This window comes from Vanessa cardui, chromosome 1 (assembly GCF_905220365.1).
Source record: "Vanessa cardui chromosome 1, ilVanCard2.1, whole genome shotgun sequence".
NCBI classification, from domain to species: Eukaryota; Metazoa; Arthropoda; class Insecta; order Lepidoptera; family Nymphalidae; genus Vanessa; species Vanessa cardui.
In genome coordinates this window covers 2,264,240-2,333,167 of record NC_061123.1, presented here as the reverse complement: position 1 = coordinate 2,333,167, position 68,928 = coordinate 2,264,240, and the positions used below count along the sequence as shown (strand labels likewise).

At 32.4% G+C, this 68,928-nt stretch overlaps 4 non-coding genes across 4 annotated transcripts; 3 read left to right on the top strand and 1 right to left on the bottom strand.

Annotated features, from left to right (window-relative positions):
• Positions 1-53,648: 53,648 nt before the first annotated feature.
• Trnay-gua lies at positions 53,649-53,734 on the bottom strand. Its single transcript is given in 2 exon segments — positions 53,649-53,684; positions 53,698-53,734. It is a non-coding gene; the product is annotated as a tRNA-Tyr (tRNA).
• Positions 53,735-54,304: 570 nt separating this feature from the next.
• On the top strand, positions 54,305-54,390 carry Trnay-gua. Its single transcript is given in 2 exon segments — positions 54,305-54,341; positions 54,355-54,390. It is a non-coding gene; the product is annotated as a tRNA-Tyr (tRNA).
• A 221-nt stretch (positions 54,391-54,611) lies between these two features.
• On the top strand, positions 54,612-54,697 carry Trnay-gua. Its single transcript is given in 2 exon segments — positions 54,612-54,648; positions 54,662-54,697. It is a non-coding gene; the product is annotated as a tRNA-Tyr (tRNA).
• A 1,883-nt stretch (positions 54,698-56,580) lies between these two features.
• Trnay-gua lies at positions 56,581-56,666 on the top strand. Its single transcript is given in 2 exon segments — positions 56,581-56,617; positions 56,631-56,666. It is a non-coding gene; the product is annotated as a tRNA-Tyr (tRNA).
• Positions 56,667-68,928: the final 12,262 nt, after the last annotated feature.

Here is a 68,928-nt window from a genome sequence, read left to right as displayed (position 1 = left end):
CATCATTCATACACTTGAACACCTAATATATATCCTGCACAATATATCCTGCACAGTTGGTAAGTTTCCCTTGAGATTGAATCATTTATTAATGTAATTACTTGGTGGTAGGGCTTTTTGCAAGCCCGTCTGGCAAATAGCAGTACTCATTATTGTTGTGTTCCGGTTTGAAGGGTGTGTGAGCCAGTGTAACTACAGGCACAAGGGATATAACATCTTGGGAACTAAGGTTGGTGGCACATTGACGATGTAAAGAATAATTAATATTTCTTACAGCGTCATTGTCTATGGGTGATGGTGACCACTTACCATCAGGTGGCCCATATGCGCATCCGCCAACCTATGTATACCATAAAACAAAATAAAATAAAAATACGTCGTAGGTGTTCCTTCTAGTAACATATACATTATACATATATACTAGCTTAATTAGAATTTGTGAGCTCTCGACTTCACTGACTTCACTGAGAGTACGTACTTATTTGTTATTTTCCACTGTCTCACTGAGTAATATTAAAACTTGAAATGATATATAACATAAACATGCAAGTTTTACCAACTTAAATGTTTATTCGATTGCCTCGAAACATTTTCATAATAACAGTACTTACATTATAAAAAGCTTAAATGAAGCTTAAATGAAGTTTCCTTGAGCTCGTAAGTTTTAAAATATACCGTTGAACTTGTAAGCTGGCATAAGTTTTGTAAAGTACAAAATAAAAACACGACCACATAACTGGTTTGTTGAGCTTCTCTTAACAGTTATTAGAAGGATTTAATAATTTTTATTTCCTTTATTTTTAATTGCATTGTAATCCAGATGAAACACGACGGCGGAAATTTAATTCAGCTGTTTAAAATGAACGTGGACGATTCCGTAATTGTTGTACTTTTTAGTACGTTGCTGTCATTCGACACTTACCAAGTAATTATATACTCGTTAGAAGAGTTTCAACGATGATTAAAACTTCCCTATCATTATGATATTTTATATTAAATTAAAAATGAAATACAAAAAATCTGTTGCTTTTTATTAGGATGAATTGGACATTATTATTGATATGGGCTTATCCATAGGTTAATTATTTGACTGTAGAGTTGGTTTAATTGCACATTGACAAGACTGCTGATGCTTTAGTCCTGAGTTCTTATCCTGGATTGGACCAAAAAAACCTAATTTATTTATTTTTGTATCAAGTTTTTTTCTTTAAGTAAAAAGAAAGCAGAAAGTTACAATACCATTTCAAGGATAATTAACGATAAAAACTGTCGGTTCTGAAGATTTTTCCTGTCATCTAGGATTGCCATCCCTCTGTCCTATTAGAGCAGGAATCAAATGAAGAGTAGTAGTATAAGGCACGTTTTTACACTATCAAACATATATTTTGACTATTTTCCATCAGGTCTCATTTAAAAAGTACAATTTTCTACCCGAATATTCGCATCTTTTTGTAATATAATTTTAACCATACTACGAGACCATAAGTAACATATTATTTGGCGTGGTATGTAACTAGGTTAATTATTCCTATAACGCCACTATCCAAAAACGGAGTCACTGACCATATGATGGATCATGTGCCTTTTTTTGGATGTCTGTTATTATAAAAAAATAAGGCAAAGCGCCTTAATTGCCACTAGTAGCGTTTCTTTGTCGAGTGTCATAAGGCGGTCATTAGAGACATCAAAGAAACTTCCACGATGGCCCTTAAATAGAGCAGACATCTCTAGAAAAATTCAAATTATCTTAACAATTATCGCACCAGTTTATTTTCGTGTTTTATGATAAGACTGTGACATATTCAACAATTCGACTTCTTGTAAGAACATTCCGAATCGGTTACATATACTGTTCATATATTTGGGAACTGTAGTGTCACGTCAGACACAAACATACACAGATATATCAATCATATAACACTTCTGAGGCTTAAAGTCACGCGAATGGAGTCGCCGTCACCAGCTAGTAAAAAATGTAGTTTAGTAGAGGTTTAGTGAATTTTTATGTGGCAGAATTTCGTTGAATTTAGACACATGCAGGCAGGCAGGCATGCAGCTTCGAGATGAAAATCCTTCTAATTATGAAAATTCAGTGGTGCTTGCCTGAGTTTGAACCCGCAATCATGAGTTAGAACCTCGGGTCGGATTTAATACTTTACTTATTTTAACTAGATGGCGCTGATAGAAATACACTTTTATAACGGTCATTTGAACAACATCACAATTAAAAAAAAACTATAATCAATTCCGAGAATATTGTAGGGGTAACATAAGATTACACTTATAAATACAAATATAAATTGCAATGACACACTCGATGGTTCAGATAAAGTCAATTTAAATGTTAACCCTTCGGGTGCCTGGTGGGTCTGACAGACCCGTCACTTCAAAAAATCAACGATAACTTTTAAATTTTTGGAGCAAACCCGCTGCACTCCTGAGTAGCTTCGCGATACAAACTAACGGCTATTTTGACTACTCTCCCGCTGTCCTCAATGTACACCCATCCGAACAATACGCATTTTGTGTGCGCTTGGGTCTCAGGGACCCGACCAGGCACGCGGCATAACTTTATATCTTTAAGCTATTATTTTTGTTTTGGCTCTTTAACTTTTATTGGGTGGTAAATTATTTGTGGAAAAAATATGAATACAGTTATAATGGCTGGGCGATTAATAAATGATGAAATTCGCCAAGCTTTAGAGAGAAATTTGGAAGAAAATGAAGATGAGGATGTAATTTTTGATGAAAGTGAATGTGAGTCAAACACATGATTCTGATGATGACAAGGAAGAAGTAAAAGTCTATAACGAACCAAATAACAGTGATTTCATATACACAACCAAATGAAAGTGATTTATATGTCCCAGGAATTATGTAATTTTGGTCACAGATCAATATATAAAGGTCTTGATTATTATTTCTGGATTCTCAATACTACTGGCATAAACGCAAAAGTTAGTAATATGTTAAACAATTCTGATACAATTACAACTAGAAGGAAAAAATGGGCATGGTATTGACTGCTCCACATCAGACTAAACGACGTAATAGTTGAAAGAAACAAAATCTTACAAATAATTTACGTAAGAGAATCAGCTCTCATTTAGGGGAACCCTCAGAGCCACCACCCAAAAGACATGATGCTGGTAGAAAAATGTGTTGTTATGTATGTCCTAGCCAAAAAGATCTCAATTCTAAATACATCAGTGTCTCTTGCACAAGTCATATTTGCTTGGAACACGCAATTTTCGTTTGCGAAATTTGTCACATAAATACTGATTAGTTATAAGTAATACCTTTGTTACTTTTATATCAAAATATAATAATTTGTAAGTCGATTAATTAGTGCCTTAAATTAATGTGAAGTCTGATTGTTGATCACAATTAAAAAGTTTAATATTGTTGATTTAAACATAAGTGTTTATTTTTATTACGTAAAATTAGAGTCTTTTTAATTTTTTTAATGTGACTTTGTAGAAGAACTTTAGTTTCATTTTATTTTTAATTCATATAACTAAACAACTCTAAAATAAATATAAACACATTATTTGGCGTTCTGACTAATGAAATAAGTAAAAAACAAACATTTTGTTACCGGGTCCCACAGACCCACCAGGCACGCCATGTAAGTTTTACCCACCAGGCACCCGAAGGGTTAATTTAAAAAGGATCCATTAATTTATAATGAAATACTTTAAACTATTTTTAAGCCCAAGAAGTTTGACTCTCGTAACCGTAACAGGAATTCCCAGTGACCCTGTGGGGGGAGTTGAAACATGTTTTACCATTATTAAGGAGGGGTGAACTGAGAACGTTAATTAAATTCGTTATTAAATTTAGAATCTGGTCACAGAGAATCGTAAAAATGTTTTTGTTCTTAATGTTTTCCTTTATGAGATTTTCCTCTTTTACGAATCTCTGTTTCAAATTAAGACGAAATTAAAAGTTTTTAATTACGTTTTATTATGTATGGTAACGGACACATAGTCACTGAACATTTTCTTTAATTAATTAATTTTAATTAACAGAAAAACTTAAGTGCTAAGATTTGGAATAATTCTATGTTTATGACGTAAATAAATAAATATTGTAATGCGACTGTAATTAGATAGAAAAATTACCAATTATGTACGTGGCGAACGAGCAGCCACCACCATCGCCCATGGATATTATGGACAACTGTCTGTGGCGATAGCGAGGATAGAACTGAAGTTTTGAGTCTAAAGTGATTCTTAGAAATATCGTAGTGTTAGTTGTATTTAGATCATTATTGTTTAGTGTTAATTTGAGCAAATGTAAATCCTTTATTTAATATAAACTTGTAATAACACTTACTTATCTGACTGTCAAATTAAACACTACCACCTATTCTGAAAATATAATATCCCCCCTGATCTGAGAACCGACGAAAGAAAAGGCTCTTTTTTTATTTTTTTATAAATATGTGATAATCAAATATTAAATATCGATATAAGCTCGCCAAGTACGTTTCAAAGCTGAGGGTGTGTATCTTATGATATTTTTAATTTGTTCAAATCCCTTTTTTCGAAATAATTATCAAATACGAAATTTTCCATTTTTACCTGGCAACGTAAATCTCTTTTCATTATTCACATACTTTCGTTGTATCTTCACAAAAACAACCCTTATTGGATTTAATCAAGAATTTATATCAGTTTTAACTCCAACCCTTCTGAAATTAATTTCAAGCAAAATTACGCAATAAAGAACTTTAATAGACTGTCGAATAAGCTTTTGAATACACCTGCGACACCGATTCAAAGGCTTTAGAAAAAAATATTTCATCCATAATGTTAAGAAAGTCGATCACAGAGTAGCAAAATCAGATTATCCGTCCGTCTTATAATTACACTGGTATTTTTATCAACTCCACCCTTCATACATAAACCTTCTCTTCTAGTTTCTGTTTCAGTTAGCTTAGTCACAATATTTTTTTTATAACGATGTTCCATAGACGTGATAACTGTGCGTATGTTTATGTTTATTGGCTTTTGAGTGTGTTTATTTTTAATGTGTATAATGTAAAATTCTGACTGATGGGTTAAGCCTTCTCTCCCTTTGATAAGAAGGTTAGAGCATATTCCACCACGCTGCTCCGTGGTAATTTCGTTAAAATCAGACAAATGCAGATGTTTTCTCGCGACGTTTTCCTTCACTGATGAATTATAAAAAAAATTAACCCAATTGAAAATGTAGTGGTACTTTGTTTGAACAAGCAATCATCGGTAAAGATGTACGCGTTTTAACTACTGGGCCGTCTCAGCTCTCGTGTTTTAATATGCTACCTTGTTCTTATTTCCAGGCAGCATCAATACAAACTATAATACATTTACGACAACCATTCAATTAAACATCACCAAATTTCTTCAAGGAAAGTTATGTTCAAAATACTAACGTCTTATTACCTTTTAACTCATCAGATATCAACCCTAATAGGCCGTCTCTTATCCCTTTGAACATCAATCGAAATTTCAATTGCGCTTCGAACCTCAATAAACTATCCAAGTGACCTGTTGCATGTTTCAATCGAGGTTATAAAATAATTGTTCGAGATCAGCGTTTGTTATACACAAATTTATTGAATCTGATAAAATACACCACGTTCCCAGAACTCTTAATATACGAGCAAAATACGTGCGTTCCGAAAATTGCTTTATGAAAGTTAAATTTCAGATAAGATTGTAAAACGCAGAGTATTAGCCCATTTTAACTTATTTTCATTAATTCGCTTTATGAGGACTTTTCTCATCTTTATATACTTTTTCCATTTAATTAATATTGAAAATTATATGTACATTGTTATCTTAAATGCTGCTAGCATTCTTGCCACCATTTCACGCGGTCAAGATTTATACAGTAACTAGTCTTAGTTCATATTTGTATACATATATTTAAGCATTTAATGTTGTTAATTCTTATGTTAATAAATCTTAAAGGAGAATAGTTGATGATCTATGTGTTGAATTTAGGGGACAGGCATTTTTCTTTAAGCAACAAATTAACTAATAATGAATACTACTCTTCTGAAAAACAATATACAAAAGTATCATTCATAGTAGACTGTAAGACTTAATCTTACAAATCAATCAATAAATATAAGGTATTTTCACGTATATATTTTCAAGTACTCTGTACTAGCGTTCGAATGTTTAAATTTACAAAAATACTAAATTTATTAATATAAGAATTAATTGCTTAAATATATAACATTAAATGCTTAAATATATACAAATACCTATGAACTAAAACTAGTTACTGCATAAATCTTGATCGCGTGGAATGGTGGCAAGAATGCTAGCAGCATTTCCCCGTTGAGTCGCAATTCCGATCCTCTGGGCAACAAAACGAACCAGCCCTCCTGTCACCAGTGGAGGCAATGAGGCGAGGTGTTATACTTTTGATGAAGCTTTTTGCACCACTACTCCAAGGGCCAAGCTAAAACACTCGTCTGCATTAATGGCAATCTGAATCTTTTATATGTAACTAAATTTACATTGATTTATTTAAATTACAATTTTACATATTTTTGAATTTCATTTCGTTTATGAATAAAACCATATTATAAATAAAAAAGGTCATATAATTTTAGTATCATGAAAAATAATAATAAAGACACATTATATTACAATGAACGTAATATACACAAGATGGCGATCGTTAAGTTAAATATGGCGATCACACAACGGCCGCTTGCCAATTATTACGCTCATTGAGCTTGTAACGTTATTTTATTAGATGGCCAATATAGATTATCCATACTTTGATAAATCAATATATTATTTATAAAAATCATCAATCAGTACGAATTTATAATTGCAACTCTTTTTACGGTTTATGCGTACGGCTTATTCCCGCCCATATTTATTGGACAAGGAATATGGACGATTATTTACATATGTACCTATGTAACATGACTTTATTTTTAAATGTTGAAAAAGAGTAACTACTGAGTTTCTTGCCGGTTCTTCTCGGTAGAATACTACTTTCCGAACCGGTAGTAGCTTCACTTAATATAGTTGTGAAAAGACAATTCAAAAGTGCTACTAACTACTACTTCATTAAAATACATTTCGATTGATTGATTGATTTATGCCACCAACTCGATGTCCTTGAACCTCAAGTTACACTCATTCCAGTTACCCTACAAACTCAAATAATGGGTCATATTCGATAAGTATTTTGAAAGTAACAGTGACAGTCATTGTATACTCGAGAAGAAAAGGTAAACTAACACCTACTTTTCGACTTCGCGAAGTTAATACGTTTGGAGAGTTCATTTCTACTACAAAAAAGGGTATATAAGGCGGCGTACGCCCGATTAAAGGGCATTTGGCTCGTTGACTTGCTATAGAACGGTAGCTGTGAGTGGTTGCAATTTTAACTTCTTAAAAGAGATTTTTGTTTTTTATTAGTGATTGGCATTTAATTTTCATATGAAGGTTATTTAATTAGATGTGATGAATTATTAAAATTTTTGAAATGAGTTATGATGATGATTCTTTTTCAAATAATTTTTGCTTCGTAATCCTAAATATATAAAGAGCTTAGATGGCCCACGTGCATCTTAACCGATGATTGCGGGTTCAAACCCAGGCAAGCACCACTAAATACATGTGCTTAATTTGTTTTTATAATTTATCTCGTGCTCGGCGGTGAAGGAAAACATCGTGAGGAAATCTGCATGTGTCTAATTTCATCGAAATTCTGCTATATGGTATTCGCTTCTATACAAAGGTACCGCAGATATTTAAACTTGCCCGTTTGAAAAAATTTAAGCTCATATCAAAAAAGGTTTATTACTCAAAATAAAATATTTATAAATTCAATAGTAATTTATGAACATACTCTGTCATTTAAATGGTGGAAAAAGTAACAACTGAGTTTCTTGTCGATTTGCTCTGTAGAATCTCCTTTTTAAACCGGGGAAAGTATACATTTAATTCAAAAGGGCTTTTATAAACTATATATACAAAGAATATTTCGATTTTGATAACTTTAGGGCACCTACATTTCTATTTGTATACAAAATGTTTAACGGAACAACTTTACTAAACAGTGTATATATTTAGTGATTTCAAGCATTTATGCTTCACACCTTTGCTCAAATTTCGTCTTAACGAATTAAGTGAACGCGACAACTTTCAATTTAAAGATAATTTTCCTCACTAGATAGTGTCAGAAAGCTTTACATTTCGTATATTATGGAAATTTTAGTAGAAACTAACAAGAAATTGTCGAGTCAAGATGGCCCAGTGGTTAGAACGCGTGCATCTTAACCGATGATTGCGGGTTCAAACCCAGGCAAGCACCGCTGCTTCATGTGCTTAATTTGTCTTTATAATTCATCTCGTGCTCACCGGTGAAGGAAAACATCGTGAGGAATCCTGCATGTGACAAATTTTATAAAAATTCTGCCACATGTGTATTCCACCAACCCGCATTGGAACAGCGTGGTGGAATATGTTCCAAACCTTCTCCTCAAAGGGAGAGGAGGCCTTTAGGCCAGCAGTGGGAATTTACAGGCTGTTGTTGTTGTAACAGGAAATTAAATAATGAACAGTTTCGAATAAAATTATAACGCGAAATATTTGATACAAATTTTAAGACTTTTCTGTAAACAAAAACTGCCATGTATTTGAGCACGTTTTCATTTTAAGTAGATATTTTTTGCGATACTACGATAATGAATACATACGATTTGGTTATAGTGACAAAACAAAGAGACAGTAATCTTGATATTAAAATCCTTTTATACAATCGCACCCTAAATTGTAATGTATATAACATTATTTAACTGCCATTGTTTCATTCCACGGAACCCTCTTCTGATGTCTGACCCCTCATTCCGCGTTTATTCTCACAAACATAACGTAATAAGTACCAAGTGCTGTTAAAGAGGAACTTGGGTTCTGTAATGTGATTATATCAGGAAAATAGGCAAACTTTCAGCGAATTCGGATTATTTTGCCTTAAGACTGTAACCCTAAAAATTTTAATTTTTCAATATTTTATTTCTAATAAATTATAGTATTTATTTTTATAAACATTTATCGGTTTTAAAACAAAACTTCGATTTTTGAACCGTAACCGTAGTTGTCTTTATTATCTGTCAATTTCGTGGAACGGCAACACTGCGTTTTCTGCGTCGTCATTCTATCGTTGTGCAGGCGCCGGTCGCATACCGACACTTGTGTATTTTAAAACGATATATTCCTTTTACTCATTATACACGAATTATATACTTACGTAAACGGAGGGTTACCTACGTCGTCAAGCTATTATATTATATATATTTGAGAGGTTTAGGCTACTAAACCTCGTCATAAAATACCGGCCACGTGCATTATTTGACAGGCGTTGCCGAATATCTATTTATTTAAACACTCCTGAGGGAGTGTTTTTTTTTTATATGTATTTAAATACATATATAATTTTAAATAAAGTATATTCTGAAGTACTACGGTGTTGCTGGACGGACTCAGCTGAGAATTGTTGCTGAGTTCGAGCATCTGCTTCGTCGGAGGAATTGCTGCATGTCCAGTGCTGCTACCGCTGCATCTGCTGCTGCCGCTATTTTGTTTGCACGGCTTTTATTGATGCATTCCATTCGTGGGTTTGAGCTATCCTGCTTGCTTTATCCGTTCTTAATTTAAAGATGCCAACTCATTAATATTAGCTTTAAATTGTTGATGTCCATGACCAGATACCGTCAACGACCTCACCCCTGATGATTATTTTTTATGTAAATTAAAATCATTTTGTTTATCAGATTATTTTATAAAATATTTTTTTTTTTTCTCAATTAAATTTGCTTAACCAACAAAAGTTTTTTTTTGTCCCCGCGACAATTTGGCGCCCAACGTATGAGGCTTTTGACGGTATTTTAGGCATTTTTGTGATCTTTTTGCTCCCAAAAATTTTGGTCATGAACTTAGAAATTTATTTTGAATTTTTTCTAAACTTATTTGAGTTGGCTTTTATAACTTCATTGCATATAACACTCTTATTCTTTACATTCTTTTTTGAATAATATTGCATTTGTTATAAGATATTTATTTATTTTTGTATCTATGTTAATTTAAGTTAATTTTAAGATAAGCTTATTAGTTTATTTTAAGTCTAACTGAACATTGTTCATAAGTGTTGCGGTTTCTGGTCATAATAATTTAATTTAAACATTTATTATTTTACATTTAATCTTGCTTTTGGCTTATTGCATTGTACATTGCATTTATTTAATATTGCTTGACCATGGAAGATCGCCCCATTAATTTTAATTTATTACATAAGGACGAATTAGTTTATGAGATTGAAATACGTGGTGGTACTCCAGCTGATACTGTAGATGAATTGCGTTCACAAATTCGCAAGCTTTCTAAGGAAGTTCTAACTGACGAAATTATTGATTATAACGGTGATGTCTCTTCGGAGTTACAAATCATTTCTTTAAAATTAAAAGAATTGTTTAGTCTTACCACTTCAAAGTCGCCTTTACAACTTAAGACCTTGAATAGAATTAACGCTTTGGGTAATCATATTTATCATCGGTTAGGTAGATTAACTCCAGTTAATGAGAAGGATGAGTTGGCAAAAATTGAATGTAGTTCTATGTTAAAAAATATAACACTTAAATTTGACAAATTATACACCATTTTCAAAAGTAGTCAAGAAGTAGAAAATAAGTATTTTCCATCTGAAGAAGATCAGGCGAAATATTTTGATTCTGAAAATGTAGCTGGTCATACCGAAAATACGATTACACCTCAAGTAAATCTTTCTTGTAGTCGTTCCGTAAATGTTAATTCACTCAATTTAAAATTTAATGGTAAGTCGTGTGTTGTTGCTTTTATACAACGCGTGGAGGAGTTATGTAAGGCTCGTGGTATATCTTTTGATCAACTTTTTAATTCAGCTGTTGATTTGTTTGAAGATAGTGGTTTGTCTTGGTTTAGAGGAATTTGTGGCACTGTTACTTCGTGGTCAGAGTTGAAAGACTTGCTACTGGAGGATTTTTTACCACCTGATTTTGATAGAAAAGTGTTGGATGAGATTCGTTCTAGGACTCAGGGAATTGATGAGGGGATTGTTGTATACCTTAGTATAATGCAAAATTATTTTTCACGATTAAGAAAGCCGCTCACTGAAGTAGAAAAATTAGAAATTGTCAAAAACAACATCAGACCTTTTTATACCGGTCAGTTATACTTTACTGAGATTAATAGTTGGGCTGATTTGAAGAAGTACTGCCGTCATTTAGAACATGCGAAAAACTGTGCAGATGCTTTTGTTGAACCGCCGCGTATGTCTGACAAAATGGTAGCTCCTGATCTAGCTTACAAGGGTTGCTCAAAATCTAAATCATGTGCTGCTACTCCAGTGGCTAAACAGTTTTGTGTTAGATGTCGTACGGAGGGACATGCTTTGTCTAATTGTAAATCTCCACCTAAGGTTGTTTGTTTTCGTTGCGGAGAAAAGGGGAAGACGATTAAGACCTGTCCCAAATGTAATTCTAACAATTTAAAAAACTTGTAAGGAAGGGCTGTCATCCTAATTTCGATGAAAAGGATTGGAAAGATTGGTGTAGTGTAGTAAAATTATTTTTCAATTCTTATCGAACTAAAGTGTCGGCAGTCCTTAATTCATTACACAATGATTCTAGCGTTAGACCTTATCTTAGAGTTAAAATTTATGACTTATCTGTTTCTGGTTTGTTGGATTCAGGTTCTGAAATTTCTATAATAGGAGGCAGTGCGGTTGATTATTTTTCTGGCTTAGGTACTTTACATCCTTCGGATGATTTGCAGAGTATTGTTACGGCAAATGGTTCCAATTCAGATGTTGCCGGTTATATGTTTTTGCCCGTCACCGTTAACAATGTGACACGTATTGTTAAATTTTATGTGATACCCGAAGTATCATCTTCTTTAATATTTGGAATTAATTTTTGGAAAGTATTTAATATAGCGCCGGATGTATTAGCTTTGTTGGAGAAGGACTGTCTTGTTTCTTTTTGTGCTGCAAAGGATTTTGCTGTGTCTGCAGTTAATTGTTTACACCCGTTTGAGTCCTTGTCTGAAGAACAGAAGCATGAGGCCAATATGGTTTATAAAATGTTTGAAGATATTTCGTCGGAGAAGAAGGGTTTAGGTAGAACACATCTTATAACTCATAAGATTGATACAGGAGACGCTGCGCCCATCAAGCAACGATATTATATGATGTCACAGGAGAAGCTTGCCGAGTTGAATCGTCAATTAGATGAAATGCTAGCTATGGATGTGGTAGAAAGGAGTAACAGTCCTTGGAATAATCCAATTACAATGGCTCCTAAATCTGATGGAACATTACGCTTTTGTTTAGACAGTAGAAAGTTGAACGCAGTTTCTAAGCATGATGCATATCCTCTTCCTTATATAACATATATTTTAGATAATTTACGCGATTCTCGTTATCTTTCGTCTATTGATTTAAAATCGAGTTTCTGGCAGATTCCTCTAGATTTAGCCTCAAAAGAAAAAACGGCTTTTACTGTCCCGAATCGTGGATTGTTTCAATTTAAAGTTATGTGTTTTGGTTTAACTTCTGCTCCTGCTACTCAGCAAAGATTAATGGATCGTTTGTTTGGTCCAGAATTTCATGGTAAACTTTTCATTTATTTAGATGATATTATTGTTATTAGTCGGACGTTTGAGGAACACATCAGTCTTTTAAAAAAGGTTTTTGATCGTTTAAAATCTGGTAATTTAACCATAAATTTAAACAAGTGTTGTTTCTTTCGTAAGAAATTAAAGTATTTAGGTTATGTTGTTGACGAACAAGGTTTAAGAACTGATCCCGAGAAGATTAAGTCAATTATAGATTTTCCAACTCCTACTTGTCGTAAAGATGTTAAGAGATTTCTGGGAACAGCTTCGTATTATAGACGGTTTATAAGAAATTTTAGCAATATTGCAGGTCCACTTAATGCTTTAACATCCACTCGTAAGGATGCATTACCTTTTTCTTGGTCACCTAAAGCTGAAGAGTCATTTAATGCGTTAAAAAATGCTTTAACAACTGCACCTGTATTAGCTTGTCCTAATTTTTCTCAACCTTTTATCGTTCATACGGATGCTTCTGAATTTGGTATAGGTGGCATGTTAACTCAAAATATTGACGGCGAAGAACATCCAATTGCATATTGTAGTCGGTCTTTGAATAGTCAAGAACGAAATTACTCAGCTACTGAACGTGAAGCTTTGGCAGTCGTTTATGTTGTGGAACATTTTAGACCTTATTTGGAAGGCAGTAAACCTTTTAAAATTATTACGGATCATGCTAGTTTAAAATGGTTTTTAAATTTGAAGAATCCTACTGGTCGTTTGGAGCGTTGGGGATGTCGTTTATCTCCATATAATTTTTCGATTGAGCACCGTCGTGGTTCTGAAAATATTGTACCAGATGCTTTATCACGTTCTGTTCCTGTTTCTAGTGTTATTTCTGTTTCCACGAATGATTCTTGGTATAATAATATTTTTATTCGTTGTAAGGAGCGTCCTCAGACTTGTCCAAATTTTCAAATTAATAATAATAAACTTTATCGTTACACTAAAGGTAAAACTTCTCTTAGTAGTGATTTTAATTGGAAGGAGGTAGTACCAAAAGAATTAAGAGAAGATGTCATTCGTTCTAACCATGATTCGACTTTAGCTGCTCATCCTGGCATAGAAAAAACTTATAAAAAAGTTAAACTTCGTTTTTATTGGCCTGGTATGTATCAGGACGTATCTGATTATGTGTCACGTTGTAGTATTTGTAAAGCTTATAAATATTCCAATCAAGCTACTCCGGGTTTGCTTGGTAGCCCTAAGGTTTGTTGTCGTCCTTTTCAGTGTATCAGCATGGATTTAGTTGGTCCACTGCCTATGTCTCGACAGCAAAATACTTTTCTGTTTGTTGTGGTCTGTTGTTTTACTAAATATTGTTTACTTTTTCCCTTGAGGCGAGCTTCGGGCAAAGTTATTGCACAACGGCTTGAAGATCATGTTTTCTTGGTTCATGGTATTCCCCAAACAGTAATTGCTGATAATGGTTCGCAGTTTGTAGGTAATGAATTACAATCGTTACTTAATAAATATAATATTCCGCAAATTCATTTAGGTCCTGTGTATTGTCCACAGTACAATACTGTTGAGCGTTATAACCGTACAGTTATGACTGCTGTTTCTTCTTTGGTTGGTTCTGATCATCGTACATGGGATGTCAATATACCGAAAATTCAATTTTCGATTAATACTTCAGTGAACGATGTTACTTCGTTTACTCCATTTATGTTAGTTCACGGTCGTGAAGCTATTGTTGATGGTCAAGTTTATTCAGATTTTTCTGAACTAGACAGTTTGACGTTTGGTTCGCGTAACGATTATGTTGATAAGTTGTGTAGTTTGAAAGATGTTTTTGCTAATGTTAAAAATGAGTTGAAGAAAGCTCATGATAAAAACGTTAAATATTATAATAAGCGTCGTAGGGATATTAGTTTTAAGGTTGGTGATTTTGTTTGGAAGCGAACATACAAACAAAGTTCAGCTCCGAAATATTTTTCCGCTAAGCTAGCTCCTAAGTATGAACGATGTAAAGTTATTCGTAAATTATCTCCTTTAGTGTATGAGCTAGAAGATGATAAAGGAAAATACCTTGGGAAGTGGCATATAAAAGATTTTAAGTGTGCTGATGTAGTTGAATAGTTGTTTCGTTTTTTTTATTATTTTGAGTAGTTGATTTATAAGAATAGTCCGGGCCGCAGAGTTTAGTATGGTGTGTAACATCTGCCCTGACGTTTGGCTTCTTTAGAATGGTTTTAATTGTCTTTAGGTTTCGTTAGTATAAAATTAGTCCGGGCCGCAGAGTTTAGTATGGTGTGTAACATCTGCCCTGACGTTTGGCTTCTTTAGAATGGTTTTAATTGTCTTTAGGTTTCGTTAGTATAAAATTAGTCCGGGCCGCAGAGTTTATTCGGAGTGTAACATCTGCCCTGACGTTTGGCTTCTTTAGAATGGTTTGAATTGTCTTTAGGTTTCGTTAGTGTAAAATAGTCCGGGCCGCTGAGTTTATTCGGAGTGTAACATCTGCCCTGACGATTGGCTTCTTTAGAATGGTTTGAATTGTCTTTAGGTTTCGTTGCTGTAAAATAAATCCGGGCTGTAAAGATTATTTTAGTGTGTAAGATTTGCCCTGATGAATGGTTTCTTTGGAATGGTTTGAATTGTTTTTAGGTTTTGTTACTATGAATATAGTGCAGTAAGTTTTTTTGTTTTATTAGGTTATTCTGAATTAAGTGATTATGGTTCACTAGCAGTGAGTTATGGAACCATCAGTAGAACTGTTAGATTTATAAGTAAATTGCTGTAGTGTAGAAGACTAGCATATTTTAATTTGTTTTTTTTAATTTAGGTTTTATTTGTCTGTAGTGTAAGTTTTGCTTTTGCACTGTTTACATGTATAAACTTGTTCACAGTATCAAAGTGACATCATTGGTGTTTTGCTTAAGACTGCAAACATGATTGTTGTTTTCAGTTCTTATTTTTATTCTTGTGCTTAGGCTAAGTTGAATTCACTTTGTTACGCAGTCCGTTAGCGAAGTTCGAATTTATACTTGTTTCAGTTGGTTGATGTTGTGGAATTATTAATTCCATGTCGATGTTCGTAGATGTTGTGGTTTTTTTTCTCTTTTTTTTCAGTTTACTCTGTGGTGATGATGCGGATGAGGGCATCCGACGAATTCCCTGCGTGAATTCTTTAACAGGGGAAGGGGGTACTGTAACCCTAAAAATTTTAATTTTTCAATATTTTATTTCTAATAAATTATAGTATTTATTTTTATAAACATTTATCGGTTTTAAAACAAAACTTCGATTTTTGAACCGTAACCGTAGTTGTCTTTATTATCTGTCAATTTCGTGGAACGGCAACACTGCGTTTTCTGCGTCGTCATTCTATCGTTGTGCAGGCGCCGGTCGCATACCGACACTTGTGTATTTTAAAACGATATATTCCTTTTACTCATTATACACGAATTATATACTTACGTAAACGGAGGGTTACCTACGTCGTCAAGCTATTATATTATATATATTTGAGAGGTTTAGGCTACTAAACCTCGTCATAAAATACCGGCCACGTGCATTATTTGACAGGCGTTGCCGAATATCTATTTATTTAAACACTCCTGAGGGAGTGTTTTTTTTTTATATGTATTTAAATACATATATAATTTTAAATAAAGTATATTCTGAAGTACTACGGTGTTGCTGGACGGACTCAGCTGAGAATTGTTGCTGAGTTCGAGCATCTGCTTCGTCGGAGGAATTGCTGCATGTCCAGTGCTGCTACCGCTGCATCTGCTGCTGCCGCTATTTTGTTTGCACGGCTTTTATTGATGCATTCCATTCGTGGGTTTGAGCTATCCTGCTTGCTTTATCCGTTCTTAATTTAAAGATGCCAACTCATTAATATTAGCTTTAAATTGTTGATGTCCATGACCAGATACCGTCAACGACCTCACCCCTGATGATTATTTTTTATGTAAATTAAAATCATTTTGTTTATCAGATTATTTTATAAAATATTTTTTTTTTTTCTCAATTAAATTTGCTTAACCAACAAAAGTTTTTTTTTGTCCCCGCGACAAGACGCATTAAGCCAAATGATGATTAAATATCTAGCATGTGTTTGTAAATCGGATTACATGAAGCAATTATATCATGTTATGCTTAAATAAACTTACAACAACAACAACAGCCTGTAAATTTCCCACTGCTGGGCTGGGGCATTCTCTCCCTGTGAAAAGTTTTGGAACATATTCCACCACGTTGTTCCAATGAGAGTTGGTGGAATAGACATGTGGCAGAATCCTATGAAATTAGACACATGCAGGTTTCCTCACGATGTTTTCCTTCACTACCGAGCACATGATGAATTTATAATCACATGAATATTCAGAGGTGCTTGCCTGGATTTGAACCCGCAATCATCGGTGAAGATGCACGCATTGTAATCACTGGGCTCTAAATAAACTTAGTTCTAATTAATTGTATTTAATTTTTATATCGTTGTAGTAAATTCTAACCCGGGCAAGCACACCTATCTAGCGAAGGAAATAATTATAAACTGCGAGTGAATGATATATGTTATATGAGTATGCACTGACCGGCATTGGAGCAGCTTGAATGAATAAGTTCCAAATTTTCTCTTCCAACCGGGAAGACAGTGAGTCATTTACAGGTTGTTAATTTCTTACAAAGTTATCTCTCTGAATTGGACAACTTTCGTTCTACTCCATTTAACATTTATATAACATTGACTTGCTTATTATTCTCAGGATGGTCACGAGTTTAAACAACGATATTCATTCAGATTCGTTTATTAACACTATTCAGTTTATTTACTAATCCCTGTTTTACAATACGTCTTATCATACATCAATAAATTTAGACTATCATTCTCTTTACTTCCAAATTAATAATAAAAATCACCAAACATTGCCGCCGATTTCTTGACATTATCTTTCTTTCCGGCCAGTATCAGACAATCGGCCAGTATTAATCGTGAAAAATTAAAATAATACATTACAATATATTTTAAAAATAGATCGACATACATATTATTAACTAACTTATTATAATAAATTATAGTTATAATGTGTAAAAAACAATAACTCTAACATTATATTTATATTACCGACTTGCTTGTTGTATATTATTTCACCGCAATCCCTTATAACAATTATTATACGAGATAACAAGATACCACCCAGTCGTCATATACATATTTTCTACCAATAGACGGCAATACTTAGTTTTTTGTGTTCCGATTTGAAGGATATGAAAGTTCGTGAGTTTGTTCTTAAGATTATGGGCCACCAAATTGATATGAGAAATTATTCCTAATTTTTAAAATCCAATAGATTTGTTTTTTATGTTATAGGGGGCAAACGAGCAGGAGGCTCACCTGATGGAAAGTGATTACCACCGCCCCTGGACATTTGCAACACCGGGGGGCTTAAGGAATGAGTACGCTCTTTTCTTGAAGGGACCATTGCTTTTGACCACTTACCATCAGATGACCCATACAAACACATCCAAAGCATTTGAATCAAGTGAAATCTGAAACGTTTATTAGCTAGAATATTCCGGTAATAACAATAACAGTTATACATAACCGATGCATTACCTAATTACACGCCGCTGTACGTCCTAGCAAATGTTCAATTACAGTAATGGCGTCCAGGAAATATGTGATCAAGAGATGCCAGAGCGTGATAGCATTGCTATTATCTACTTCGCTGTACTTAGACTTGTGGCGAATATCCAAAGATAACCTATACACATAATAAAATTGAAGTGTCTGTTTGTAATATTAAAGTAACCGCCTTCTACTAAATGTTCATGTATGTACGGTACATATGGCAGCATAACATTTTTTACAATTTTTTGTCTGTTTGTATATGAGTATGTTTGTTCTGGCTAATTTCTAGCACGGCTGTAACGATTTTTACGGGACTTTCAATGGGAGAAAGCTGATGTAATGAGGCGTAACTAAAAATTACTTTTTTGTTAAATTCAAATGCGGGCGAAGACGCGGGCACAGTTAGTATTGTTATATAATTTGAATGTATTATCACGAGTAAAATGAATGCTTACTCTACAAACAAAATAATTGCCTGTAAATTGTCCAATTTTGGGAAGAGGGTATGGCTTATAACAATATGCGTTGGCAGTTTCCCTGGACGCATGCATGTTATTTTTTATTTTTGTATTTTTAAGGGGCCTCTATGGCGGCCCCTAATGTAGGTTTCCTAACAACGGTTTCCTTCACCCTCATAAGACAAATTATAAAAAAAAATTAAACACATGAAAATTCAACGAAATGAAACTCGTATTTTCAGCCAGTTTTTATTTGAATTCATGCGCCTTACGTCGCGTAAAGAAAAGCTGTCAGACGTCACGAATTTAAGTATTAACTATTTAAAGAAATATAACTAACTTTGTTAAATAAGATGAAGTGTGAAATTGCTTATTTAGAGGAACTTGACACTTTAGTGAGCAGCTTAATCATGTAGTTCTGTCCCTGTGTGCGCATGAATAAAAATTCATCAATTTTTTTTCATGACGCGGCAAGAAAAGTACTCCTTAAAGAGAAATAAAATAAAATAATAATTTCAATGAATATACACTACCGAATTCTTATCCATATTAAATACTTAGAGAATAAATTATTATTTTTTTTTTATGGCTTTTGTTTGTGCCAAGAGGGCACAGATTATTTCGCCAATGTTACGTGCAATGCACGATAAATAATACACGATGGAGATTGAACGGTGCAGTCGAGATTGCAGGCTTATTAATTTTAAAGGCACAATAGTAGTAGACTCTCTGTTAACCCATAACCCTACAAACAATACAATACAATAATATATAAATAATTATATAAACATATAACATTATAATTAAGACAACAAATAAGAACGATCATAAAAATATTTACAACTTAATTTTAATACGCTCAATATGTTGGGATAAAAATTTACAAAGTGGACTAAACATACACATTAACAAACATCCAACATTAATAGGGCGAGGAACTTTGGGAGGGACGTCCTATACGGGATGGAGGAGTTTGGGGCAAGAAAATAGTATAATAGTATCTATATTTTTTTATTAATTTTGAGGTTAACTGTAATGATATTTTACAGATTGGGATTCTATGTGACAGGAACTAATAGGGCAGGTAGTGTTTCTTTTTACTATAAACGTAACAAACATCAGCATTACTTTACTAAACATTTTACGAAATTATTCAATAAAAATCTATTTCGTATGCTATATTAACTCAACAAATAATTTTTTACATTGTTGAGATTATAATTATTGCATATTGATTCTCTTATTGTGGAATATTATTGAGCTATAAAGGCAGTTTTTCAATAAAAACTTAATATTATAATTTTTATTTTATTTGAATCATTGAATCTATTTTTATTTTATTTTTTCGTTTTAATCGGTAAACGCCAAAGTATAACATCATTCAACGACGTTTTTTTTTTCTCAAAATAAAATTATATTAACTTTATTATTTTTCTATTATAGAATAGAAAAAGTCAACAAGAATGAACAATAGTTCATTCCTATAATAAACAGAGTTGGACGCATTGGTCGTATAAACAGAACAATGATTCATCCACGCATCTCATTACCTACATAGCGACGTATCGAATTTCGGCTATCCCAGATTGGAATAATCCGATTACTGAACAAAATGTCATGAAACCTCATGGAATCGATCATCAACCGAATCCACGGCATTTTGGAATTAATCAACTATAGTTCTCGTATACATTATACAAGCTATACATTTACAACGTAAATCGAAATATTGGAATTAATTTTGTTTTAAAGAGGTTTTAATGCACGTGTAACGCGGCCAGATTGAATGACATTTACAATATAGCCTGTGGTGAAACGTGCTGCGGGAACGAAAACGGCGGCAATATAAAATACATTATAACATTAATTTTGATTTATTGTGATGTGTTTTTTATAAATATTAATGTATCGAATATGAGATCTTTGATATAAAGTGTAAATTGATTTCAAACAGTTCACTTGCGTTCTTTTAAAAAACCAAATACTATGTCATGTTACATATACTCTGTATATAACATAATAGTTCCCACCATTAGTTGCTATTGTGAGGAATAGGCTATTTGACTGTTTATAAAATCCATTTTATATTATTTAGTAGAGGTTAAGGAACCCAATAAAAGATAGATTTTTTTATTTCTAATACATATTTGCCGAAAAATATCATATAAAAAATCCATGTTTAAATAGCGCGCGAAAACGCTACTTGGACAATATGGCACTGCAATAGGGTCGGTGACGTCATTTGCCTGTATTTTAATCTGTGGTACATATAGTAGAAAAGCTAGGTTAACAAGCAAGTGACTTCATCATAAGCGCGGCCAATCAGGAGCGTTTTGTGTCACGTGAAATCACAAACATTTGAAAAAATGCATTTTTATTTATGGATTTTTGAATAAATTAAGAATAATTTTCAATTTTCGTTAATAAATAACCATTTTTAAACTCACAATTGACACTGATTACAATAATTGTCACTTTATTTTTCGCATTTCCTATTGTTAAACATACTGTACCACCACCGTAAAATCTATATATATGGATATATATATATATATATATAGATGGCTCACTTGTATTCACTAACCTGTTTTTTATAGAAAAAGGATCAAGACTATCGTTGATCTAGTGTAAAGTCGAAGACCCGAGATCCTCGATTTAAATGCCCGGTGTATAGGTTTCCGGGTATCTACCAGGCAAATAAAAGTATTTTAGATTTTCCGGCAATAAATAGCCATTGAACGCACATAAATATATTTATCGAGTCAAAATGCTGCGAGTGAAGAGATAAAAGTAATTGAAAATAATATTGCGATCAAACTACCTACCTACTCTAGGTAGATATGATAGAGGAGTTGGCTCTTTTGAGAAAAGGCGTAGCTGAAATCATGCATATGTCAACAACTACATAAATAAAGGACATAATTTTCACTGTACAAAACAGTATATATACAAAATAATTGCATACGATGTGCGTTAGGAAACGAACATTTTCATACGAAAAAAAAAATTGCCTAAACATACTTTTGTGTAACAGTAACAGATCTAAACAATTTGTTTGGTTTTTATTATAATCTGGTTTTTAATACGACCCCAAAATAATATTTTCAATGTAGATATACAACAAACAACAACAACAACAACAACAGCCTGTAAATTCCCACTGCTGGGCTAAAGGCCTCCTCTCCCTTTGAGGAGAAGGTTTGGAACATATTCCACCAGGCTGTTCCAAAGCGGGTTGGTGGAATACACATGTGGCAGAATTTCTATGAAATTTGTCACATGCAGGTTTCCTCACGATGTTTTCCTTCACCGCCGAGCACGAGATGAATTATAAAGACAAATTAAGCACATGAATCAGCGGTGCTTGCCTGGGTTTGAACCCGAAATCATCGGTTAAGATGCAAGCGTTCTAACCACTGGGCCATCTCTGCTCTAATGTCGATATACTTTGTGATTATCAGAAAATTAATAGATATTACCTACTTAGCGACATTTAAATATCTTAAAGATTATTCACAAAAAATGTGTTATTTTTATATACGAATACACAATATTGCTTTTTGAAACAAATACGAATTACTCCCTTAGAACATAATAATCGGTAACAAGCGAGTTGTAAGGTGTAATATATAATACAATTTTTACGAAGAAATATCCAAGTGGGCGGATATTGGTAAGTATAGCTTAACCCGCTCAAAGACGTAAATTGTCACTTCCCATTGATAAAAGATAGATAACTGGTTCTTTATTGTACTGGGAATATATTTTTGTCGAGTCAAAGATTCTTACAGTAATAGTTGGTAAGTTAAACAATGCTGAAAAGGGTTCCTATTAATAGTATATTTGAAAGTAATTCCAAAACGCTTCTCCAGTATAAAAACCACAGCTTCCATGCAAGGAATATTCTACTTATAGCCTATTCCGTTGAAAGTAGGAATAAATATAAATAAACCTTAGATTTACGTAATTCATCCAATGCACTCGCTAACTAAGCTATATTGTGCACTACTAAGAGTATATGATTAATATGTCTTTAATTATAATACAACACTATTACACTTAACTTATTTCCACTTTAATTTGATCCGAAATTCCGATAACAGTTTCGTCGACTTTTCAAAACGCTATTTTTTCGCAAACACACGATGAATGCCTATCGCAGATTAATCAAGCTCTTAGCCAATGAAATAGCGTCAATTTGCCTATGTTATTTATTTGTTTTTTTTTCCTCTTATTGTCGGAATAGCGTATATACAATTTAGTTATTCAGGTGTCTCTTACTAAGATCAACTTCGCCTTTATTCTTTCCCTGGACCGTCCCGGTAACGTTTGGATTAACCGTGCTTCAAAATCCAACAAGCTCAAAGTGAACAAAACACTAATTTTCACATCGAGCCAAATTCCAATTTTCCGCGGTTCTGTCACTGCAATATCTATTCATGAGCTTTGGGTGACATGTTCCACAAAATTGAAAGTAGTACAGTCATGTATCCTATTACATAAGCATAAGGTCCACTTTTGTGTACACTGAATGAAAATAAATTATTGTCTGTCAGTTTTTCGGTGACCGAGTGTGGTGGTATTTTTCCTTTTGACGCTTTACGTCAGTTTACGTTTTCATTCGCTACAACTTTATTAAGTATTCATAACGCTATGACTATGGAGTTGGTTAAAGCCGCGGAAAATTCATCCTTCTATTAATTTGTGACGAAGGAAACTCCAACGATGTTTCTTACCGCCAAGGTGACTTTGAAAGTGAAATATGTTTGTTATTTTTTTTCTAATATACATATTCATTTTTAATCATATATTGTGACTGTTTTCATTTTGACACATATCTGTAAATTTAAAAATATATGTATCAACAGACAAAGACCACAGTTTCCTGCTTTATTGGTCCACTGCTTTTTTACTCGTTAGTTTACAAAAAAGTCACAAAAAAGGTTTTATCAATGTATTTTTTTTCTAACTCGAAGTTATTATGATCATGATCTGAATTTCGACTACTGGCCAAACACAAACTGTTTCGAAATATACACGTCATATGCTTACGTAAATTTTATTCAGTATTTTGTTAAAAATGTATATTTGGAATTACTAATTGGACTATACCCAAAAATTTACATAATTCCACGTTTCCGTAGAACTAATTGCTGTCTCTTATAGTTTTAAACTTTTCTATCCCGATCTGTATCAAAACACCGTACAATCTCGAAGAGTTTTAACAAGTAACGTACTTTTGTTTAGTTTACAGACTGCAGGTTAAATGTATTAAAGATACAAAAGTTTCGTTATTCCGCTAAAGAAGGATATAATTCGGCGTCTTTGTTCTTTATCAACGTTAATCTATGTTTAATGTACTGTTTTATGATATTCTATTCTATTTTTTTTAGTTTAAAATTGTATTGGAATCTAGAAGATAACATTACACATGATTTAAATTCGTACTAATATAAGTGCCAACTTCAAGATTGCAAAGTAACATTTTCTGACATTTTCTGCCTCGCACAACCACTTTGTGGAACCAGCTTTCGCCGGCGGTTTTTCCGAACCGATACGACATGGGAACCTTCAAGAAAAGAGCGTACTCCTTTTTGAAAGGCCGGCAACGCACCTGCAAGCCCCCTGGTGTTGCAGATGTCCATGGGCGGTGGTAGTCACTTTGCATCAGGTGAGCCTCCAGCTCGTTTGCCACCTATGCCATAAACAAAAAAAAAAAAAACAAAAATAACTTAACCGAAATAACATTTTTGCCAACATTCCAAAAACATGATTTATGTTGTAACTTTTAATTTTTTTTATTATAAATAGTTAAAGCATTTATGTTGATATTCAAAAATAATAATCAATTTCAAAGATATAGTTTATCAAAATGGTGGTTTAAACAAGTATTGTAATACACTTACAAATCCGACAAGTCTACCTAGTGCTAATATATCTTACCGCAAACCCGAACCCTCCAAAGCTTATGCATATTTTAATATATCCGAAAGTAGTGGTCCGAATTATAAGGTTACTAAGGAAAATAGGCTATTTACCTGATTTTTAAAATCCATTTTTTATTATTTAGTTGAAGTAAAGGAGTTTTTTTCTATTTCATATACATATTTGCCGAAAAATATCATATTAAAAATTCCATATTTAAATAGTGCACAAAAACGCTATTTGAACAATATGGCGCTGCAATGGGATCGGTGACGTCACTTTCCTGTATTTTAATCTGTGGTACATATAATAGAAAAGCAAAGTTAACAAGAAAGTGACTTCTTCATAAGCCAATCAGGAGCGTTTTGTGTCACGTGACAAACTTTTGAAAAAATGTATTTTAATTTATGGATTTTTGAATACACTAGGTATTATTTCCAACTTTCGATAGTAAATAACCATTTTTAAACTCATAATATACACTGATTACAATAATTCACAATTTATTTTTCGCATTGTCAAATAGCCTATTTATTCAAAATAAACAACTACATCATAATCTAGGCTCTTAAAAGCACATAAAATTATCACTTAACAATTTCTATATAGATTCTATCGAACATCAATACGATCATCAGGATATATTGATATGATTAAGTTCCCCACAAATGGCTAAGTATCTATATAATATTTAATAAAAAGATTAAAAATTTCCACCAGCAAACACTTTCTTCATTCCCGTGGGAATTATTTATTTGCAATAGCTACGCTAGAAATAGCGTCATTACCTCTTAGAGGTTAGAGGAAGTTATTATTAATGGGATAAATCCCAATGGATATTTTTATTTTTTCGCTTTATCTTAATTTGTAGTAACAATGGATTCTTGAAAATTATTTGATAAGGATTTAAGATATGATTAGCGATGGAATATGTTATGATGTTTTTCTTGTTAAATCTTAAGTGAAATCATGAATAAATTCCTGCAGGTCAATTTATGCGTAGGTACTTGCATCACGGGCTGTGTTATAATTACTCATACGTGTGTTCTTTGCCGCATGAAGCAGCGGTGTAGCATCAAAGAGTTATCGCGTATGTACTTTATTTATTTTGGTTGTAGAGTTGTGCAAGTTTTCTGACTAGGTGACCATCATATATTCTACGACCAAGGAGTAATACAATTGAAAGATGATTTAGCCAGTGTTAATATTAAGGTACCTAATTCATCTTTATGTTTACCATCAGAACGCAAGGTGACACATTTGCTACGGATGGTTATAACAACAACGTCAAAGTCTATGAGCGCTGGTAAGCACTTTATCAGTTTCACTTTCTGCCGATCTATACTTAATACTCAATAATAATTCGAAGATAGCATACATTTCCGGTACCATATAAACTATCAAACAGAGCACGTGCATCTAGATTAAGAAGTAATCTCGTGAACTTCAAAAATCCTCATAGTTCGATTGAGCCCGTCCATTATTCCGTTTGTGAAGGTGTGTATACAAAGCCGAACCTTTTGGTGACCGCGACAAAGGAACTTTCCTATAATCAAATTTAACTGTTACGTATTTACAAATAAGCAGGCTACGTTTCGAGGGTCTTGTGTTATGTGAAAAGGAATATCGAATTACTCGTTTGATACCCCGTTTTAAACCTTTGTAAGTAGATCAGGGATGGTTTTGTTGTTTTTATAGTTATGTCAAATGTTTCTGATATTGTTGTTATTGTTGAACTGAATAGTTTGATGTCTTTATTGATTTTAGTTCTTGCTCGAAAATGTGACAAGTTTTATGTATCATCAATATATTAAGAAGTTCTTATTTAAAACCTTTCTTTTAATCTAAGTTCAGTTATTAATAACTCTGGTATATATGAACGGATTAATGCTCACTATAAATCTTTTATGCAGCATCAAAGCTACAGATGGGCATCATTTTTGCAAGAAGATCGTTTATGAACCGCGAAGTGACATGCTTTATTTTTTATTTTTATCTCGCAAAATGATCGGATGAAAGTAGGTATGCGGGATGGTAACAGATCAATGTTTTGTGTTGTTGTCTACTTGGTAAAGAAATATTTTTTAAATCTTTTCTACCTGCTTGCTTTTAGGATTTAATTTTAAATGACTTTATATTCTCAGCATCTATTTTTTTTATGTATTCTCCATCGTACGTCACTTTTAAGGATCTTTTCGTACACCCGAATCCGCACATAGAAAATCATGGAATTAAGTTATACGGTTTTATAATTGATTTCCTGTTTTTTTTTTTTTGTATTTCATATTGATTGCTACTGCCTCATTGGCTACATAAAGACGCGGAGGAAGTCCTGGGTTCAAAATCCAGGGAAAAACCAATCAACTTGTGTTGAGTTTTCTTATACAAAATTTGTCAGTTCTATTAAAAAGTTGGAGAGTTTAAAGAAAGTAAATTAGTGTGAAATTTGCTGAAGACATAATTACAGTTTAATAATTCAAGCAATATGTACCGATTTATCTAATATAAATAATGAAATCAACGTGGTATGTACCTTGTTATACAGAAATGAGATTTTCATAGGTACTAGGTTTTATGGGGTTTTTAGATGTGAGTTGGCATTATGTTTCCAGGAGCGATAACGTCAGGGGGATGTCGTAATGCGATATTGATTATACGTAATATATATCCATTGTAAGGTCATAAATATATTTCAGTTTGAAATCAAATGGAGTAGTAACAAATAAGAACAGCTATTTTATTGTTTTATTTTTTATGCATTTGTGTGACTTACGTCTATCTTTAATTTTTCCGTTTATTATTTCTAATGTTGATTGAAATTACTCTAAAACACGAGCGTGTTTTTTTATTATCATCATCAATCAAACATCAACAGCCTGTAAATTTCCCACTGCTGGGCTAAGGCCTCCTCTCCCTTTGAGGAGAAGGTTCGGAACATATTCCACCACGCTGTTCCAATGCGGGTTGGTGGAATACACATGTGGCAGAATTTCTATGTAATTTGACACATGCAGGTTTCCTCACGATGTTTTCTTTTACCACCGAGCACGGCGATAAATTATGAAAACAAATTAAGCACATGAGTATTCAGTGGTGCTTGCCTGGGTTTAAACCCGCAATCATCGGTTAAAATGCACGCGTTCTAACCACTGGACTACCTAGGTTCAGTTTTTTTTTATAATTGCTTGTTTTTTATGTATTCTATAGTACCTATGTGTTATATTTATACTGCAGACAGAGGAACTGATGCTGTAAGAAATAGTGAATATTTCTTTCCTTATATTGCTAATGCGCCACAAACCTTGGGAGCTGAGATGTTATCTCCCTTGTACCTGTAGATACATTGGCTCAGTTACCCTTGAAAACACAAAAACGTAAAGTACTGCCGTTTGGTGGTATAATATTTAATAGCACTCATCAGATATTCTACCAGAGAACATACCCAGACGGGAACAAAGTACCATTAAATAAATGAGTAAGTATAATATTGTTAACAAAATATTCATAACCTCGTAGCTCCATATTGGTAAATAGTAACCTATAGCGTTTGTATTAGAATGTCTTAGGGTTCGAAAGTTTTCAGATATCGATTTTCAGGTTTATATTACTTCTTCGACACTATTTACGTCTATTCACTTGTACATAAATAGTTAAGTCACAACTACCCGTTATAATTTAAAATATTAATTGTTAGACTACCCACATATTGTTAGATTAATACCATTTATGGGTGAGTTGTTTATCCGTCTTAGTATAGTAGAATCTATATTTAGAACAGTTGTTTTACGTTTAATGCAATGTAATATGACGATTTAAAGTGAGTACAAAAGTATATTATGTTAAAAACAAAGGCGAAGTTGAAGCGACGCGACTTCCAGCCGATGTGACCTGCACTGCCCGCTCCTGTGGTAAGCGATTATTTTTTAAGTTTGCTGCTGCACATAGTTATCAGTATTTATTATATATTTTCGCATAAAAAGACCGTTGATTAATTAATAAAATTATAAAACAAAAGATTTCGCGTATTAGTTATATGGGGCTATTTTTAGTTTTACAAATAGCCCTGATTCTTATTTTAGATATCCTAATGCCTTGTTGTTAGTACTGAACTTTTACAAATATATTTGCAGAAAATAACCAATCGGATTTATTAATAACTTTTTGTAATTCAAAAGTGTGTTTATTTTCACAAGCACCTTCCAATAGAGTGCCGTGAGCGATAAAGTCATTTTTTATATTAACGATAATAAGTTTGACTCGTATAACGAATATTTATGAAATCTATCCAACAGTACTTATTACGCATAATTAAATATTGATAAGTTATTAATTATTCGGAAATATTTGATATGAGATGAAAATAAATACAATAATCAGTCAAATTATTTCGTTTTAAATTATAATTGTTTCATTGGCAGTATTTTGGAACCTGTAATGACTCAATCAAATTATTATTTTTTGTTCCATTTGATTTATTGATAAAGCATTAATTCCGGATATATTTAATTTTAATTAAAAATCAATCCATGGTAAAATTAACTCAAAATTATTAATTTTAAATTATTATACAAAATTATTAACTCAACTTATTACTTCAATTCGTAGAACTCGTGAAGTAAAAATATCAGCAATCATTACACTACTAGTAAAATATCACATTGTTACGTGGTACTGTAGGGTCGAGAAAGCCTTATGGCCTTATTCAAATGAATATAGCTGGTTCATTTTATTTACAAAGATCCGAAATGTGTCTCTATCGGTTGTACTGTCAGAAAATCTGTATGTACTTGTAAGTCTTAAATCTATTCAATGACATATTTGTTCGTCGAAGTGGTCAACTCTAAATCGTTTCAAAATGGTTGTATAGGACAATTGATGTTTCATTTTCGTGCCATGTCGTTTAAAAGGAAAAAAATATAACGTGTTTTATTGCAAGGTACACAGGACATATACCAGTCAGGTTAGGTTCAATCCCCTTCAAAAATTGACGGCTCTAACCTATCGCGTTCAACGATGTTCTAAATTTAAAATGTTGACCTTAAGAGCGACCTCAATTTCATCTATTAAAAGGGGTAAATCGTCGTTAGAAAAATAAAACATCAAACAAAGCAAATACTGTGAGTTTTTATTTCATAGCATTTTTAATAGTATAAGTTCTTGAGCTGTATATTGATTGATCGAAGTTTTTACAGTTGTAATCAGCTTTTTAAGATTATGATGCTAAATTTTCAACAGAACGCTGGTGAGAACTGTTCGGTTAAAATGTATGAATAAATCCATGACACATCTACAATTTTTAGGTTTAAAGAAGTTTATTTCCAAAAAGAACAAAGTTAGCTTACAAAGGAAATTTTTAAATTATAACTACAATTAAGATATTACAAATAATAAACAGTAGTGATATTAAACAAGATCAGTGAAATCATCTCATATATGGTATATTTAGAGATTTTGAATTTACAACAATTTTTCACCTGGTGATACTGTTAAGACCACTCTTGCTACAGTATCATCTAAAAAAAAATTGTGTGGCAATTTCAGCTACTGCCCAAGGGTGAGCATTATATGCAGAACACACTATATGCTAACATATATATTGCGAGTGTATCCAAATATTGGTGGGACGAGGCGTGATGGCGGAGTGGTGTCATGTGTACGGTACTGGATAGTGCTTGGAGATTGTAGCGTGACTTTATATAGGTACTATTCTAAAAAAAATATACTACTATTCTAAAATACCATCTACACCATAAATTTCATAAACGAAATAAACGGAAAATACGATTCTACCGCTGGTAATCTGAAGGGATTTTTTATATCTACCATATAAAATGAATTAACGTTAGCAAGAACCAATAATTATTTCATTGATCTTTACCCGATTTAAACCGAGGACCTCAGACTTTACAGTCTTATAATCTACAAAATCCATCAAACGATCATGTTATCTATTACAAAAACAACGTAACATATTGTTTTTTTACGAGAAATAAAATACAAAAACCTTTGACACGCATTACGAGCTAAGCCAGCGCGTATAAGCCCAATTGTCCACACTCCTGTCAATAAAGTTCCGACATATTTTTCATACACCGTTTCGTTCAATAATTCATTTTCGTTTCACGTTTTATTTCCTAACGAACTAATGTGGTACAATTCTAGTGGAACGAGTGGCTCCTGAACTTCTAAGCGCTTGGTATTTTTAAAATTCCGTACAACATTTTAGTTTCAAATCGTTGATCGAATCGAAAGTAATTTGTAAAAGTGCTTCAAAATGCCGAGCTGACCTAAATCTTAATGCTAGGTATCGCCCAGCAAGTTTAAAGTTGTAAGTATATTTTGAAATAACAAAGTTATACGAATATCCGTTATTTCTCAATTGTTTCAAACTTTCTTTGGCACCGGAATATAATAGAAGGAATTATGTGTTACTCTTGAGTCATATATTTCTTTAACTGAATTCTGACCAAATCGGTCAGTCACAATATCTGGTATTATAGTGGGTAGGTTGTATTTATCCGTTATTTATATACTATCTAAACATGAGCATATCTGAACAATGATCTAATTATAAAATATTCTGTCATCCTATAATATAAAGAAACTTCTGTTTTCTGTCCGTCTGTTTCGGCTAATCTCTGGAACGGCTGGACAGATTTCGACGGAACTTACACTGGCTGATGTAATATGGAGTAATTTGGGCTACTTTTTTTTAGAATAGTATATAAAGTCACGCTACAATCTCCAAGCACTATCCAGTACCGTACACATGACACCACTCCGCCATCACGCTTCGTCCCACAAACGACGTATAACAAAAACTGCAAACAGAACCACAACCTTTTTGATTAATTCAAATGCGTATAAAGTCACGGGCACAGCTAGTCTTAGAATATAATTTCATAAGAAAGATTACTGATTATCTCGAGGTAAGATACTTAGAACTTGATACGCTAAATGACAGATAATATTAAGGACCCTTACACACAGCTGACATAAATACGTACAATTGTACGAACGTTTTTCGTCTACTGTATAAATGGTTTCTGTGTTGTGTAAAATATATTATGACTTTGAAATTTCACAGATAAATATTATTCCATTTTCAAACATGCCAATAGTGTGTAAACATAAGAATTAATAACATTGAATGCTTAAATTGTTACAAATATGAATTAAAAATAGTAACTGTATAAATCTTGACCGCGTGGAATGGCGGCGAATGCTAGCAGCGTTTCCCCGTTGTATCGCAATTCCGATCCTCTGGCCTAAAAACGAATTAGCCCTCCTGTCACCGGTGGAGGCAATAAGGCGAGGTGTTACACTTTTTATGAAGCTTTTTCCACCACTACTCCTAATGTTACAGCAAAAAAAGTACATAGTAAAATACGACCAAAAATTTGCCACTGCTGCAATAAGGCCTATATCGTTAAGAAGAGGCTTTGGAACATATTCCACCACGCTGTTCCAATGGGTTGGTGGAATGTGGCAGAATTTCCATGAAATTAGACGCATGCAGGTTTCCAGGTTTTGAATTATAAACACAAATTAAGCACACATATACATATATATAATAGTGGTGCTTGCCTGGATTTGAACTCGCGATCATCGGTTAAGATGCACGCCTTCAAACCACTGGGCCATCTCAACCGTTAGCTGTTTCGACAGCAAATGGGACAAAAATCGTTTTCTTTATTTAATGATGTTGCTAGAAGCGATAAAATCCTTCGACTACTAATAGTTTAACTACAAACTAAGCCCCGTGCCACACAATTTATCTTGAAATGACAAGTTTAAAAGGAGTGTTTCACGGGTGTTCAATTTTGATGACGTAAAAACTTATTAATGCGAAATGAAGACGATCCGCCCCAATGACTTTCTATAAAATGTTTTTTTCTTTCAACTTTCGTTAATCACTTTTAGGTTGCTACTGTATTTTATTTTTATAGTGAACATTTTGATCATTAAAGTTAAAAACTGTATCTCCTAATCCATTTGGTGATAGTGCTTTGTGCAATACTTAAGTACCATCTATTTGTCATATACATCTATACATATAATAAAATTAGAGTACATGTTTGTAATATTAAAACAGCCCTTTTTTATTCAATGCGTATGTATGTATGTACACGGTATATATACCAAAATAACATTTTTTAGCATTTTTGTTTGTCTGTCTGTTTGTTCCGGCTAATCTCTGGAACGTTTTTGTTAAATTCAAACACGTACAAGGTCGCAGTCGCAGCTATGGTATGTATATAATATGTACTACAGCCAAACAGCATAAGGTGAGTGGACCAGTTGCTAGAAGTATGAAGGAAATAAATTATTTGTCTTAATGATATCGAAAATGATTAATACTTCTAATACTAGGAATGTATAAAGGCAATGTGACCTAATCAATAAATGAAAGATTTTCCAATTCTTTATGACATATTAACTATATGATAATATATGTATACACTATACCGTCACCGCTAAGCAGGAAATAAATTACCGACACAAATCAAAAGTATAAAAAGCAAGTGGTCTGCTTTTGAAAATAGAATACTAAGTTATGCTTCCAGATGTCTTTATGGTCTAGTCATAAAAGTTGTGTTAGTCAAACTTTCGATAAATAAAATCTAATAACAGTTTATAATACGTATATTTTCTCCATAAGCATCGAATTAAGATTGATTTCTTTTAAATCTCTTTCCGGACCGTTGAAAGTGATAAATTATTCTGAGCGCGTTCACGTCTTTAGAGAAATTGACCGTTTATTTAAGTTTCAAATAAATAACGTCTACAAATACTTTAAATTGAATATTTTCAAATTTAAATATTTTATGGGAACAGAAGTGTTGGTAATTTATACTAGCGACCTACTCCGGCTTCGTACGTGTTAAATACTGATTTCAATTATAAAATATGTTTCGACATCACATTAGAAACTTCTAAAACTATCAGTGTTTGTTTACTATATTGTCCACGTATTACATACAAAAACCTTCCTCTAGAATTGATCTTTCTATTAAAAATGACCGCATCGAAATCGGTTGATCTATGCATAAATTGGGACAGACAGCGGTAAGCGACTTTGTTTTATACTATGCAATGTTAATGATGTTAGTTGGCGTTCGTGTTTTAGGGGCTGATCATCAGATCATTGGGTATTATTAAAGTACCCTATATCCCTCCTTGATATTTAAGTTCGCTTCATGCCAATTATAAAAAATCAAAATATAATGAATAAAAAAATAAAGAAGCACTTTTGAATAGTCATTTTACAATTAAGTGAAGCTACCGATTCGGAAATTAGATTTTACCGAGAAGAACCGGCAAGAAACTCAGTAGTTACTCTTTTTCAACATTTAAAAAAACACAGTCATGTTAGTACATACAATTATTTAAATTAATATGTCCTGCCTGGAAGTCAACAGGTATTAATTCCACGCTTTTTTATCATCTACAAAATCGTGTATCGAATAATATGCCTTTTTTACCAATGCATTTTTTATAAACGATTTGAATTTACGAGACGGCAAAGTTAAAAATGTCTGCGGAATTTTATTATAGATATAGATACCTTGCCCCAAGAACGATTAAATTCTATTCAATATTTTACTATGAAAAAGCAACAGAAAGATAGTGAGAGTTACTTTCGCCTAATGGTTCTCATATGTAACAATGGTCACGCGATTTAATAATATATTATTGGTTGCTTTACCATGTTTGTATTTAGAAAACGATACACTATTTGAAGCCCAGTAGTTAGATAACGTGAATCTTAATCGATGATCACGGGTTCAAACCCGGTATACTGAATTTTCATGAGCTTAATTTGTGTTTACATTTCACCCTTTATTTTAAACCATCTCTTCAAAAGGAGGACTGATGTTAGTTTACTTTCATTTACATTATTTAAAGTTAAATGTAATTCTGAAAATCTACTTCTATAGGTACCCCCGAATCCCTTTGATGCAAAATTCATTGATTCAAAAGGCCATTGACCAAATGATTCGGGTAAATTTAAATAACCTTGTTTTAAAAAAAAATTACACTAGGTTGATAAATCTTCTTATTGATTATATAAAATCATAGATGTAGAATATGATTTTTTAAGTAAATTTATAATTCATATTATTATTTCACAATTTTCAATTTTAACGTCATAAAAAAGTTGCGCATTCCACTAAATTATCTCCGTACTTGATCAATACTGTCGTTAAGCATTATAGCCACTTTGTTTACTTAATTAAAATTTACTTTAAACTGACTACCTCACTGGATTAATAACTAGAAACTCATGTCGCGTCTTGGATCCAAATCACAGGTTAGGCTGATAAAAAATCCCAGTAACAGCTCGGAATCTGAACGTTAAATGTTTGTATAACCCCGTGATTCAGAAATCACCTTTCGTTTAGTTATAGACATATCGTAATAATTTCTTATGATATAATTATATTTTATTTGAGTTTTTTATATCTCTTACTGATTATAACGACAAACACAAAAAATCAAAATATCATTTATTCGAGTTGTCTTTTGAATCAGACCCGGTTGCAAAATGCAAAATGCCGAGGAGCCAACAACTAACTCAGTAGTTACACTTTTTCAACATTTAAAAATACAAAGTCATGTTAGTTAAATACAATTACAGATGTACATATATAATACATCCTGCCTGGAAGTCAATGAGTATTAGCTCTACGCTTTTTTTATCATCTATTTAATTTTGTATTAAATAAGATGCCTTCTTTATCATATTTATTATAAAAATTAAACATTATTATAAAAATATCTGCGAATTTTAGTATAGAAACGTTAATAATAAACGAAATAAACGTACGAAAATCTGAAAAATAAATAATTTGTTTAATGTCTGTCCACTCTACTCCAAGCTTGTATGCTACCAGGTGCGAAGGAAATAAAACAAAAAAGCTCACCCAACTGACCCAAGCAGGATAACTCTACCAAACAAAAAATATTTAGTCTAAATCTTTTCATGAATGAAGAAGGTCTGAGACAACAAACATTAACAAACGTTTTAAGTCGGTTGCCTTTAGACAGGATTTCGGAAAATTTCAAATGAAAGCGAAACAATAATCAGTAAAAATAATTATGAAAGGGATTAAACTTTGTACAAATTTTACCCACACGAAGTCAATATTTATGTTACTTTCGTATAACTGTTACGACGAGCTGCTAATCCTTGGTGGCTTGAGTTCAAATTCATGATTATATAAAAAAAAAAAAAACATTTCAGTTTTACTTGCAATAGTTTCACAGTAGATGTTCGAAAATTTAAAAAGCAATGTTGCGCTCGAAATCTGTCCGTGTCAGATTGCGATCTCGTCGGATTATGATGAAGGAATAGGGAGCACGTGTGTTTGTGCAAACAATTGCTTACTATAATCCGCAGTTGGCTAGTTTTTAACAATGGCTCTCGTGCCTGAAATACGTTCAGTTGAACTGATGTTCGTATTCTGTATGTGCCTTATGTTCGTCAACGGTTCGTATGCCGTACAATACTTGAGTACGAGACAACATAATATCGCACAGTAAATAATTGCAAACAGTTCGAAGTATTTGTGTACTTCGAACTGTTTGTAATTTACACACACACACACACAAACGCAACGCACACACACATGCAAACACGCATTCATTCTCCTTGTCTTTTATTGTTTTTATTTCTTTATGTATAATTTGGTTACATTCTCATATGTATAATTTACCTTTTAGAAGTTAATAACGGAAGAGCACACTGGTTCGTTGTGGCACAGGCTTTTGCTCATCACAAGAACTAGGGAACTCATTTTAATCTATTATGAATAAAGCATATATTATTTAAAAAAATTAAATACTGTGCGCGCAAGAGATTCGGGGACTATATTATGATGAATAAAAGGGGGAGTTGTTACATATAAATCTGCGCTCTTACTTTTGAATACACTTTCTTCTTGGAAATGCTAGAAGAACACGAGCCAAGATGTTTTTTTATGTTTAGGTTAGAGGCAAACGAGTAGTAGGCTCACCTGACGGAAAGTGATTACCCCCGTTCATGGACATCTGCAACTCCGGGAGCTTTGCAGGTGCATTGCCTTTGGTGGTGATATTATTTGCAGGATAGGAGAAGGATAATAGTTCATTACACTAGCTACCTTTTAAATGGGGTGCACTCGCGATACACACATTGCCGACGACCACACGAGAAGAGAAGTACGTCACACGTCAAAATCTTACCATGAACAATTGACAATGTTAGTAGCGAACCGACCCTTCGCACGGGTGCAATATAATAATAATAGATCAGGTTCAGGTGCAACGAAAGCGCAAACAGTGTGTATGTTTTCGACATCGCATCAGTAATTTCTAAAAAAAGTGAATCTTAACTATATTGTCCACGTATTATATACAAAGCCCTTCCTCTTGAATCAGACAGACAGCGGCAAGCGATTTTATTTTTAACTAGGTATGTAAAGAAGATTCCTAAGTATACTACGTATGCTCATTAGCAGTTTTTTGCTTATTTAATCGAAAGTTTCTTATAAAAGTCACATGAAGCAATAGAACGAATAACACACAATTGCGTCTTAAAAATATACCTAGTATTAACTTAATAAGTATCAAACTATACAACGATAAAAACACATACAACATGCGATACTTGTAACAAATATTAACGCTAAAGTAACAAAGATAGCGAGCGTAAACAACATATTTCAAACGGTAATATTTACAGAAGCCTACGTCAGCTGAGTCGTTATAACTTCGGCGAAGTTTTCAGCACAATCGCAAGGAGCATTTGCGAAATAAACATTTGAATTTATGTCTCTTACCGCCGAGTTTCATTCGGACGTTTAAAAATAACTCCCTCGAGTTAGTTTTACGAGCGCACCCGTTTCGTATTTACTGGAGGTAAGGCACCCGATTTTATTACCATACGTACGTTCCACGTCTAATTAAGATTTGCTGCGTTACGCTATTAACTTTATACGCCATCGCGCTGAAATCGTATTCGTTAATAATTATTTCGAACTTTGTATGGTATCGAAATATCGAAATCAAATAAAAAAAAAATAATTGCTTACTAATTACCTATTTATTTAATTTTTGTTTTGTGGATTTAAGTCATAAGTTAAAACAATCGTAAAAGTAAATTTATACAAAGGGCGGCAACTTAATTTTTTTACTTAATTCTTTACTGTAGTAGTAACTGTAGTATTGTAGGGTCGTTGAACAGTATCAGTATTGTATTATATCATATATAAAAAATATTTCGTATAGATGATGGTGATCACTAACATCATATCTGATGTGATCCGTTCACCCATGGTTACCCATCAAAAATGATAAAGAAAACATTTTGTTATCAGTCTGAAACCAGAATTTCAACTCAAGCCCATCTGAGTAGGTACCACACACTCATCTGGTATTCTACCACAGAAGATTACCAAGATTGGTGGTTCCTTTGATGTCAGGAATGGTTAATATATCTTACAGCGCCATTGTCAATAGGGTATTAACCACTTACCATCAGGTGGTCCATTTGCTCTTCCGCCTAGCTACATCCAACTCAGCCACTAGAACAAAAGGACAGTCCTTAACATTAATTGAAACACTTTAAATAAGTCCTCTTAATTAGTTACCCAGCGTACGTCTCGTTTTATCCCCGAGTACAAATATTCCAGATATAACGAACAGACCACAATTACGATTGAAAACAATTTAAAATATCGATTCCAAATTTAATCAACGCGATCATGCAGCGGCCTCTCATTAATCTACTGAAACAATAATATATTAGCAAACAAATTAACAGAGCGCCGCAGCATTCTCATTGATCGTTTATACGAACCCTCAATAATACAACGATTCGAACTTCAAAATAATATGCAATATATCCGGGATAAACCTTGGGATCCCAAGACAGATATAACAATATAATTGATATTTTTAAATATACACTTTTTAAAGTATTTTATCAATTTTTTTTTGTTTATAAAAAGTCACCTAATTGTGATTCTGTAGAGCCCATAGACATTGCCACTCTAAGAAATATTAACCATTCCTTCAACTACAAAACCTTGGCAGGTAAGGAGTTATGTCCCTTGTGCATGTCGTTACACTAGCTTACAAACCGTAAAACAGGAAATTATAAGTATTGCCGTAGAATATCTTATAAGTGGATCCTACCCAGAGGTTGCTAGCTTCTCCACCAAATTCGAATTCAAATGAAGTGAATGTTTAGTACTAAATGATTGTATGTATTATATCATATTATATACTGTGACTTATTGAAATAAATATAATTAAAGTTTCCAATATTGATTTCTAAGATCTTCACAAATATATGTGATATGAATATGATCAAAACTATTTGTTTTGCGTCTATTTAACAGACAAGGTATATGTTTTAACTAACCTTCAATTCATCTAGGACTTGAGACTCTCAAGAAGAAGTCATTGTATTGTTTAAATATTTACCCAGTAAATAACACACATCACTAAAGCCGTAAATGCTTCAGCGTTACGCAAAAGGTCAACATTGACCGTCTACAGTGCCGGATTTAGGGGAAGACAATAGGGGCTTTAAACTACCCCTAGGGCCTTCACAAGAAAGGGGCCTTAACAGTATGATATTTATTTATACATAATAAATATCATTATATAAAAAATAATAGTTGAGCCGAGTGGGCCCAATTGTTAGAACACATGCATCTTAACTGGTAAGCATCACTGGATATTCATGTGTTTAATTTGTGTTTAGAATTCATCTCTTGCTCTGCCATAAAGGAAAATATCGTGGAATCTGTATGTGTCTAATTTCATAGAAATCCTGTCACATATACATTCCACTAACCAGCATTGGTACAGCGTGGTGGAATATGTTCCAAACCTTCTCCTCAAATGGAAGTAAATGCCTTAGCCCAGCAGTGGGACAGGTTTTTCTTGTTATGAAAATGAATAGTAAATTTTTCATCTTGATAAACCTCTTATAACCTCTATATTTATCACAGAGTCTCCAAGCATTTAAATTCGGCCCTGACCGTCTATAATGTAATTACTACCACGAGAAAGTAACTTATGCAATAAATTTATATTTAAAATCTGTGCAACGTGTGCTAATTGTTTGATAAAATTAAATCACTTTAAAATTTATAATTATTGATGGTTAATGCGAGTACGCACAAATTAATATCAAATTTGCATTCAAATCGACAGTACGCGTACATCGCTCACTGCGTTTCATTTATTAAAACATGTAACTCGTATTGCTTCCTATAACATTTCATTTTGATTCGAGGTGTATTTATACGCTCGTAGCGATGTGATAAAAAACAACTCTTATTGGTATTTTGCAGTGAACCAATGGGTAGGCAAGAATATGTGACTTAAGTACAAGTGGGTTTGTAAAGGTGTCATAACTTATTTTAGATACTGACAACGCCCAAAGCCTATTTGATACTCTGGCTGCTTGTTTATTCCTTGTAAATTTTCATAATCGATATCTCAGTTCGGTTATTTTTTTTAAGAGTTATTATGCACAATTTTTTGAGTTATTAAACGTCTATATATGAATTGAAATAGTTCACGACTAGAACATGTTGAAATTTAGCTGCCCTTTAAATTATGCCGCTCTAGATCCGCACCTACTCAGCTAATAGGGAAATCCACCGCTGAAATTTTATTAGACTAATGGGCCACCCGATGATAAGTGTTCACCCCCACCCATAGATTTTGGAAATTTGAGACCATCTCTTACAATGTCAATGCGTCACCATCCTTAGGAGCTAAGATGTTTTATAACTGGTGCTGATTGCACTTGATCTGGCTTACTCAAGTTAACTCAAGATAAGAATGACTCATAAGAGTTTAAATGGCAGATTATTTTCGATACAAACTAAATTTCATACTGTCATAGTCTCGGAATTTATTTGGTATAAATATGTAGTAAAATAATATAAAATAGACGAGTAGATGTCGCTTAAATAATTCGTTTTAATTTCCATGTTAATAGAACCAATTTTAATTGACGCTATTAATGAGCAAAATGGTGTACAAATAAAACTAGTTTCAATGTAAAGTACTAACTACATCTGCGAATCTTGATCAGATTGCCAATATAGTCTAGTTTCACGAGTTTCAGTTTTTCACAGAGCTTGCAACTCAACTCGTATCAAACTTTATTCGAGTAGGCTTTTACAAGCACTTTTGAATCGTCGTTTAACAATTAAGTGAAGCTACCACCGGTACCGAAAGTAGATTCTACCGAGAAGAACCTGCAAGAAACTCAGTAGTTTTTTTCAACATTTAAAAAATACAGTCATATTAGTTAAATAAAATTATATATGTATGTAATGTATCCTGCCCGAAAAGTCAACAGGTATTAACGCTTTTAAACCTTGGCAACGCGATTCGATGAATCAAGGAGTTTTCCCTCCAACCTAAATACACCAAGGCAAAATATTTTCTTAATGGCATGGTTATTACCTATATTTTAATAAAAAACTTCTTTGAAGATCTGTGTGTAGATATTAAAAAACTTTAAACTATAATACTTATCTACTTCTACCAAAACTACACCGGTAGAATCTGGTTGGTAGAAATTAATGGAAATCTTAACAAAGACCCCTTTGTTAGCTACAACAATATACATGTCTTCTGTATCTAGTTTGAGCCAGAATTGAATCAAACTCACACAAACATGAATGAAAACACATGTCGAAAATCATAGACCTAGAAGATACAAAGAAGTGGCATAAACAGATAATCATATATAATGACCTAAAATCTTACTAATATAGAACTGGCAAACGGGAAAATATTTTTAATCGATGAAATACAATAAACTCAAATGTTTTGTTAACTGGCCTTCTTTTAAAGCCGCTGACATTTCCAATTTTCTCTTTATCTGTGACGGAAATTATATAACATATTATGCAATCATATTATGCATCCACCTGGGCAAATATTATTCAAGATGCAACGCGGCTCGGAATATCTCGCCCGGTTTAAGCCAACCTCAGCTAAATTAGCTAAACACATAAACTAGAATGTAATTTAATTTTCGTGATGTCTTAACTCGTGTTTGAGGTAAATGTAGGCAATTTTACTTGGAGCCAAAATTTTAGATGCAACTTATGTTTATATATTCTTTTTAAAATAATATCTATAGTAATATTATGACACTGGCATTTGTATGATACTAACTGATACTAAAAAAACATCGTTCCATAGCCCACAGGGGTTAACGCTGTAAGCGTTATATCACCTAGGGAATATTAGTACCAAAAGTTTGCTGGCACAACTTTTGGTCCTAATATTCCCTTGTACCTTACACCTACAAACCACTGCTGTTTGATGGTAGAATATGTTATAAGTAAGTAGTACATACCCAGACGGGCACAAAGACCTACCACCAAGTATATAAATTTAAGATTTTATAGGTATTAAAATGGCTACAACATTCTTAACCTAAGCGTTTAAATTAAGGCAAGTAAAGGGTGTGAAATCAGACGGGAAGGTATGACCATAGGACATCATTGGAGCGTAGGTCGGTACTTATCAGCCTTGGTAGAAAAGAGTCACATCCCGGTTCGTAAAGATGAACAAGAACCGTCCTTATAAGTAGTGGTGTTGCGATACTCTCCAAGGCATCGTTGTGGAGACTCTTTCTGTGAAATCGAGCTCCATTCTAGATGAGTGTCGCCTTTACGGTTTAGAGCGAGTGAAATTTAATTGAGATATTTACTATAAAGTGGATTTTGAACGTAAAATCAAAAAATATTGAAAAATTCCCAACTTTTATTTATTCACCGATATTTTTATAAAATATAAAATATTTCATAGGCAAAATTTAAACATTATTTTTCGCATAGATATAATTGATTTGATCGAGTTTGTTCAGGCGCTCGAAATACTGAATTTTCACAGGGTTTACGATTTTAACGAGAAAAGTTTTAGTATATAGTACTCGCATGAAGTAGGACGTTATAATCGATTTTATTTTTCTCATTAATTAACGTTGCCTACAATATTTTGAGTAAAAAAACAGAGCTAGTAAATGCCCCGCGGTTTGGTCTATCACTTTGAAGATAAATTTGTACTTTGTCACTACTTAGCCACAATACAAATGGGGGATACAAATGAGATAGAAAATAACAGAAGTTTTTTTCACCAACAAGCACAATTTCATCAATTATAAATACAAGAAAACCCATTAACGTGTTTTCCCATTGAACAATATGACATCCTAAAACATTTATTTGACTAAACAAGAATCAAATATTTATTATCAAATGTTGTATACTGAAACATTGGCTCCATATCAAGAAGGCGGAAAGCCAGTTTATACAAATAAACTCAATGTACACACGTAAATGACTCATAGTGACGGGGAGGATCTTTAACAAAGTTTTGAACGACATCTTGTCATTATGTCACTAAACGAGCACTGTATAAGTAGTCCTCAGCGTAGGCCGGGGACATATTATAATGTCTTTACATTATAGAGCCCTGAAAACCTTATCATGTCGTCCTAATTACTACGCTGTTGAAGCGCAAGCTTTCCAGCGCTGTAATGCTTGATTAGTCTTATTTTAGTTTTGAGTAAAAAAATATTCAAACGCAATATTTATTTACATACATATAGTATTGTGAATTATTTCACAAAAAAAAATCACAATACTTTATTTCGTGTAACATTAGTTTTTGTAAAATAATTCTAGTAATAAATAATTGAAATCGTTTATATGCACAATAGTTTAAATTGATTTTGGAAAGAATATTTATAGTTGGTTTGATTCATTATTGATTTTAAATGTTGTTATTTCAAATAATACTTATTATAAATATTTTTTATTACATATGATCATAAAAATAATATCTAGACTTCAAGTAAGACCCACATCGTGAAAATAGGCGTTATAAAGTGGAGGGCCTAGGATAGAGCCTTGAGATACTCCTGATACATTTTTTGTTAAAATAGCCTTAACCAGTATCTAAAAATGTGGTTTATTTGTCTGCTGACAGCGTACTGTTTTACCCGCCGGTAATAAGTGTCACGTGTCCCTAGTGTTTATAAATAAGGCAGCAGGATTATATAATGCACGATCACATCAACATGTAGCTTTTCGTCCATTTTCCGATCGAACGTCTTTGAATTTTATTGATTGAGAGTAACCAATATTAAAACGTATTCAAGGATCTTCACAACCCGGATCAGTTGTTTTTGTATATAACTGTATTATTTTCATTGATTTGCATATTGAGAGTCGCAAATTATTTCCTTCTTTATTTTTCTTGCTTTTGAAATTATTTCGACGTGGTGTTATTTTTCATCTTAACAGATCAGATCATCATCAATTTATTCTGTTTTTAAAATATTCTAAATTTATTTTTGAAACATCTTATAGGATGGTACGTCTTCATTTTTAACAAAAGATAATTAAACAAATGAACATTGCACATTGAACACTACATTACTCAAGATCAAGAGCATTGTTGATAAACATATCCAAAAATTAGCATTATATTAATGACCAGATCTGATAAATTATTTAAGTCCAGAGAATTTTGTGACTGTATTATTTATCGATGTTTTTTTACGTGAGGGTCCACTAATTTCTAATAAATAAATGAACGAATTATTTTGTTAATGTAGAGAAAGGCTAAAAACTAAATTTTACTTAGTACAAAGTGTTATTTGAGATCACTTATTACCAATATCTTCCAGACAACTTATATAATGTTCAAAAGGGTATAATCTGCCTAAGTATTAGCGAGTACGTACAAATTTACGATAATATAAGATCAAGTTTTTCAAACTACAGACAAGTGTTGAGCTGCAATAGGGTTGATGCTTATGTTGTTCGGTTTGATAAATAAAAAATGAACGAATTTCTTTTGTTTTTAATCAGATTATTTAAAGTTTTTCAATGTATATTTAACGATTTATTCCTGATTTGTTTTAATTTGTTTTATATTAGCACTTATGTTTTTCATTATTATTTGTGTGTCAAATTCTATATATGAAATATGAAAATATATCTTCATATGCACATATGCAGTAACTAATAATAGTTGACAATGTGTAGTATGTTTAGTAGGAAAATATATATGATAAGGTACAGGGTGTTTATCGAATTTACGTTTAGAATAAGCATAATTAGAATGTCGTCCTAATCCTGATACAATATTTGATTTATTAATCAATATATGTATATGTATAAAACTGTTCCGTTACTGAGTGACTGACAGACAACGCGCAGCCTAAACCACAGGACCTAGAAACTTGAAATTTGGCACACGTATGCCTTGAGTTTGCTAAAGGTGCACTAAGAAGGGATTTTTCAAAATTCTCACGGGATAGGGAATAAATGGGATTTATATTTTCGAACCAAAGTAGCTCTATCTCCGTAACTATAATTATTAAGGGTTTCAAATATAGCATGCAAGAAGGTTATAACAACAACTAAAAAATTTGTTTAGTATAAGCATTATACCAGTGCGAAGCCGGGGCGGATCACTAGTCACATATATTTACATATCACTATCTGTACCTCTTGCCATCTATTTATAAAATCGATGATGAATTTGAATAAAAATCTAATATAACATAGAATACTATAATATCGTGGAACCATCGTGCATCATGAAATAAAAAAATAAAAAAATACATTTGAGTAATTATTTAAAGTTTTATTACACAACAACAAAAACGCACACACTTCATAATTACATACATATATTGTTCATTGTACATCCCTATTGTTACAAACTGCAACAAGACGGAGAAGTAGACTCTTATTGAGTTTCCCAGCGTGTCGCCGGCCTAATGACTCAGTTGTATCACATAACAGCTGTCAACAATTACGGCATTGTTGTCACTTTTGAATTAAAAACCTAGATAGCCTAGATAGCCTAGTTGTTAGTTCTTTAAATTCCCGGCGTATAGCTTTTTTTAATTCTTAAACGTATAAAGTACTGTATTATGTAAATATAAATAATTACAGCTACACAATGCAAGATTTTGTTACTTATAACGTAGTTCACTTAAACTAAACGCTAATAACAAAAAAAACTAGTGTCGCGTCAACATCTCACAACATATTATACAGACAGGCATAACAGCTTTAAAATATACAAAGTTTAAGAATTATGAAATAACAACAACAACATTTTTGATAATCAAAATTCCATGGGAACAATAAAATAACAATTAATAATGTAATATAGGATAGTATAGAATAAAAATCAACGGAGGGAAAGACAAAGAAAAGAAAGATCGAATAGCGCTTTTACTTACAAAGCGATTTCAGTCAGTTTTTTCTGCTGTAATCCACGTGAAAGAACCAAAAACTTTCAAAAATAAATGGAAAAAGAAATTCAATTTCAGTATATTTTATTTATTTTTAATCAAAACTTATTCCAATTCAAAGTAAATAAAATAAATTCTCTTTACAGTGATTTGATATGTTACTGTATGCTAATACTCGTATTTTTTTGTTTAATACTGAAACGGAAAATAAAACATCAATTTTACATTTACTGTAAGAATTCATAATGAAAAAAAACCTATGAGCATATATTAATAAATATTTTATCTTAATAATATTATAATGAAGTTAAGTTAAGAACAAGCTTGAAAGAGCGTCATGACTTTGGCGATCACGTATTATTCCCGACACTCACCGTCAGATGTTTTTTCTCAATATAAATATGTATGTTAAATTTTATTTGTAAAAAGGAGGAAATAATAGGGAGACGGATGGATTCGAACTTAAGCATTTCAACAACCCTAATACACAGTCGTAATGCCGCTATTCGTAATGGACATCGCGTCCGTACGAGACTGCATACGCTGCGCTCTATGATATCTCTACGTGAGCAAAATTCATCAGAACACCATTGAAGAAACGTCTTTGATCAATTTTAATACGCTTTTGCAAGAGTCTAACACGTAACTCTCTTAAGGATATTTTAACACAAATTTAAAATTTCATGGAATATCTTAAAATCATCGGAAAAGTACACAAAACTTACTATTTTTTGTTAAATTTATTGATGTTACAAGAGTTCTTAGATCTTTGACATTGAAAACTCACAAATTTCATCTCCTATTTAAGATATATTTTTAAAACTGCTGAGACAATTGTCTTTTACTCACAAACAAATTTAAAGATCCAAAAATGTAAAATCCTCAATTTTATTATATTAAATGATAATGATATGATATTTCATGAATGTCTTTCTGCCAGTGTTTTCCAATTTCTCAGGGTTGGACTCGCCGTCCATCAGTCTTTGTTTTCAATAGCAATATATTTTAAAATATTCTCCTGTAAACGTTTATTCATAATACAAAAATCCACCAATCTCTACCAGATTCGTGACTCCAAGGACCGTATATCTACTTCGTAGTGAAGAAAGTATTACGAAGTTTATTCGAACGTTAAAAACTTATTCCTGTTTATCCCCGACGGGATAATGCGATTCTCGTATGTTCTCGAAAATTAAAGAAAGAACTGACACGAAATACTTCTTTAGTTCTTTAGTCCCTTATGGAAGAAAGGAAATTATAAAAAAAGTTTAAAATTTATCATATTAGAAAAAATAACCTATTTTGACGCCTTGCATGTTCCAATTAATATGGATATTTGTGTTATGTTTATTGTTCAAGTGTTTTTGATTTTTAAATGTTTGGTGCGAATTTTAATAATATTTAAATATTTGTCAAGTGTACTATTTTTACTTCCCTAGTTACGTGTATATGCCACGAGATTATTGTTATATAGATCTATTTACCCAAAGAGGCGCCCTCCTACAAGTTACATTACTTAATTTCGAATAAAATAAATTTAACACATATAATCTGTTTTATATTTTTTGCTGTCTTTACTGTTTCTTGTCTCACGCACACTAGGTCATATTGTAAACACGAGCCTCTTCTAATGCAAGCCTATATTAATTGAACTTGGAGGGGCACGCCTTCGTGAATGAATTGATCTTTCGTGTGGCTAAAAGTGATGCAAGATAAATTTAATACATATATATTTTTGTACGGTTAGTGTTGCATATATTTACATAAATTATTTCGAGGTTTTTGTAGTAAATGTTTCTAAACTTTAAACTTAAAAATAAAATCGCAGTCCCAATGTTTTGATATTTTTACTTTTATTTAGTGCGGCTAAGTAATCTTTTTGTCTTAAAGAGCAGGAGGAGAAAGTGGAACACGTTTTGTTGTATATAACAAACTATATACATTACAAAGATTTTTTATAATTGCATTTAATTCTTTTAAAAGTATATGAATATTCCGCAAATGGAGCAAAACTTTACACATACTTTTTTTGTCGATTACGTGTCGTGTTGCAATATATACTGGTGTTGTATGAAGGCACTGTGTTACTCGTACCGAAATTATTTACTTGAATCGAGAAAAACAAACCAATAAAGACACTATCCTCTTTATACCATCAGTATAATTTATGGATAAAGCAGTAAATATGTTTATTTCGCGTAATAAATGACTAGGAGATAACGACATAATCTTTTCCGTTTCAATTAACTTTCTACAAACCACGACAGCTACCCATTCCAATAATTTAAATGTCAATATTAATATGCGGAAATAGCATTATATATTGTTTCATTATCTGTTACTTCCTCGCGACTAATCCTCTTTCGAATGTTTTGTTTATAAGGGCCTCGGGATTCAAACGTAAGGTCGGATCAATAAAAAGTTATTGTGTTTTAGAAGCTAGAAGAGTACACTCCCGTGCCTCAAAAAGTAAGTGTAGCTGTTGCTATATGTACTTTCCTATATCCTGTGCTCCTTAACTCATTTCAAATGCGTTGTATTTGCCGTTGAATTGTGAGAGGTAAACGAGAGTGGACCTATGTTTAGCAAACACATAAGCACTATAATATGTCCTGCATAGTTGACTAATATTAGTCACCATAGTCGAAATTGTTAAGAAGGCTTACGAACTACTAGTTCAATAAACGTATTTTTCAATTTTATTTTATAAGAAAATTTATAATATGAGGTTAACCTCAGACCTGAGTGTACATATGTACTGTAAAAAGTAAAATAAAAAGTTTCAGACATTCTTTGCCGATATAGTTGTCTACAACACCATTATAACAGATCACACTATGATTTTAACATAAATAATAATTTAAAGCTCAAAGCGGCTTCGCACGGGTGCATTGCTGATACTGAGTATACTACAGATTTTTTTCTTTACTATATTGTCTATGTATTATATACAAAAACCTTCCTCTCAAATCACTCTATCTATTAAAAATAACGCATCAAAATACGTTACGTAATTTGAAAGATATAAACATACATAGGGACAGACAGCGGTAAGCGACTTTGCTTTATACTATGTAATGATGACAGGAAAGCGTTTGAATAGCTTATTTAAGAAACAAATATTGAATTGAATTGAATGAACTCTGTTATAATGATCCCAATATCAAGAACTTTTAATAAAAAACAGTAACGGAATATCTACAAAAAGATAGAAAAATAGTAATCTAAGCTTGTGCCGATTCTTAGAAATAAATGAAATATTAAACCCTAGATAAAGTCTGGTATGTTACGATGTATTAAAACTAGAAACAAAATGCAACTCTGGTTAAAATCTGATTCGCAGAATGAAATTTTAAAGATAGCGTGGAAAGGTAAGAATTTGTATTAAGCTTATTTAAAAATGGAAACAGGAATATAAAAGAGAAAAACGAAATAATTGAATGAAAATTTCCAAGAATCTTTGGAAATTATAAAAAATATTGAACGTCTAGCCGTTTCAATTCAGTTGATGTTTTCAACGAATTCCTTGTCAATAGGAATCATTCACTTTAATTGTTATACAGAATACCACCAAAATTTGATTTGCCTGCATATTATTATTTTCAGGAAACATCACGATCGAATTTTAAGTATTTATTAGAATTGCAAATCTTGTTACTTCTAGAAAGCTATACTTTGGCGACAAAAATACTGAATTTTAATTGATAATAAACGAATGACAGGATCAAGCGACATAACCAAGTGAACTGTTGTGAAGATAAAAGCGTATATCCCGCTATGAGATATTTGCAAAATGTCTCAATTTCGAATTGCAAATTTAAATTGTTGGATTCAAAAAAAGAGCAATCCAAGGATCGAAACCCGAATAAAATTAGTATGTCAGCAGTTCGATAGGTGTTTATTTAAAATTATGTTCTTCAGCATTTTGCAGCTTGCGTTTAATAAGAGGAGTAATATAAATATGATAACACAAACCAATTACTTCTCCAAGCGATGTCATAACTTGAGCATTGTCGAATACGTAGCGAAGTTTAATTAACAGCCGCTAAACAAAACAAGATAATTAATGAAGTTCAGTGCAAAGTTCGTCGCTCTGTAGTATAATGAATGAGATTAAAGTTGTTGTTAATACGCCGTTACCCAAAACTTGTTTTTTTTCCCATGCGGGCGGGTTAAATAGGTTACAATACAATCTCATATTAACTCTTTTTGGTTTTATTTTTATTTATTTTTCTCTTCTGAACTTCGCTTCCATGATATCCATAAATTTTAGATCTATTATAATAAAACTATTAACACAACATTAATTTATGTCACTATATTAATTTACCAATCAATACATATATTATTTATCCGCCTATTGTATATAATTATATCCTTTGACCGCTCATCCACGAATGTAGCTTTCTTCTCCCCTGTCCGTTCAAAATCCTCCGCCTTTCGTGTTTCTCGTGCCAGGCAGTACCAGTCGCCGCACCACGCCACGAGAGGAAGTGACGGGAGTCCAACAATGAGGTGTCGATAACCGAATCAATAATTATACTAAAAAAAATACTATTTCAAATAAAAACGTATTTAAAAATTCAAGCCGTACTAAATGTTATTATTTCATTTCAAATTATATAAGTATATTTAAAAAATCATGACATTAGTGTATGTTATTTATTTAAAATAATACACATACAATGATGTATAGTTTTTGTAAAGAATATTTTCAGATACTCGAGGCACAAATTTGCTAGTGAATCATATTATAATCATTCACTAATGATTCTCTTAATGCGTCACATTTAATCATTTTTATTCCTGGCGGTGGAGTACGGTATTCTTGGTTAACACTAAAACAAACAAAAGTGTGTTTTATATGTATAGTTCCTAGTTGCAGTTTCGATCGTGGAATTAATCAGTTTTGCAAAACAAATAGCCCATTGACGGCAGAATTCGACAATGAATTTGAGCGTCGAAAATGCAACGAAATTCAAATTCAATTGTTGTAAAAAAAACAACAAAATGCAAGTCCTATCTTCTATTCTTCTATCTATAGTTGTGACGTTATTTTTTTCGTGTACAGGAAACTTATAGAAACAAAGAAAATGATTACATTTACAAATAAAGCAAATCTCTAATTAGTTTTGTTGATAGATCAGGTTGACAAGCTGCAGAACAACCTCGCAAACATCAATCAATCGCATAAATTTGTGTTTATAATTCATCTCGTGCTAGGCGGTGAAGGAAAACATCGTGAGGAAACCTGCATGTATCTAATTTCATCGAAATTCTGCCACATGTGCATTCCACCAACCCGCATTGGAACATCGTGGTGGAATATGTTCCAAACTATCTCCATAATGGAGGAGGCCTTATCCCAGCAGTGGGAAATTTACAGTCTGTTACTTTACTTTTTATTAGAACAACTTCGCGATAAAACATAGAGAGGAGTTAAAAACTCCTACTATATTTGATCGCGAGGTTTTCCTTCACCACCAATCACAAGATAAATTGTAGGCATAAGTTAAGTATATGAAAATCTTAGCGCTACCCCAGATTTTGCTATCCTTGGAAGAGTTTGTCCCGTTCATATCTAATCTTGGCACTTATGATAATTCTAAATTTCGATTTTGTAATCTTATTATATTCTAATTACATTATTAGTAAGCGTTTTTTTTTTCTTCAAAGTCTCAATATGTAACTCCATATATAAGTTATCTTTAAATGAATTGAATCTAACAGGTCCTATTTGACGACGTCCTCGGGATTATCCCAGATAAAGTACGTACGTGAGAACGGTACGAATGAAACTTGAAAAGTTTCTTAAATGCTCGTTTAGTTCTAAAGAAACATTATTGTGTAGTTGTATCAAGACCTAAAAAACATTTAACTGCGAACTAATGTTTTATAAACAGTTTCCTTTTTTACAATATATTTCATGTAAACAAAAATATTACTCCAATAAACAGCTATACACTAAAGCTGTTTACGCTAGTATTTTTATGAAAATTAAAAAAAAAATTAATGACAATTTATCTACTGCATATAAATAAGTCCATATTCAACCCTATATCACTAAATCAATTAAATCAAAGTATAAATTAATAAAAACAATAAATTATCGCACGTAATCATTCTATTTATAAGTGCATGTATTTCAAACGAAATTTTAGAATAAAAAATGTTATAAGTCTTTGACGTTATGCCTATTTAAGATGAACGGCTACTAAGTTATCTGTATTCATTTGTACTTTTGAATAATTCTTTTAAATTTCCGTTACATTTTCTTGCTGTTGAAGTAAAAGTTAAAATTCAAAAACCTTCTGATATTGGTCAATGTTTCTTTTGACTCGTCAAAAAAACATCAGGTGGAAATTATGACTCACGTGCGACGTTATCTGTTTTGTTTTACCAATTTTTGCAGGTTTCCGACTATTTTTTCAGAAGAGAACAGCTCACGTAACGAACTTTTATCTCGACGATTCTGATTGCCATCTGTTATGATAGAAGTCGTACCTAAATAAAGGACGGCTTAATTTCCCATGATTTGTAAATCAATTTCTAATATTTGGACTTCGTATTGTGTAAGTTACTTATAGCTTACTGATAACAAAACAACAAGAAATCTTGCTGCAACCACAAATACTGCACAACCTTATATATATCAGAGATAATCGTTGTTAAGAGGAAAAATTGTTAAATATAAATAAGTGTATATATACAGTCTAGTAATAAAATAAGGATACCTTTTAACTATTTCTTAGTTAATTAATTGGTAGTAGATGTTAGTAAATGGTCCACAGCTTAGCAAATATCTCATCTCGGAGCGATTTGAGCTCCAGTGCGCGACGTGGGGCAGAATTTCACGATGTTATCCTACATCGCCAGACACAAGATTAATTACAGACATAAATTAAACACATTTATACTTCTAACGAAAAATTGTAGTGTTATATTATTTTAAAGATAAGAAAAACAATTTTGCTTAGGCTTTATTATTATGATTTCTTCTTTTTCGTTATAAAGCCATTGGTCCTATGACTTATCCCTGGCTAGACTTGCGTCGTTTGGGAATGAGGAAATAGAAGTTGTTTCAATTTTACGCACAAATTTGTACGCTGTATAACATAAAACATAGTTAGCTAATCTAGTCTTTAAATGTATGCACCATATTATATGTACGTATTTCGCAAGACCAGTTTTAGAAATCTTAAGAACGTTAGGCAACTAAAGAGTGAAAGTACCTGATTATATGCCAAATAATTTGTTTTTCCGTTAGGTATTTCAATAATCAATTGCAAAACAAATTGAATTGTGCGAGTAGTATAATATTTTTACATACATACATTAAAAAAAGAGCACATAAATCACCTGATAGTAAACTCACCTACGCCCATAGACACTACTCTATAAGAAGTATTAACCATTTCCTTGTTTAGTCCCTTGTACCTGTACTGACACCTGCTGACAAACCCTTACAAACATATGCTTTAAATATATCTAGCAACCACAAATGGAATATTTTTTGATTTAAAAATGCTTATTCTGAAATCCGTGAAGGCATACAAACGTGGTATTCCGGTTTCAAAATTGAATAGCTACTGGCTTAAGAGCGTCTTTCCTTATATAAGATGTAGCTTTTATTCATTAATGTCAACGAATTTGATTAAATATTGTCCGAAACCAAATGAACAAAATTTAAATTTGAATTTTACAAAAAAATATCCTTCGAGCCGGATTTGAACCAGCGACCTATGGATGACAATTAAGAGGCTACAGTCCACCGCTCTACCAACTGAGCTATCGAAGGCTTGACGTGATATCTTATTTAGAAAGGCACACATTTCGCATTATTAATAAAAACTCAATAATTTTAAATCAGCAAATCAGGATTTTTTTTACAATATTGGCCTTTAAAATCATAAAAAATGTTCTAGAGATATAGAATAACTTTACTGATTTTTTTTAAAAGGTTTTATAATTTATACAATAAACTGTCAAAATACATTACTTGCTGTAGGACAAGTTCAAAGAATTTGCCATTAATTTAAAAAATATATTAGAACATCGAGTATAATGATGAAATTAAAAAAAAAATAATATTATTAAATGATAAATATATAGTAAAAAAATGATATGAAAAGTTAAAGAATCTTTAGAGGTTTGATATAGAAGGTGACCCAGTTTTGTGATATAATAACATTTAAAAAACAATTAAGCAAAATTGGACGAAACAAAAGTAATCTCACTGAGTTTATTTACCGGTGAAGCAAGGTTACCGCAGATCTAGTTCTTATCATTTCCAAATAACTATTACACTTAGTACGCAATCTTACGTTAATTTGTGAATGCATAGTAATAAGTCAAAAATTAAATCAAACCTTCGATAGCTCAGTTGGTAGAGCGGTGGACTGTAGATTGTTAATTGTAATCCATAGGTCACTGGTTCAAATCCGGCTCGAAGGATTATTTTTATAAATTATAGCCAGTGTTTTGTAAAATTGATTAAACCTTTTTAAATATTTATAAAGATATTTTTCGTCTCTAGAGCATTTTCTATGTTTGTAAAGCCGACCTCTTTCCTTATATTATCCATTAAAAAAAAAACATGATTTGCTGAGTTGAAATAATTTACAGTTTTTAATAATTTGAAATTTGTGACTTTCTAAATGAGATATCACGTCAAGCCTTCGATAGCTCAGTTGGTAGAGCGGTGGACTGTAGCTTGTTAATTGTAATCCATAGGTCGCTGGTTCAAATCCGGCTCGAAGGATCTTTTTTATAAACTATTTTAAAAAAACCCACTGAGTTACTTTCGCCGGTTCTTCTCAGTTCAGGGTGCTTTTTTCCGAACCGGTGTTAGTGTTTAATTTGACCATCAATAAGAAAGTGTTACTTCTACATCAATGTAGAGTTTGAGTTTGAGCTTAGAAACATTCTGTATCAATTATTTAGTACAGGATAATTTTGTATATCGGAGAATGTTGCAATTTTATGTCATGAATTTTAATAGGGTTTAGTATTATGTATCAAATTATAATTTGACTTAAAGTGAAGGGAAATTGAGCGAGTCTGTGAGCGTTAATTAAAGCTTTTAGTATTTATCTAAGAAACTACTAAACTGTTTTACTCTTTAATTAAGAATTGTGTACATTAAAGTCTTAATTATCTACAAATAAAAAATAAAAATAATTACTGTGCAAATCATGACCGCGTGAAATGGCAAGAATGCTAGCAGCGTTTGCCCGTTGAATCGCAACTCCGACCCTCTGGGTGAAAAATTAACGGACCCTCCTGTCCAGTAGAGGCAATAAGTCGAGGTATTATACTGACAATAAATGTTCTAGCACTATTATACAAAGGTCAAATGTTTCTCGTTCTCTTGACGACCGCCGAAGAGACGGAAAGTATACCGCTGGTTCTTTAGTAGTTAAGTAGTCTACTATAATAGGGCGCGTTAGAGGTCCTGAACATCGGTGATCCCCACATACCTCTCTCACTTCAAGAGAGGGTACCTGTTAACGCGTTTTTCCAGTAAGAAAAAAACTAAGCTCATTTTTATTAAACAACGAATATTTTCTCAAATTATTTCAGTTGTTTTGAACAAAATCTTGATTGTAAAGAAGAAATATTGGGATTTACCTAAGCAGAAAATATATGTATTTTTGTCAATTAAATCTTCAATTTTTTCAAGTCCAATAAGAAAAAATAAAAAAGGAAATATTACTCACAGTCCTTTTATTAAATTAGTGTGTATAATATTTTTTTCATGTAAGTTTGATTACGAGTAACAAATATTTCAGGCTCTACCAGAATTATCAGAATTCTAGCTGTGCAAACACTCGGAACAATACGAGCTCGTAGGTTATACTCGTATAATTGTTTCGAGCATTTACACGAGTACATTTTGCTTCAGTTGCTATTTTAGTTTTAGCTCTTAATTATCTTTGGAAATGTTGAGCAGCTGAACTAATACACAAGATGTGTCGAACTTGGTTTGTCGTGCTGTTATTTTGTTGTCCACTTCCTGTTACGAATGTTGAACATACAATACATGTACATATATGTACCAAGAAAAAATTGTACCATTTATATCTGAAAAAAAAAACACATTTATTTTTATTTAAAATGGTAGGTAATAAGTAGTCAACACAAATTATAGCACTATACAAAGAGGAAATGGCTCCTTTGTACCTGTAATTATTTATATTTGTACACTGGCTAACTTGCCCTATACATAAGATTTCACATAAAAACTGATGTTTTGCGTTCGAATAACTGATAGCTTGTCGGTTACAATCAAGACAGGCGTTCACAAAGCCTTACCGCTAAGGAAGTAAGCGTCAATACAGTTGTAACGATTAAGATACATTTTGAACATATTCTTTAAGATAATTTTAACTTAACTTTTTCAACTAATGTATTATTATTATAAAATGAATAGAGAAATTAGTATCAGTTTATATTTAATGCCTTTACTTTTAAACTCAAAATCGGAACAAATATTTTCTATCATTTATGTTGAAAAAACAATTGCATCAATAAATATTTTCTTGTGGCATTGTTCACTGTGTTTATATATTATTTTCATAGATTAAAGCGTCACCCCGTTAATTAAATTTAAATGTGCAGTTATAAGTCAGATAAAACGTCAAGCCTTCGATAGCTCAGTTGGTAGAGCGGTGGACTGTAGAGTGATCATTGTAATCCATAGGTCGCTGGTTCAAATCCGGCTCGAAGGATCATTTTTAAATTTTATTTAAACAATCATCCACAAGTAAATAAATAATTTAAACCTTGTGTTTATTGTTGATAATTGATATGGGGTGATATATTTATAAAACTGTTATCGATCGGCAATTTTTTCTTAATTATTTATACACATATGTTTTGGTACAGTGATTAATTTTATTTTTTATATTATCTATACATAATCCAAACATATTCGCTTAACGTCAGCTACTGACCTTTTTATACCGGATTTAAACCCTTTTAAAAATATTTTATGCTTACATAAAAAAAATATTTAAAAATCAAAAGCGAGTTGTCGAATTCAAACAAAAGAAAAATTTTTAATTCATTCCGACACTGGCGTGGATACCATCAGACGATATATGGGCTGTATAAAGTACGGAGGACGATCCTCTGTCACTGTTCCATGGTTTACACCCTCGTAAATATAAGGATCATTGGAATTTCTGTTCACAATGGAACTTCAGAATAGATAATATCTCAGTTTATATTATTTACGTTCTGTTCGAAACAACTCACTGGAACTGCGTTGTAATACGATTTTGTGTTTTTATTTTATTACTCGTAATCACTAGTCACCTGTCCCGACTTCCCACAGGTCATATCAGGACATAAGTTTTAATATATAATTTTATCTTTTATTTATTTATTTTTTATTGTTTTTTTCCAACGTGTTTTACAACAGTCGTTCTCTTTCAAATTTTTTACATAAAACCCTTAAAAATGATATACTTAAAACCTTATGAATTCCTCTATCTATTTGCGAAAACCGCATGAAAATCCGCTCAGTAGTTTTTGAGTTTATAACGAACATACAGACAGGCGGCCGAGGGACTTTGTTTTAAAATATGTAGTGAATATAAAAACACATATTTGAATTTAACATTTTAAAGCACTGAACTCGTTTCACGATAAATTTATTTTAATACGAATTTCAATTTTCTCGTTTCCTAGAATTAGCTGCATTTCGACTCGAATCGTGTTAATTTAAGTATAAACGAAACAAATTGCATTATGATCAATTATACTCTTAACATAAACTAAATTAACTATCAACCATTAAAACTATTTTTTACTGATACGCCTTTATAGTCCTTACTGACATAATCGTTAATGCTACTTTTGAAAAGCAATAGGTACAACTGTAATTAGCAAAATAAAAATAAGCTATATTTCTAAATTCAAACGCTGATTTCGAACTCCATTGTTTTTTTTTAATTTATTTTTATTAAAAAGACAAAGACATAAAACAAAAGGCCAGTACATACTAAACACACAACACAGATAATATATACAGGTCGTCCGTATTGATACCAAAAGTTTTATGTTAACTATAACAGAAAGAGATATGTTAGGTACATTTAGATCATTGACGTTGGTCACAGCTCAGCAAATACATATATTACCGGGAACAGAATTTATGATCTCGTAAATACGCGGTGTGGCGGCGTGTCACCAGTTGAATGTGGGCACACGTCAGCGTCAACAGTATGCAGGTTAGAACTATTTGTGATTTACTATCTACCTATCGTATTTAAACATAGATTGAATCTTTCGAGCAAGTTTGATCATGTCAGATGTATGAAAATATGAATAAGCTAGGTAAGATAAAAGAAGGCTACCCTTTTAAAAATGGACTATAAAAACGGGTATTTAATTTGTCAGGATTAAACATTTAACGAATAAATAAAATTACAAATAAATTGCAGGTAATTTGTATGATTTTTTTTATTTTACAAATAACATTGTAGCCAACTTTGTTTCGTTCAAATCTCACTTTCATACTTAAAAACTATACTGTTTACCGATTCGTTTTGTGACAAAAAATATTAAAAATAGTAAAATCTATTTTCATTGAACCTCTTTGTTTTATTTACCAAAAAGGTTTTGTATTAAAAGTTTTTTTTTATTCTTACGTTTATCAAGTTCATAAACTATTTATTATATAATACGAGATAGTAAAACCTCATTCATCAATTCTACTGGCAAACGCCAATTCTTGCTGTTCCAGTTTAATGGCGGTTCTCCTTCCTTTTGTTAAGGGCTATTTATTCCAGTAGAAGAAAAATAAAGATAACAGAACCTAAGATTTACGTTTTCCATGCAATTAGCTAATCGGCAAGTTGTATATCTTTACTTATAATATAACATTATTTCACTTAAATATTTGTTTTTACTTTTGATATAAAATGATTTCACTTAAATATATAGTAATTGTATCCACTTTAATTTTATTTCGATTTTTCCGATGACAGCTTCGGTGAAATTCAAAACGAATTTTATTTGCAAGACTGTAATGAATACCATAGATTATTCTAGCTCACCAGTATTATCTTTATTGGGTTTTATTCGAATGTGGTTGGAATAGGCTACACTTACCTAGTCAGTAGTAGTAGTATCAGACGGATTTTTTTTTTGAAATATTGGACAACATCACATACTTGACTCTGATCCCAATACAAGTACTATAAATAAAGCACTTGTGTTATGAAAAATCAGAAGTGACTACGGTACCACAAACACCCAGACCCAAGACAAAGTAAACAAAGCGAACCAAGGATCTCGTGACTGTACGGCTGGTTATTTAGTGGGTATTCCGGTGTAATAAATCCCGATAGGTTTCCTGGGCATCGTGTGTATAAAGTTGAGAAAGAAGATAAGGGGGTATTTCTGATATACGTCAAACATACACCCCACTTCATCTATGGGAATCGTGTAAGGCATTTTTGCTGTTCGAAAAAAGGCTATGTACAGTCGGGGTAAAAAAATGTTCGACACCTTAAGATATTCTATTTTCGTGTGCTCAGTATGAACGACAAACTGCTTTATCGATCGAGAATGACATATTGCGTCGCAGTCATTTGATGTTTAGATTCAAAAGGTACTAAGAGTTTAAGACTTGAAAACTGACGATGGTATTCTTACTCTGACTGTACCTATTTCACATGTTACAACATAAAAAAATATACCATCGGAACTCAATCGTGCAGGACACGCCTTTGTCATGTAATATCATAACATTTATAAAATAATGTCATATTTAATTTATTATGTCATGTTGATAATATTTAATAATTCGAATTTCAAATGTTTCACTGTTATCGAACATTCAATTTCACGTCATTGCTATTCCATACGATGTATCTTGTATTGAAATGTAATCACAATTATCTATAAAAGCATTTGCAACGACAAATAGAAATACGGTCGAATTATCAAATTATGATCAAAGCAATATGAATTCGCAATTTGCTTAGCGTTAGCGAGTTGTATTTGTCTTTGGTATGAAAATGTTTTCATTTGATTCAAACAAACTAATGATTTAACATAAACAAATTTCCCACTACTGGGTTATGACCTCTCCCTTTGAGGAGAAGGCTTGGACCACACTACTCGAATGCGGGTTGGTGGATACACATGTGTCAGAATTTCGTTACAATTAGACACATGCAGGTATCCTCGCGGTGTTTTCCTTCACCACACGAGATGAATTACAAACACAAATTAAGCATATAAAACTCAGTGGTGCTGGTCTGGATTGAGACCGCAATCATCGGTTAAGATGCACGCGTTCGAACCACTGGGACATCTCGGCTTTTATTAACTTAAAATAAATAAATTATTAGATAATAATTTATTTTTGATGGTCTTGTCGCTTCAAATATAATGGATCATATCTTAAACTTATTTTTCAATATTCTTCACAAACAATATGAAGCGAAATGTTCTCAAAGATTTCTTGTGTAACTACCCCGTTGCATCTGATTTACAATTTAAATAAGTAGTAAATTCAAACAGGCTCCGAATCTCCAACGAAGGTATAAAATATAAAATTGTCAAGGATAAAAGATCAATGACCTTTGCCTGGTGTGTGAGAAAAAACACCCTTATGTCATTTGTTCTATTCAAATTCTTCCTTTAATAATAAAATATTTTATTTAGATGTACATATGTATATATGTATATATGTATATATGTATACAATTAAGATCTTAATGAAAATAATTCTTATGTAAATACATATTTTCAATATGTATAACAAAGGCTATTATTTTAGACTGTCTGAATATGATCTTACCAGTTATTTTTTCAGAGATCGATGACTAACAAACACAATATATGTAAAAGTATATAAAAAATATATACCGTTTCAAATATATTAACTAAATATATATCAATAGCAAACATAATATATGTATATTTTATACAGTCACTTTGAAAATTTTATTATACTACAGACATAAAAAATTAAAATGAAACAAGAAACACTTACATAAAACGAAACTTAAGTTTATTTACAAACTTCTTATTTTCGCGCCTTGGCCGGTATTTACGATTCGGCGCCCAATAAGTGTGACAATATTTCTCGTAGCGGGAAGCAATCTTTTAGACGAAAGCGGAAACGCCCACGCTTGTTTACGAGCAATAAACTAGTGGCCGGTTTTACGCGTTGTACTTCACACTGTAATACTTCGTCTGGAACGGTAATAGGGTTATTCATTTTTTAATGGTCATGTTATACTGATCCTTGTGTAAACATTTCTAATGCATACGACCCATAACTCACTGGTTCTAACAAGCCTTACACCAATCGGCCAGTAAGTTCTAGATTAAATGATATTTTGGTTCACTTTTATGTCCCGCTACCTTCTTGATACCAATATTTCCTGAAAATTATTTCATAGGGTTAGATTCGTGATGATTCTACCAACTCACATTAGAGCAGCGAGGTGGATCTCCTCGAAGGGAGAGGAGGACTTAGCCCAGCACTGGAAAATTTACAGGCTATTGTTATTATTTGTTTCCTGATACCTTACGGTTTTGTCCTAATTCAAACCCAGAAAACAAGAGAATGGGATTATAAGCACCAGCAAGGGACAGCAATATCACTGTCTATCTCATCGGCAAGTAGCTCGGCACGAAAGGGGATCAAGGCATGCTTCTTATATGAAAACAATTGTACAAATTGTACATATCAACGTTTATGACTGTCCGTATTATCTGCATTCTCTCATGAATCATCTAATGAAGTTTAAATATAATGTCAGTATGAGCACCTGCTTGAAAGCGCCTACTTAAAAATTTCATTCAGTTAAGAAATGATTTGTCTTTGACTTTGATAAAACGTTTAGATTCTTCCCAAGGCATTTGGCTGATAATAATTACCGCGTCAGTTGTGGTGACCGGATTGTATAAATAAGCATTCTTCTTCTAAAAAATCCCTGATTTATCAACAGTAATTAAACTCCACAACCAGCTAGAACATTGCTCGCTTAAAATAACAAAAACAGCATAGAAATAACATTCGTCCTCTCTAATTACTATTAAAAACAACTGAACGCCGAACGTGCTCGCCATCTCACGCTGATAAAAACACATTTAAAAAAATAGAACATACGTGAATGTGACATAATTATTTCAAAATCAATATTTGTTTTGTTTGATTCATTTTAATGGCCGCTGTTGCAAGCATTTTTTTATGGTATAGGTTGGCGGACGAGCAAATGGGCCCCCTGATGGTAAGTGGTCACCATCACCCACAGACACTGACGCTGTAAGAAATAATAACTATTTTACATCGACAGTGTGTGTGTGTGTGTCCCTTGTGCCTGTAATTACACTGGCTCACTCACCCTTCAAACCGGAACACAATAATACTGAGTACTGTTTTTAGGCGGAAGAATAACTCATGAGTGAGTGGTACCTACCCAGACGAGCTAGCACAAAGCCCTACCACCAAGTGAAGCATAAATACGCTTTAAGTAAAATAAAAAACAATATTTTGATAAATAATAAATTGTATTGCGGCTCATTTTCTTTATTTATTCTGTCATGTATTTTAAAGATGTTTTATTCTTGAAATACAATATTAAAATTTTAAAATAAATTAATAAAATGTATTTATTGTAAGTTGTATCCGGTGATTGACATAAATTATTTCATTAAAATAAAATGTTGCTTCTGATATAATCCGATACAAAGTTTTCCCTTGATTAAGTGCAAAGAATGAGATTGCCATATAGTTACGTGGAGAGGAAACAAAAGGTAAACATCATATAAAATTATTCTTACACACATAAATATATTATAATAACCAAATTTCATTCAATAATAATCTATCAAACTGATTGGTGAACAAAGTAACAACTTTCTTATCGGTAGATTCTACATGAAATACTGACTTTTGATTTAATTCAATCATATGTATATTTCACAAACTTCATGAACCAAAAAATCAATGTATGTTAACTACATACATAATTAGTCATATTATCCAATAACAAAAAAAAAAAACAAGTTTATTTTGAACATCATCAAGACTAATAAAAATATAGATAAGATATACTCACTTTATTAACAGAATTAAACTTTTAATTGGTTATTTATATATAAGACTCTAGAAACATGAGGCTACTCCCAGCGCTAAAAGGAAAAGTTTCCTTCAAGCACTGCTCAAACTTCTGACATCAAGTGGCCCTAAATCAACATGTTCCATTTAAAGAGACAAGGATCAATGTGTACTCTGCCTTATTGAACCTATCTCATTGTATGAATAGCACCTAATATTGATATAAGTGAATTATATACTTATGTAATAAAATCTTGTAAATTTATTATCCAATAAATATTCATGATAATAAAAAATAGGTATGAGTTTATTCATCAGCTCTTGATTAAGTTCAGTCTGTACTTTATTGATATATTATGTTTTACTCATAAAACAAAAGTTATACGATTGAATGATAGTGAATCAGCCAATCCCAAAACTTTGGTTGGGTTGATGCAAGATTTGTTTTTATGTAAAAGCTTTATAATATTTTCATTCGAAAATCGATATTACACATAAATACAATTCACATTTCGAATGAATGATTCCAAATATAATAAAATCATTTCGAATTTGAATTCGAAATTCAAATCATCACAAACAGTTTTATGTAGTCTAGATTTGAATGAAATTTCCACAGATAAACGAAATAAAAATTGTGAGATATAAACAAGATATTCTATAAGTCATATATATTAGATTGAATCAAATAGCGCACTCGGTACTGTCAAAGAACTTTCGCAACAATTTCTAGAATCTAGATTTCTAAATTCAGTTGTCAAGTCACGGAGAGACGGAAAACTTGAACTGCGAAGTGAACTGTGACTTAAATAATAATACGCTGAACTAGATTGATCTACTTCGAATTAAAGTTTGAATAAATCTACATTTCGAAACATGAAGCATAAATGAAAATAAAAACGACTCTTATTTTTATGAAATACTAACTCAATTTTTTATTTTCAAGAATATACTGTAGCAGTATTTTATCGCTAGTTGTATAAAATTTATTTTAACGTTGAAAATTATATTAAATGGCTGCACTAAAATTAATGTACTTAAGCAATAAATTGCAGAAATATTATTATTGCTACTTTAGTCTAAAATATATTTGAATCATTCAAAATTGTGGACGTCTTCGCTATACATAATAAATAGAAGATCCACTCATCTGGGAAGGTAACATCCATTCAACAGAAATTCTACCAAGAAACAGAAATACTTAGTATTGTGCTTCAGTTTGAAGGAGACTTCCGAGAGTCTGTGTATATTCAGACACAAGGTAGCATCTTATTTCCCAAGGTTGGCGGTGTCGATAATTGAAGAAATAGTTAATATTTAAAGTAACAGCCTTTAAATTTCCCACTGCTGGGCCTCCTCTCCCATTAAGGAGAGGGTTTGGAATATATTCCACCATGCTGTTACAATGCGGGTTGGTGAAATGCACATGTGGCATAATATCGATGAAATTAGACACATGCAGGTTTCTTCACGGTGTATTCCTTCACCGCTGAGCACGAGATGAATTATAAACACAATAAAGCACATACATATAGGTGCTTGCTTGGGTTTGAACCTGCTCTTTGCTTTGCTTTGCTGCTTTGAGCTCAGGCAGTTAATATTTACAGCACCAATATATTTTTGTGTTAGTAACCATTTAACATCAGGTCGCCCCTCCGCTACCTATATAAATTAAATAAATAAATTATAATCCCGAGGTTATAGCCACATTAACATATTATAGATGTGAAGATCATCCACTACCACAACATCTCAACCAGCTACAACGTAGCTGGTACCACAGTTGAAGTCAAAATCTTTATTCAATACAGAAGCACTAAAAAAGCTACCTCCGGTTAGGAGAGAAACGTCTTAGAAGCCAGCTTCTTACCATCGGCGAAACTACACAGAATTATATACATAGACAAGTCTTTGTGTCCTTGCCCTCAGGTTTTATGAACTAGCCAATAATCAATGAAGAACTTATATAGGTGACATAACATAAAAGCAATCAGTGTGATGAATACAGAAAAAAAAACAATATCAATGAAATTTAATTTAAACCAGTTCAATGGTTTGCTTTACACGAGCACAGATAAATAAATGATTTTACTTCCATTAATTGGGTTTTTATCTTTGCCTCAATATTATTGTCCAGTATTATACCCTAAAATATTGTATGAAACACGCTCCATTAAAGGTTAATAATATGCATGGAATACCACTTATTCGTATGTGACGTATGTGTAATGTTTAAAAGCAAGTTTAATTAAAACTTAATTAAGTTCGTTTTGTTCCCTGTGGAATTCAGTCGGTTGTTATTGCTGTCCCTTTTTTAATATCTTTTGTAACTTTCATCGTGATTTTATATAAAGATTAAAAATGTCCGGTGTTTACATGAGTGCAGTAATTAAAGATTAATTTCAAGATTACCTATTCACGCCTTTAACTTCATATAAACATGTATACATTATTAATTTTATCTATTAATAATATAGAGGTGATTTAATAAGTATATTCTTCTTTCAAATATTAAATTAATTATGTTTGAGAAGGAGAGAAAGATAAATTAACAGCTTAACTAAATGCCGCTTAAATTTATAAATAAAGTCGTTAATATATATATACCACACTATATTTATCCGCCATTATACTTAATACGACATGTTTGGAGATCTCTGATCGCAATCTCGGTTCCAGTCTATAAAAAAAGCCGCTCATAGTTCGGAAATTGACAATATTGACAGGCCCAAAGGCACGTAAATTGGTTGATTTCTCGCCTGTATTCTTTCCAATCGCATTAGGTTCGCTATCCTATCATATTATGAGAATACTAATCGACCTCGAAATCAATTTGGAAAATATCATATAACTATAATATGCATTAAGTGTACCGATTTGTAAATCAAAAAGTCTTTAGTTACCTTAAATAGATGAAATCGAATACCATACCATACAACACCATTTTAAAAACTTAAAAAAATTTCAGCTATCCTTCGCGCCTTACGAAACATCCCCGAAGCTGCAAATTGTTTGACCTGCTGCCTTCGTAAACGTTTCGAGTTATCGCTCGGGGCTTTGACTGTTGACGCGTTAACACAAGGCAGGATAGCTCACTGCGAATTCAAATTTAGATTGTGTTGAGTGTTTTATTAAAAATACGAAGATTTAAAAACATTTAACAGCAAAGGAGATTCTTAATTAAAAATAGCCATATGGAAGGAAATATATAGTTCACTCACATATAGCTTTTTAGCACTGAATGCTTAATTACTTAAATTATTTATATATCTAAATAGTATTGCGTTACAATATAACTAGAAGAACTTTTTGATTCTGGTGTGCGTGAGAGCAACGTTTAACATTTGCCAAACGTCTTACTACATTTTACATGTTTGCATTTTATAGTGGTACTATTTTTTATGGCGCGTATTAGCTTTATACATCTATAGGCGACAATAATCAAAGCTAAATTAACCGTTAATTTTCGTCTTAGTTTATAAAGATGCATATTCTTAGATTTTAGATTTAAATCAAATTGAATGATAAACACTTTTCGGTATTTTAATTACTTTTTTCTTTATTAACAGCTAAAAGTTTTAACGTTGGCAATTAAATACTCCTGTGTCTCGGAAAGCACATTAAGCCGTTGGTCTTTCGCCTGATTTGTCTTCGATGCTGTGGGATTTTCGTCGTATCTGTTTATTAGAATGATGCCATAGGGTATACACATGTGCACTTACTTAGTACTTTGCCGTTAGCTAATTCTTGAAAATTGTAACCATGGCAAAAAATCTACTACGAGCGTATTACTTTGTTACTATGTAATAATTTGAAATATTGAAAACTGAAAAGCATTATAGTACCAACAGCTAATCCGTTAGTCAAGTAAGCAAATAGCTACAAGCTTTATCGCTAAACTTATGGAGTCCTCTTCACTAAGACAGCTTTCATTTCAAAATAAATGCAGCAATGAAGCGCTTTATTATTCAAATTTGGAAACAAGATGACGCAATATAAACTTATAACTATATTTATCTGAAATCGTGATTAATATTTTATTAATATCGTTTTTATTGTACGTTAATCACACTGTTTACTAAATAGAGTTTTATCTTTTTATTTGCATTACGTATGTACATAATACTCAAGATTTCAAAAAATGGCCATAATGATTACCCAAAAAACAAGTAGAACTGCAAACGTCGACGTACGAAAATCAAATAGCATGAGCATGCGTTTACACAACTAGGTCATGCTCAACACTACTTTCAGAACTAGCCAGGGCTCAAGAGGCGCGGACGCTGGGATTACTGGGCGGCGAGTTCACGAGGCATCCCCGAAAGGATTATGCGAAGATCAAAATAGACATTTTACACAGTATTTAAATCAAATCAAATCAATTTTATTTAATTAAACTTCACAGTGAAGCGTTTTTGAATCGTCGATTATAAAATACTTAACCGTTTCGTTAAACAGCCTCTAGCGAGAAGAAACGACAAGAATCTCACATGGTTGCTTTTATCAAATAAACAGATTTACAATTATGTAATTCTTAATATTAGCTAATATAAATCGTACAAATAATAAATTATAGGGGACTCGTTCATGACTTTGGGTACACAAATAAAACTTGTCGTTATATTAGTATGCACTTCAATATTGATATATAAAAATAATCGAAAACTTGACAAATATAGACCGGCAGATGATAATGACAAAATATTTGGTCATTTGTACCAGTATGGCGGTTCTTCGGGAGTCTAATCACGTAAAGGCAAAAAGGAAAATGATGGTCGTAGCGTTTGCACCGGTGGCCCACTCGCGTGGGCATTAACCGAACGCGTCGGAAAAATAACGAGTGTCGAACGATAACGACGGCCATAAAAAAAATTACTCCTTTGCAGTGGTATGGCGACCATTGGGAACAGTCGGAAAATTATGGCAAGGTGATTTTCGTGAAAATCGTGGCTACTCAACGATAATTAGCTATGCAAAAATTAGCCTGGTACAAATGGTTGAATTTTTCTATTAAAATTAATGCATTCGCGTCGGTATGGCGGGCTGTAAGCCACACCCGAGAAGTATGGCATTACGCTACCGCTTACTTCTTTTTTTTAGACTATCTGAAAATACAAGCATTTTTGTGGAACAAATCGTTCGACACTCGTTATTTTTCCGACGCGTTCGGTTAATGCCCACACGAGTGGGCCGCCGGTGCGAGCGCTACAACCATAATTTTCCTTTTTGCCTTTACGTGATTAGACCCCTGCAGAACCGCCATACTGGTACAAATGACCAAATATTTTGTCATTATCATCTCCCGGTCTAATAGCTGTCTATGGATATTTCAACGAACTTTCTGTATTCTCCGTTTTATTTTCGTTCTAAATTCGCCAAGATTTTCATTGGAAAATATCCAAACATAATTTTTGGTTTCGTATTATGAAAAGTTATTTTATATCACAAATTGTATGAAACAATACGAAACACAGTAAAACATCAATTTTGTTTTTATCAAACCATCGCAAGCGCAAAATATAACATCTCGATCGATAAATGTCACCTCGAACCGCCAAAACAAATAGACTTTATATTTTATGTAGTTCGTGACGCGCTAGACTAAGAAATCGTTGTATACAGCCAGAGACCCTTTTTAAAATATTAAATACTCTCTCCCGCATTGATGTAATCTGGAAAGACAGAGATTGTTCGATTTCGAGTTATTTAAAGTAATTTTAAAATTTTAAATATCTGTTATTTTAGAACAAAATATTTAAAACACATTGATTGTAGTTCGTATGATGCTAAAGTTATATTAGTTAACTGACGAGTACGATAATCAAAAATATCGATTTTCAATTATTATTGAAATTAACTTCTAATTGCCACACTGCACTCGTTACCAAATATGCCACACATAT